Source organism: Styela clava, chromosome 15 (assembly GCF_964204865.1).
Source record: "Styela clava chromosome 15, kaStyClav1.hap1.2, whole genome shotgun sequence".
Lineage (NCBI taxonomy): Eukaryota > Metazoa > Chordata > Ascidiacea > Stolidobranchia > Styelidae > Styela > Styela clava.
Genome location: NC_135264.1, coordinates 4,726,268 through 4,798,356, shown reverse-complemented (window position 1 = coordinate 4,798,356; position 72,089 = coordinate 4,726,268). Strand labels below are relative to the sequence as shown.

The 72,089-nt window shown below is 36.0% G+C and overlaps 4 protein-coding genes across 4 annotated transcripts; all 4 read right to left on the bottom strand.

Moving 5' to 3' along the window:
• Nucleotides 1-16,198: 16,198 nt before the first annotated feature.
• On the bottom strand, nucleotides 16,199-17,618 carry LOC144432356 (uncharacterized). Its single transcript, XM_078120357.1, has 2 exons — nucleotides 17,496-17,618; nucleotides 16,199-17,400 (listed from the first exon to the last, which is right to left on the bottom strand). The coding sequence occupies exons 1-2, from the start codon at nucleotides 17,603-17,605 to the stop codon at nucleotides 17,184-17,186; spliced, it is 327 nt and encodes a 108-aa protein (XP_077976483.1). The 5' UTR covers nucleotides 17,606-17,618; the 3' UTR covers nucleotides 16,199-17,183.
• Nucleotides 17,619-17,650: 32 nt separating this feature from the next.
• On the bottom strand, nucleotides 17,651-20,455 carry LOC144411801 (uncharacterized). The gene is made up of 2 exons (XM_078109402.1): nucleotides 20,233-20,455; nucleotides 17,651-17,878 (listed from the first exon to the last, which is right to left on the bottom strand). Exons 1-2 carry the CDS (start codon nucleotides 20,392-20,394, stop codon nucleotides 17,651-17,653), a joined length of 390 nt encoding a protein of 129 aa, XP_077965528.1. The 5' UTR covers nucleotides 20,395-20,455.
• A 10,542-nt stretch (nucleotides 20,456-30,997) lies between these two features.
• LOC120345480 (uncharacterized) lies at nucleotides 30,998-35,557 on the bottom strand. The gene has a single exon (XM_078109401.1). The coding sequence runs from the start codon at nucleotides 35,555-35,557 to the stop codon at nucleotides 30,998-31,000; it is 4,560 nt and encodes a 1,519-aa protein (XP_077965527.1).
• Nucleotides 35,558-40,419: 4,862 nt separating this feature from the next.
• LOC144411800 (uncharacterized) lies at nucleotides 40,420-41,735 on the bottom strand. The gene is made up of 2 exons (XM_078109397.1): nucleotides 41,540-41,735; nucleotides 40,420-40,704 (listed from the first exon to the last, which is right to left on the bottom strand). Exons 1-2 carry the CDS (start codon nucleotides 41,699-41,701, stop codon nucleotides 40,420-40,422), a joined length of 447 nt encoding a protein of 148 aa, XP_077965523.1. The 5' UTR covers nucleotides 41,702-41,735.
• Nucleotides 41,736-72,089: the final 30,354 nt, after the last annotated feature.

Genomic DNA, 72,089 nt, shown 5'->3' with positions numbered 1-72,089 from the left:
GGATAAGTGAACATCTCATTACATTTTGCTACCTATGTATACGCCAAGATATTTATAGGAATAAACATTTTCGAGTTTTTTATCATTAATTTGGATTGCGATACCATTTTTAGATTTGCGTTGGTATGGTTATTGAACCTCATCCAATTAAATATTTTAGCAATTTCAGAATTCACTTTAAATAGGAAGGCTGCACAAGATTTGTCGCTGTAAAGGAGATTAGTATCTTCAGTAATCAATTTGGAAAAGAATGAAGAGTGATAAGATATGTCGTTAATATATACTAAAATAAGCAGTGGATCCAAACAACTACCTTGAGGAACTCCGTGAGTCACTGGTAAAGGAGAGGAAGAATACGACCCCACTTGAACTGAAATATATTACTTAAATAACTATAAATGAATTTGTTCGCTATACCCCTAATACCGAAGTGTCTCAACTTGTAAACTGGGATGTCATGATTTACAGTATCGAAGGCCTTCCTTAGATCTCAAAATGTTGCACTTTCATACATTATCCTTTCTAGTTTATCATAGATATATGATATTGAATCCAAAATAGCATGCGATGTAGATGGATTTTTTTTAAACCAATTTGAGATATATTTATTACATCATGTCTTGAAAAGGGGAATCACCCGAGAGCAATTTTGAGACATGCAGGAAAAACTGGAAAACCTGATGGTTTACCTAATCATCTACAACAGGGGTCGGCAAACGGCGGCCATTGGGCTAAATGCGGTCCGCGAGCTAATTTATTGCGGCCCTCGAACGACCCAACATTTATTACATAAAACAAAAATTATTCCTGAATTCAATATTGTTTTTACACGGATTTATGTTTTAACAAGTGCTGGTGTACGGCGCTTGTTTTGTAATAGGTAGCGTCAGTTGTATGTCATTATAGTTAATATCGATTTATAAAATGTAAAATTGTCTGGGAAACGGAGGGAAGTTCGCGACAAAGGTCGAACATTCCAAAGTGCTTGGGCGAAAAATATTTTTTTTTCTTGCACATTTCAAAACCAGTTTGCTCGATATGCCCAGTCTGCATCGCAGATATTAGGGAATTTAATGTTAATCTCGTTACGAAACGTGTCAAAAATTTGACCCCGAGACCGCGAAATTGCGCCACAGCTCATTTGTGCGACAGTACAAAACGTGCAATCTGCACGCTCGGAAGCTCATAGTGCTGGGAGCAGCTTTATCTTAAATGAATTACACTTGAAAGTTATAATAAATATGCCGAGTCAGCATCGTAGATATTAGGGGATTTTGCCATGAAAATTGCCATAAAAACATCATCCTCCACATTGATAATTATGAGTGAATAAAAACATGTATTGTTGGTTAGTATATCAAAAGAGGCCACATACAAATCTCACTGTGGCAGGCTTTTAACACAATAATAGAAGGTGCGAATGCGCCGTAATTTGAATTTTATTGTGACGATTCTTCGAAGGAGAAAAAAAACGGCCCGCGCGCTATCAAAAAAGTTGATATTTGGCCCGCAAGTACATGAAGTTTGCCGACCACTGATCTACAAGACTTGATTACCTCGATTGAGGGACTTTCGGCTGACCAGTATTAACAATGTTTTTTTTTTTTGCTGAGAGACCTTAAGGACCTATTTGTTGGTCCGGGTGGTAAACTCGGGCTTGACTTGGCTAGTGTATACTGGCAGGTAGAATTTGATCCGTCTGACAGAGAGAAAACTGTTCTCAGTCTCCCGAGAAAGGACACTACTAATTCGTAGCCATGACATTTGGTCTGTCCAATGCGCTTGCAACTTTCGAGCGGATGATAGACCGAGTGTTGGGCGGAAAAAATCGGGATAGGTTGTTCGAATTATTTGGATGATGTTTCAGCTCTCGGATCGATCAGATATTGACGCGCCGTTGAGCAGTCTGAAGAAAATTCTCATTCAACTTCGCGGTGCTGGTTTGAAACTTAAATTGACTAAATGTCAGTTGTTCCATCGATCAGTAACCTATCTTGGATACAAAATTTCTTCTGAAGGAGTTTGCTGTGATCCTCACAATGTAGCAGCAATAGTGGATTGGAAAACGCCTCAATGAGTATCAAATGTTAGAAGTTTCTTGGAAACTGCCAACTATTATAGACGTTATGTGCCCGTTTATGCCACTATAGCATCGTCTTTACTTTGTTTGACTTGAAAGAACTTAAAATGTGGGTGGACTACCAGCAGCTCTTATTAGGTAACTCGTTATTCTGCTAATCTTACACAAAACACTATAAAATTTGTGGGTGTGAAACTATGAAATACGCTTCCTGATTCAATTTGTTCTAAAAATTATATTCTATTTAAACAAGCATTAGAAAATCTTTACCTCGATGTCTATTTCTGTCAGTAATTTTGCCTTTGTTAGGAATATCCGTTTCAGATTTGTGAAAAGATGAATACTGCAAAACCCCTATATTGTCTTGCATTGTATTGTCTACCATGGTGCAATGCGAACGGCATTGTCAATATCACTATTCGTTGATGTATAATCTTGAATATTATAATCATTCAGTCTTTTGTATGGTTATTTCTTTGCTGCAGCACTGCAACTCGCATCTACCGGTACCGGTATATATAAATCCTATGCATGCCTCAAAACAAAAGCACATATATATTACTTCGAAATGGTTTTCTTCATCGCCCAATTATTAGCGATGTACCCAAAACTGCTAATATATTTTCCCTTTGGCAGTTGCTGGAAATTTCCCTTCTGTTATCTGAAATTTGTAGCTTCATGTTGTTGTTTTTTTTTGCTCATTTGAGCATGACGTTAATAAGCTAAACTGACTTCTATAATTAGTAATCTCCTGACTTGTTCGATTTTATTTGTTTTTGCCGAATTGTATTCTCAATTTTGTTAAAGAATAATTAGGTCATTTCATGTGACGTTTGTTTGACGTGATCAGCTGCTAAACTCAGCAAACATGGTGTCGCTGACACGATGACTCTGTTAGTCTTTTGCGGCCCCGCGTCAATTGCGGAAATATTGTATGTCTCTTTATTTTTTCAATTGATCTTTTTGTTACCATTTTTTTCATTACCTGCGTAAATACAATATTTCATGCACGACTGAAATAAAATATCTGAATCTGACTGATGACTGTCAGGAAGCTTTTGAAATCATTAAGCGCCTTTGGACGTCAGCTCCTATTCTGGCTTTTCCATTGGTGCAAGGGGAGTTTATTTTGGACACCGACGCGAGTGGCACTGGGACTGGTGCTGTATTATCACAACTTCAAGGGGGAGAAAAACACGTTATAGCTTATTTCAGTAGGACTCTATCAAAGACGGAACGTCGGTACAACGGAGAAGGAACGGTTTGCGGTGGTTTAATCAGTCCTTCATTTTCGCCATCATTTGTGAGGCAGACACTTTGGGATTCGCACTAAACATGGTGCCGTAAAGTGGCTGTTGAATTTCAGAGAACCAGAAGGGAAGGTGGCTCTGTAGATTTCTACACTGTTCACATATGACTTCAATATTGAACATCGAGCAGGGCAGGGACTAAACTTTGCAATGCAGATGGGCTGTCTCGTCAAACCAGACTCTGTAAGCGCCCGGACTGTCCAGACTGTTTATCTACTTCACTGGACCCTGATATCATTATCCAGCTAGTAGTATCACCTAGTGAGTGCAGTGTTATGCACTTCCCAACCAAACTTCATAAGTGACAGTTGATGTGCTGGTCACCCAGTTATTTGTTCCTCGGATTATCCACACTGACAAAGGTCGAGATTTTGAATCTCGGTTGTTCACTGAGATGTTCGAATTGTATGGTATTGTCAAACGCATACGACACCATATCACCCTCGTTCTGATGGACAAGTGGAAAAGTTCAATCGAACGATTCAACAAATGCTTAAGCCTATGATACACAATTCAGATCTTGAAATCAAGAATACCGGTTTTAATAAATTATGAATCAATGAATTCTCGGCAAAATTTAATAAAATGTCATATGAGTATATGACAATAAAACAAGAGGGCAATTATCAAATACATGTTTAACCGGTACGATAAAGCCTTACGAACTGCAGATCAATGGTTCTCAAACCTTTCATGGCCCGTGGCACCCTTTCGGAGGCTTTTAGCACTCGTGGCTCCCCACTGTTCATCAAACCAAAAATACGAGCAATGTACACTTTACGCGCATTCGAAATCTAGTCCATATTGATTTAATTTGGTAAAACTGAAGACAACGTAACAGTTATCCAATTCCCTTCTCTAGGGAATATTTGAAAATTTATTTTTCTTCGTTCATAATCCTTTTACGACGACTATCTCGCAGTCTCGTGAAACTGCCGAAAGTATACTAGATTCAATCCTTTTCTGGACGTTAGATGGCCTGTCAACCGACTACAAAAGTTAGTTTTCGCAGAGCACAGAGATAGCCTACTTGTAGTGGTATTTTGGTAGGTAGAAATCACATTATGATCAAATAATTTATACACAAGTGAAAACACCATGTGACTGGAAATAGTCCTTCAGTTATAGTGAAACTAAAAAAAAACAATTTTCTAATAAATGGAAAAGTATGCAAACGAATTCGCATTAAAAACGATTTTGCGCTTAGTATTGTGGTTTCCCTCCAAATTCTCTCCGCTTCCTCCAGTTCCCTATGTTCCATTAGGGGTGAAATATCGTATCCCGAAGACCCACATGAGGAAATTTGAACAAACAAAAGTAATAACCATCTAGAGTCTAGACGTACGAAAAATATAAACTTGCTTGATCATTTGCTTACAGTCAGGAGCATTTTTCTTTACAAAACACCAACAATTTAGAAAATCGACCCATATTACTATTCCAAGACCAATAATAACTCAATGTCACGACAGTGAAGACTGTGAAAATCATCGACGGGCAATCAGAGGCTGCGTAATTTATTTATCATACCAACTACAACTTAGAACTACAAATATTCAAAATATCAGCAAGTTTTGTGATGTTTGTTAATATCATTAAATATTTAAGTAATACTTGGTAAGCGGAAACTTAATGATTAGAAGGGAGTTAAATATTGTAAAATATTGTATAATATTTAACCTGTATGAATGCTGAAATTGAAAACTATTAGGAAACTTCACAGCATCTGGAAGAAATTAAACTTTTCTCTCTGTCAAAGTAGGCTATATAGTAACAAATTCTTGTAAAAATTCAATTAATTTTCATATTAATAAAAATGTTTTCAAAAATATTTGACAATGAACGGGGCATTGGGTTTATTCTAAAACATAAAGATAATTCAACGTAACTGTGTTTTTTTTCAATTATCGAAATGCAGTAAGCATAAATAAAAACACAATGTTCTCTCTTGAGGCGGGAATGAGAAAAATACGTAGGCTATATTTTCTAATGCAATATTAAGTCACACGCGGACTGGGCAAAATCACGAGTTAGCGTAGTTATGCCGTTCTCCATGTAGAGCAGTCGTCAGCAAACTTTATGTATTTGCGGGCCAAATATACACATTTCCGATAGCGCGCGGGCCGCAATATTTCCGCCTTCGAACAATCACTACATTAAACTTAAAATAATAGCGCATTCGCACCTTCTATTGCTGTGTTTAAAGCCTGCAAGAATGAGGCGTATATGTGGCCTTTTATCATATCTTATCAAACAATACATCGTTTTTGTTTACTTATTATCAATGTGAAGGATGATGTTTCTATGGCACATTGCCCGCGGTCGTCCAAATGACGATCTGACAAGCGAATACGAAATTTATTCTAAGTGTAATGCGTTTTAGATAAAGCATTACGAGCTTCCGAACGTGCAGATTACACGTTTTGCACTGTCGCACAGATGACGAATATTTGATTACACGTTTCATAACGAGTTTAACATTAATACCTGCGATGCTGACCTGGCTTATCGAGCAAACTGGTTTTGGAATGCGCAAGAACGAAAAATGTTCTCGCGTCCAAGCACTTTGGAATGCTCCTACCTACCCATAAAGAAGGGCGGAATCGATATGGTCGACATGAAGCTAAAGTCATATGCATGCCTATTCCAGAAATTAGCAACCATCTACTATATTGAAGAACCAAGCAAATTCTGGCATTTCGAGGGTTTTTACACTCTCGGTTCGAGGCTTAAAACAATAAAAAAATCTATATACAGCAACTCTTTTCTCCGTGCGATTCAAATCGACGCCCACTGGCAACACATTTTGAACATTAACCAGATATTTAATTTAGAACCCGAAGATTGGCAAGATTTGACATTGAGATCAATCTATCATAAACTACAAGATAGATTGTATGAAAACAATCAAGATAATACTGATTGGTTAAGAATAAACTATTTGAATTTAAACTATTTAGAACCCAGTTTAAAGCCACTTTTTACAAACCAAGAACGCGAAGTGTCGTATAGAATTAAACGCGACGCATATTTGTTGGGACATCGCAAATGGATTTACGCCTGCTGAGAAACTTCGGAACCCCGCAGCTCCAAACACCAGCATGCAAACTCTGTAAAAGAGCCGTCGATACAACTCCGCACATTTTTCTCTCGTGTCCTACGTATATAAAGATTCATATTTCCATCACCCGAAGTGTACAAGCCATAACCGGAAACTTGCTAAACATTGAACGACAAAATATTTTTTTAAATACATACGAGCGCCATAACAATACAGTGGTCATGGAAATCTTCGCAATTTAATACTGGAGATAATAAACCTAAAAGTCCTTCTAGATGGGAACAATAGTTTCATAAATGCATGGGATATACAGGAAATACAAAATAAGGTTCTTAATAAATTCAAAAGCCATATTGAACAATTTGAACCAAACTTCATCGAAGTATACGACCTTAAATACAACTGGAGGAATGCCATACCATCGCATGGAACAAATGTATTCTCTTAGAATTTTACCAAATGTTTACCAAAAAAATGTTCCACTCTCGTCGAAAACTTCCCTCCGTTTCCAGGACATTTTTAACTTTTCTTTTAAAAATCAAATTCATCTCGAGCGACATACAACTGATGCTACTTATTACAAAACAAGTGCCGTACAGCTGCACTTGTTAACACATAAATCTGTGTAAAGACTAGTGTAGTAGAATAATAAATATAGGATCAATTTTTTGTTGTATGTATTATGTATTAAATGTCAGGTCGTTCGAGGGCCGCAACAAATTAGCTCGCGTGCCACAGTTTGCCGACCCCTGATATAATAGCACAGGATGTCACTAAGTCAAAGTTTTAGCGATTAAAACTTGCACGTCATTTGGTGGTTTCATCCCCGAAAACACTTTTTGCCCTGTGACGGGGTCAAGATAGTTTTTCAATTCAATGTATTTGATTACTTTAAATCCGTCCATTTTCGAAGGTTCTTCCGGAGCTTTATTATATGTTTGACATGCTACAAGTTTCTCAATTCCCCTTTGTTTGGCAAGAACTGTAGATCTAAATTTCAAGAAAATAGTAAAGTTTTAATATCGATATGATGATAATAGGTTCAAAAAAGTTGTATCACTATAAATACATTCACTGATCTTACCTATTCATAAGTTCAGGCATTAGTCCTTTCCTTCTGTAACTTGGATGCACAGTTCCCATTCTCATCTCCCAAAAATTTTTGGTTCCAAGAATGTCAGATAATTGATTTACACCAATTGCCACCATGAGCTTTACACATATAAAACATATGTATTGTTTAATTTAATACATTTACGGGCAATATCGCAAAAGAAGATTCAAAGTAAATTGAAATCAAAAATATATTTTCTACCCGATTTATAGTATCTGTCTTTTCACTGATATGTAGTGTTTCATCATATTTTATTCTTTCATTATCGTCTTGTTCCACATTGATGGCAACTCCACGTAATTTAGCATCTTTGTCACTGAATGCCCCGAGTGAATTTCCTTGCTTTAAGAAAGACTGAAATAAAATAGATTATTATATTTATATAAAAGCAATCAATGTTCTCATAACGAAAATATTCAAAAGATCAATTCCTTGAACTGATTTGGTAAAATAAATACAGAATATTTTATTTTACTGATACTGGTATTAACAACGTAGTCGATAAATTAGCAATATCTTTATGTAGTATATATTCCATATTTACCATGGATTTATTGTGTAATTAACCTATAATAGAATAATAAATAAAAGTATTAATATTGATTAATTGAAATTCTTATTTGGTCTCTAGTATTCTAAAGATTACAATAACAAGTGATTTATTATAAACTCTATGAAATTCTTTGGAGCGAAAAGGAGGCTTGGACAGGTAAAGTAAAGACCCCGCATTTATTGTGGAATGTTTTCTCACAAACAGAAAATAGGTAACTGTTCTTGCTAATGATAATATACTAATTACCAGTGATGACGATCACTTTTATTTATAAGTTTGGGTCAATAGACAAACAATTCGGTATTGGACAGAAAGAGACCCTAGATATCTACATAAAATATATCATAACAAGCGAGTAGCAGTCAAGCGAGTAGCAGTTACGTAGTTTACGCAAAATGGCAATCAAATGCCTTGTTGTGTATGTAATAGAAATTTACCAAAGGTTTTCCTTGCCTATTTTATCAAAAAATAAAACTTGGGAGTTATTTTTGCCTCATGCCTATAGTAGTCCTCTACGTATAATATAAATGAAGCAGCAAATATGCGTTATTTGAGGAAAATAACATTTGCATCTTTGTCAAGTATGCTACCTCTATCCGAGGATAATATGCAGGAATCAGGTCTTCCTTCGTCCAATTTAAATATACTCCCAATGAGAATGTAGATGTGAAATGTTCTTCGATCAAATTCCTGACAGCGCATAGATTCTTTACGCTTAGAACTTTGTAAGTGAGATTTGTTATTGACGCCATAATATAGATTTATCATTAAGTAAAAAGTTACAAACAATTGCTAAAATTTGTCTTCATTAGAAAATTTGGATGAAATGGATAATATAACAGTCTGTCAACAATAATATGCATATATAATAAATATCACATATTTATATATATATATATGTTATTTTCAATATTGATATTATATAATAACTTTCTCAAGCTAATTTTACAGTCCACTCTAACAAAACATATCTGCACTCTAATATCCGCTAAAAGGGCCAAGCACACTTGCAAAATATCAGCTTAGGGATATAACGTAGTACGATGGCCTATGTTGCACAACCCCTGTCTGATGTGAAAGGCATTTTTGTTTAGTTTTTTTCTGATAAATTCTATTTGTAGTCGGCCAGCAAGCACACTTGCAAACTTCTTGGTCAACAAGACATGCTGCTGTCAGATTTCCCCGACCTCGCAATTGAGTGGTATACGCTCGTTCGTTATGTAAACAACTTGCTGGAGGCTATTAGTTGGCTACATACCGGTGAACTAACCGCAGTCTGGGGCTCTACTTTGATTCGAATATCTAACCGCTTATAATTTAAAAATAAAACTGGTATCTACTTTTGTCTATCGGAGTTTTTCTAGAACTAATTTTGGATTACGAAAACTAAAACAAAAGTCGATCAGACGAAATGACCATTGAGTTCTCTGAATTTTGAAATATAATTAAAAACCTATAAATGGCACTCAAAACCATGAATACGAACCGATCCAATGTTTACAACCATGCTTGAAAAGCCTTACACAACATAACGGGCACATGATAATAATATTGCGAAGCAAGTACACGAGATAAAGGAAATGATGCAAATATTGATCTGCTGTGACACAACTGAGAAGTGCAAAGTCACGAGAACTGCAAAGTCACGATCTGTCAACTTTAACTGACGACAGCATCAATCATGCTCATACATCTTGTGCAACTTCTATTTCACCAGTTACATTATAGGGGTAATCGACCCTACTCTGCCTGTTCCCACCGTGTTATAAAACACACGTTAACGGAGTGAATCGCTGATTTGCACTCCTTCAATAAGCACACAATGGATTGTATTGCCAAATTCTTGTCAGATCGAATTGAATCCAAAAAAATATATATATTGAAATATATATACACTGAAACCTTACTACCATTTATATACGGTTAAAATCCAAATCGGTAATAATGCAAAAATTATGAAAAACACCATATTCTCAACTCCCAAATGAGGGTCAAAAATCCGTGACAAATTACTCGATACAAAGAAGGGTCGATAACAATAAAGGGTTTTATCAGCTGAACCCCAGTCAATTGTGCCCAGGGGCGTATCTAGGGTGTGGCAGCCATGGCTCGTGCCATGGACGCCGTTTGGACAGGGGCGCTAAAAAGGAGAAAAGTTTCAATCGTTAAATATTTCAATAAAATAATTTCGAATTGGTAATACCTGAAACTCGTAGTTTTACTCAAATAATAACGTACAATTAACTCATTCCTATGAGAGTCATTATAAATTGTGAACTAACTATCAAGGGGGGCGCATCTTCAAATTTTGCCATGGGCGCAATTTTATGTAGATACGCCACTGATTGTGCCATATTGGATATGGCTCTGAAATAAGGAGCAGTAAATCATCCGTAGTGTTAATGGCAATGTAAATTTTAAGCTTGTATAGTATTCGAACCGACTTGGATAATTTAACGACCAATTTGGATAAGTGAACATCTCATTTCATTTTGCTACCTATGTATACGCCAAGATATATATAGGAATAAACATTTTCGAGTTTTTTATCATTAATTTGGATTGCGATACCATTTTCAGATTTGCGTTGGTGTGGTTATTGAACCTCATCCAATTAGATATTTCCGCAATTTCAGAATTCACTCTAAATAGGATGGCTGCACAAGATTTGTCGCTGTAAAAGAGATTAGTATCTTCAGTAATCAATTTGGAAAAGAATGAAGAGAGATAAGATATGTCGTTAATATATACTAAAATAAGCAGTGGATCCAAACAACTACCTTGAGGAACTCCGTGAGTCACTGGTAAGGGAGAGGAAGAATACGACCCCACTTGAACATACTGAAATATATTACTTAAATACCTATAAATTAATTTGTTCGCTATACCCCTAATACCGAAGTGTCTCAACTTGTAAACTGGGATGTCATGATTTACGGTATCGAAGGCCTTCCTTAGATCTCAAAATGTTGCAGTTTCAAACATTATCCTTTCTAGTTTATCATAGATATATGATATTGAATCCAAAATAGCATGCGATGTAGATAGATTACTTATTAAACCAATTTGAGATATATTTATTACATCATGTTTTATAAAAACATTAGTAAGCCGCTTATAAATCAAACGCTCAAATATTTTTCCTATTCGTTAAAAGTATCGATTTTGGTCTGTAATTTGACACAAGTTTTTTATTGCCAGATTTGAAAAGGGGAATCACCCGAGAGCAAGGTGAGCAATCACACATGCAGGAAAAATTTCGAACAAAAATTGAACAATTGAAAAATTCAACTAAACATGGCACAGGGAGATCAGCAACTGATTTAAGAAAGCGTGCTGGAATGTTGTTTGGACCAACTTGCCTTCCTGTCTTCCCTTTGTAGAAAAGTACTTATACTCCCTTTCAAAAAGTGGGATTTGAACATTTTATTTTTTAGGCGAATACCAGCACGCAACCCTTTGGTTAGCCATTACTTTCATCGTAGCCTTTTGAAAATTACTTGTGCAACTGTACGAAAGCAATCAATCGTAAATTTTGACATGTCCCTGGATATTTAAATATCATTTGAATGAGCTGGTTGACTCTCGTTTCTAATTAACTATTACAACAGTGTCATGATTTTTGATAGGACTTTTTGCTCATTACTGAACTTGAAAAATTCTCTACTATATTTCATGGAATCATTTCTATTTTAGATTGATCAAATTTTACTTTCTGTAAGACTGGTGAACCTGATGGTTTACCTGATCATCTACAACAGGGGTCGGCAAACTGCGGCCAGCGGGCTAAATGCGGCCCGCGAGCTAATTTATTGCGGCCCTCGAACGACCCAACATTTAATACATAAAACAAAAATTATCCCTAAATTTATTATTGTTTTTACACGGATTTATGTTTTAACAAGTGCTGGTGTACGGCGCTTGTTTCGTAATAAGTAGGGTCAGTTGTATGTCATTCGAGTTAATGTCGATTTATAAAATGTAAAATTGTCTGGGAAACGGAGGGAAGTTCGCGACAAAGGTCGAACATTCCAAAGTGCTTGGGCGAAAAATATTTTTTTTTCTTGCACATTTCAAAACCAGTTTGCTCGATATGCCCAGTCTGCATCGCAGATATTAGGGAATTTAATGTTAATCTCGTTACGAAACAGTACAAAACGTGTTATCTGCACGTTCGGAAGCTCATAGTGCTGGGAGCAGCTTTATCTTAAATGAATTACACTTGGAAGTTATAATAAATATGCCGAGTCAGCATCCTAGATATTAGGGGATTTTGACATTAAAGTTGCCATAAAAACACCATCCTTCACATTGATAATAATGAGTGAATAAAAACAATGTATTGTTGGTTAGTATATCAAAAGAGGCCACATACAAATCTCACTGCGGCAGGCTTTTAACGCAATAATAGAAGGTGCGAATGCGCCGTAATTTGAAGTTCATTGTGGCGATTCTTCGAAGGCGGAATTATACGGCCCGCGCGCTACCAAATAAGTTGATATTTGGCCCGCAAGTACATGAAGTTTGCCGACCACTGATCTACAAGATTTGATTACCTCGACTGAGGGACTTTCGGCTCACCAGTATTAACAATTTTTTTTTTGCTGTGAGACTTTAAGGACATTTTTGTTGGTCTGGGTGGTAAACTCGCGCTTGACTTGGCTAGTGTATACTGGCAGGTAGAATTAGATCCGTCTGACAGAGAGAAATGTGTTCTCAGTCTCCCTGAAAATGGACACTACCAATTTGTAGTCATGCCGTTTGGCCTGTCCAATGCGCTTGCAACGTTTGAGCGGATGATGGACCGAGTGATGGGCGGAAAAATCGGGATAGGTTGTTCAAATTATTTGGATGATGTTTCAGCCCTCGGATCAGATATTGACGCGCCGTTGAGCAGTTTGAAGAAAGTTCTCATTCAATTTCGCGGTGCTGGTTTGAAACTTAAATCGAAAAAATGTCAGTTGTTCCATCGATCAGTAACCTACCTTGGATACAAAATTTCTTTCGAAAGAGTTTGCTGTGATCCTCACAATGTCGCAACAATAGTGGATTGGAAAACGCCTCAAGGAGTATCAGATGTTAGAAGTTTCTTGGAAACTACCAACTATTATAGGCGTTATGTGCCTGGTTATGCCACCATAGCATCGTCTTTAGTTCGTTTGACTTGAAAGAACGTAAAACGTGGGTTGACTACCAGCAGCTCTTATTATGTAACTCTACCAGCAGCTCTTATTATGTAACTCGTTACTCTGCTAAATTTACACAAAACACTATAAAATTTGTGGGTGTGAAAGTATGGAATACGCTTCCTGATTCAATTAGTTCTATAAATTATATTCTATTCAAACAAGCATTAAAAAATCTTTACCTTGATGCTTGTTTATGTCAGAAATTTGGCTTTTGTTAGGACTAACTGTGTCAGATTTGTGAAAAGATGAATACTGCAAAACCCCTATATTGACTTGCACTGTATTGTCTACCATGCTGCAATGCGAACGGCATTGTCAATATCACTATTCGTTGATGTATAATCTTGAATATCATGAGCATTCAGTCTTTTGCATGGTTATTTCTTTGCTGTAGAACTGCAACTCGCATATACCGGTACTGGTATATATAAATCCTATACCTAAAACAAAAGCATATTTGATGATTAATTTCCTTCATTATGTATTAATAAATATATATTATCCACTATTCTTTATTACTCTAATTGTTTCTAAAACTTCGAAATTACCCTCGTTCTGATGGACAAGTGGAAAAGTTCAATCGAACGATTTAACAAATGCTTAAGCCTATGATACACAATCCAGATCTTGCAATCAAAAATACAGGTTTGAATAAATTATGAATCAATGAATTCTCGGCAAAATTTAATAAAATGTCATATGAGTATATGACAATAAAACAAGAGAGCAATTATCAAATACATGTTTAACCGGTACGATAAAACCTTACGTACTCCAGATCAGTGGTTCTCAAACCTTTCATGGTCCGTGGCACCCTTTCGGAGGCTTTTAGCACTCGTGGTTCCCCACTGTTCATCAACCCAAAAATACGACCAAGGTACACATTACGCGCATTCGAAATCTAGTTCATTTTGATTTAATTTGGTAAAACTGAAGACAACGTAACTGTCATCCAATTGGTTTCTCCTGGGAATATTTGAAAATTTATTTTTCTGTGTCTATAACATTTTTACGACGACTCGCAGTCTCGTGAAACTGCCGAAAGTATAATAGATCAACCCTTTTCTGAACGTTAGACGGCCTGTCAACCTACTACAAAAGTTAGTTTTCGCAGAGCACAGAGATAGCCTACTTGTAGTGGTATTTTAGTAGGTAGAAATCACATTATGATCAAATAATTTATACACAAGTGAAAACACCATGTGACTGGTAATAGCCCTTCAGTTATAGTGAAACTAAGAAAAACAATTTTCTTTTAATTGGAAAAGTATGCAAACGAATTCGCATTAAAAACGATTTTGCGCTTAGTATTGTGGTTTCCCTCCAAATTCTCTCCGCCCCTCCAATTCCCTGTGTCCCATTAGGGGTGAAATATCGTGTCCCAAAGACCCACATGAGAAAATTTGAACAAATAAAAGTAATAACCATCTTGACGTACGAAAAATAGAAACTTGCTTGGTCATTTGCTTACAGTCAGGAGCTTTTTTCTTACAAAAATACCAACAATTTAGAAAATCGACCCATTCCAAGTCCAATAATAACTCAATGTCACGACAGTGAAGACTATGAAAACCATCGACAAGCAATCAGAAGCTGCGTAATTTATTTATTATACTAACTGCAACATAGAACTACAAATTTTTAAAATATCACCAATTTTTGTAATGTTTTTTAATAGCAATAAGTAATACTTGGTAAGCGGAAACTTATAGATTAGAAGGGAGTTAAATATTGTAAAATATTGTATAATATTTAACCTGTATGAATGCTGAGATTGAAAACTATTAGGAAATTTCACAGCATCTGGAAGATAAAGAAATTAATCTTTTCTCACTGTCAGTAGGCTATATAGTAACAAATTCTTGTAAATATTCAATTCAATTTACATATATTAATAAAAATGTTTTCAAAAATATTTGACAATGGACGAGGCATTGGGTTTATTCTAAAACATAAAGATAATTCAACGTAAATGTTTTCTTTTTCAATTATCGAAATGCAGTAAGCATAATTAAAAACACAATGTTCACTTTTGAGGCGGGAATGAGAAAAATACGTAGGCTATATTTTCTAATGCATTATTAAGTCGCACGCGGACTGGGCAAAATCACGAGTTAGCGTGGTTATGCCGTTCTCCATATAGAGCAGTGGTCAGCAAACTTTATGTACTTGCGGGCCAAATATACACATTTCCGGTAGCGCACGGGCCGCAATATTTCCGCCTTCGAACAATCACTACATTAAACTTCAAATAATAGTGCATTCGCACCTTCTATTGCTGTGTTAAAAGCCTGCAAGAATGAGACGTATATGTATGTGGCCTTTTATCATATCTTATCAAACAATACATCGTTTTTGTTTACTTATTATCAATGTAAAGGATGATGTTTCTATGGCACATTGCCCGCGGTCGTCCAAATGACGATCTGACAAGCGAGTACGAAATTTATTCTAAGTGTAATGCGTTTTAGATAAAGCATATTGAGCTTCCGAACGTGCAGATTACACGTTTTGCACTGTCGCTCAGATGACAAATTTTTGATGACACGTTTCATAACGAGTTTAACATTAATTCCCTTAATTAGTACCTGCGATGCTGACCGGGCATATCGAGCAAACTGGTTTTGGAATGCAAAAGAACGAAAAATGTTCTCGCGTCCAAGCACTTTGGAATGCTCCTACCCATAAGGAAGGGCGGAATCGGTATGGTCGACATGAAGCTAAAGTCATATGCATGCCTATTCCAGAAATTAGCAACTATCTACAATATTAAAGAACCAAGCAAATTCTGGCATTTCGAGGGTTTATACACTCTCGGTTTGAGGCTTGAAACAATAAAAAAATCTATATACTGCAACTCTTTTCCTCATGCGATTCAAATCGACGCCCACTGGCAACACATTTTGAACATTAACCAGATATTGAATTTAGAACCCGACGATTGGCAAGATTTGACATTGAGATCAATCTATCATAAACTACAAGATAGATTGTATGAAAACAATCAAGATAATACTGATTGGTTAAGAAAAACTATTTGAATTTAAACTATATAGAACCCAATTTAAAGTCACTTTTCACAAACCAAGAACGCGAAGTGTCGTATAGAATTAAACGCGACGCATATTTGTTGAGACATCGCAAATGGATTTACGGCCTGCTGAGAAACTTCGGAACCCCGCAGCTCCAAACACCAGCATGCAAACTCTATAAAAGAGCCGTCGATACAACTCCGCACATCTTTCTCTCGTGTCCTACGTATATAAAAATTCATAATTCCATCACCCGAAGTGTACAAGCCATAACCGGAAACTTGCTAAACATTGAACGACAAAATATTTTTTTAAATACATACGAGGGCCATAACAATACAGTGGTGATGGAAATTTTCGCAATTTAATACTGGAGATAATAAACCTAAAAATCCGTCTAGATAGGAACAATAGTTTCATAAATGCATGGGATATACAGGAAATACAAAATAAGGTTCTTAATAAATTCAAAAGCCATATTGATCAATTTGAATCAAACTTCATCGAAGTATACGACCTTAAATTCAACTGGAGAAATGCCATACCATCGCATGGAACAAATGTATTCTCTTAGAATTTTACCAAAATGTTCGACTCTCGTCGCAAACTTCCCTCCGTTTCCAAGACATTTTTAACTTTTTTTTTTAAAATTCAAAATCATCTCGAGCGACATACAACTGATGCTACTTATTACAAAACAAGTGCCGTACAGCTGCACTTGTTAACACATAAATCCGTGTAAAGACTAGTGTAGTAGAATAATAAATTTAGGATCAATTTTTTGTTGTATGTATTAAATGTCAGGTCGTTCGAGAGCCGCAACAAATTAGCTCGCGTGATCTCACTAAGTCAAAGTTTTAGCGATTAAAACTTGCACGTCATTTGGTGGTTTCATCCCCGAAAAAACTTTTTGCCCTGTGACGGGGTCGAGATAGTTTTTCAATTCAATGTGTCTGATTACTTCAAATCCGTCCATTTTCGAAGGTTCTTCCAGAGCTTTATTATATGTTTGACATGCTACAAGTTTCTCAATTCCCCTTTGTTTGGCAAGAACTGTAGATCTAAATTTCAAGAAAATAGTAAAGTTTTAATATCGATATGATGATAATAAGTTCAAAAAAAGTTGTATCACTATAAGTACATTCACTGATCTTACCTTTTTGTAAGTTCAGGCAATAGTCCTTTCCTTCTGTAACTTGGATGCACAGTTCCCATTCTCATCTCCCAAAATTTTTTGGTTTCAAGAATGTCAGATAATTGATTCATTCCAATTGCCACCATGAGCTTTACACATATAAACATATGTATTTTTTAATTTAATACATTAACGGGCAATATCGCAAAAGAAGATTCAAAGTAAATTGAAGTTAAAAATATATTTTCTACCCGATTTATAGTATCTGTCTTTTCACTGATATGTAGTGCTTTATCATATTTTATTCCTTCATTATCGTCGTGTTCCACATTGATGACAACTCCACGTAATTTAGCATCTTTATCACTGAATGCCCCGAGTGAATTTCCTTGGCTTAAGAAAAACTGAAATGAAATAGAGTATTATATTTATATAAAAGCACTCAATGTTCTCAAGACGAAAATATTTAGGAGATCAATTCATTGAACTAATTTGGTAAAATAAATACAGATTATTTTATTTTACTGATACTGGTATTAACAACGTAGTCGATAAATTAGCAAACAATTTATGTAGTATATATTCCATGTTTACCATGAATATATTGTGTAATTAACCTATCATAGAATAATAAATAAACGTATTAATATTAATTAATTGAAATTTTTACTTTGACTATTGCTCTTGCAGTTAGTTGCTCACCTAGTTCAATTAAATTTAATTTAAGAGAACTACTATTTAGTCTCTAGTTTTCTAAAGATTACAATAACAGGTGATTTATTATGAACTTTATGAAATTCTTTGGAGCAAAAATGAGGCTTGGACAGGTGAAGTAAAGACCCCGCATTTATTGTGGAATGTTTTCCCACTAACAGAAAATAGATAACTGTTCTTGCTAATGATATTCTAATCAGGCGCGCAGCCAGGATTTATAAAAGGGGGGGGGGGGGTCAAAATTGGAAATTACGTCTGTAACAGTCACCGCGATCACGCGCTCGTTAATAGAGCCGCCTTTTCAGCTTCTGTTGCGTAAAATATTCAATTCATGACAACTACGAGATTCTAAAATGTCCTTACGTATATATTAATTTTATTGTCCCCAACGCAACTCGCGGTCTCGACTTTCTACGTCAAAATGAAAACATTACTGCCGTGGACATAAAACAATAAGATAAGCTGCCTGGTATATTTAATTTTGATACGTATTTTTGCAATCTTGTGACCTCGTTATTGCCGTTAGTAAAATCTCGATATCTGATACAAAATCACGTTTAGTACAATTTTACTTCATACAATGAAAATAGATAAAAAGTATAACAGTAAATAAAAAATACAAATTCACCGCCTCGAAATCCACGCCGAACAGTCGCCGCGATTACGTCACTTGTTAGAAGAGCCGACTTTTCTAACGAAAAATGATTTTTCTCTTGCGCAAGGTAACCAATTCATGACCGATAAGTGCATATTTAAAATGTCCTGCTTTATTAATTTAATTGTCTTCAATTTAACTTGCAGTTGCGCCGACAAAACAAGAGCCACTCTAAAACACCACGGAATTCCGCATAAAAATGTGTGGTAAACTGCCCTATTATATATTGTTTTGATCCGTATTTTTTCTATTTTGCAAATTCGACAAGTTTGAGATGTGCTTGTAACATTGACTCCGTTCAATCGCAATGCTGCCACTCCGATTATTTTTAAAGATAAAAGCTTTCGAAAAATCCGTAAATCTATTGTAAATCCTCATGGAGTAAAATTTATTTCAGTAGAATAAAAATTGATGGATATACTTCAGATTAATTATCTTATATATCATCACTAACGGAAAAAATCGCGTTTTCAACCTTGTTAATTAAAAACACTAAAATTTTCGACGACAATTGTAAAGTAATGGATCCCACCCACAATTAACCGTGTTTCGATTTTAATGGCGGTATGTTCCTAAACAGCGAGGAAACATAATGTGTGCCGTGAGCACACGAAATTTTGCGATTTTCAAAAGCGTTTTTAGATTAGAAAAGCGTTTTTAGACTGTCGCGGGACTCAACTAATCTTATAGCCTATTGTTTACGGTTTTGTTATCAGTATTTTATATTGTCGATTTTCAGTCAAATTTAGATCGCGGGTTTACTCCTTCATTTGTGTTTAGAACCTCGCCGCCGATGAACGTATAATAACTCTCACCGAATTCACAATTCCTTGCAAAGTACAAAAATAAAATATTCATCATGTTTATCGTGGCACAAATTTGTGATTTAGAGAGAATAAATACCGACGTAAAGACGTTTACGGCCTAAATAACACACTGATGAAAACAATCGGCGATTTTAGCAGAAGGCAAATGCACGCTTTTTCAGTTTTCACAATTCCGTGCGAGTACAAAAATAAAATAATTATAATTGTTCCCGTGGCACAAATTTGTGATTTAGAGAGAATAAATACCAACGAGAAGGCGATTACGTCCTAAATAACACACCGCCTTGATGAAAACATACGGCGGTTTTAGCAGAAAGCAATTGCACGCGTTATCGGCGACTTTTTCTGTTTTCAAAAAAATCCAAAAGGGGGGGGGGGGGGGCGGGGGTTCGTTCGAAATTTACCAAAAGTTTTCCTTGCCTATTTTATCAAAAATAAAACTTGAGAGTTATTTTTGCCTCATGCTCATAGTCCTATACATATAATATGAATGAAGGAGCAAATATTCGTTATTTAAAAAAATAACATTTGCATCTTTGTCAAGTAGGCTACACTCCATTACTTCTATCCGAGAATAATATGCAGGAATCAGGTCTTCTTTCGTCCAATTTAAGTATACTCCCAATGAGTATGTAGATGTGAAATGTTCTTCGATCAAATTCCTGACAGCGCATAGATGTTTTACGCTTAGAAGTTTGTAAGTGAGATTTGTTATCGACGCCATAATATAGATTTATCATAAAGTAAAAAGTTACAAACAATTGCTAAAATTTGTCTTCATTAGAAAATTTGGATGAAATAGATGATATAACAGTCTGCCAAGGATAATATGCATATATAATAAATATCACGTATATATATATATATATGTTACTTTCAATATTGATATTATATAATAACTTTCTCAAGCAAATTTTACAGTCCACTCTAACAAAACAAATATGCATTATAATATTCGCTAAAAGGGCCAAGCACACTTGCAAAATATTAGCATAGGGATATCACTTAGTGCGATATCCTATGTTGCACAACCCCTGTCTGATGTGAAAGGCATTTTTGTTTAGTTTTTCTGATAAAGAGACAAGACATGCTGCTGTCAGATTTCCCCGACCTCGCAATTGAGTGGTATACGCTCGTTCGTTATGTAAACAACTTGCTGGAGGCTATTAGTTGGCTACATACCGGTGAACTAACCGCAGTCTGGGGCTCTACTTTGATTCGAATACCTAATATAATTATTATAATACCGCTTATAAATTAAAAATAAAACTGGTATCTACTTTTGTCTATCGGAGTTTTTCTAGAACTAATTTTGGATTACGAAAACTAAAACAAAAGTCGATCAGACGAAATGACCATTGAGTTATCTGAATTTTGAAACATAATTAAAAAACTATAAATGGCACTCAAAACCATGAATACGAACCGATCCAATGTTCACAACCATGCTTGAAAAGCCTTACACAACATAACGGGCACATGATAATAATATTGCGAAGCAAGTACACGAGATAAAGGAAATGATGCCAATATTGATCTGCGGTGTCACAACTGAGAAGTCCAAAGTCACGAGAACTGCAAAGTCACAATCTGTCAACTGTAACTGACGACAGCATCGATCATGCTCATACATCTTGTGCAACTTCTATTTCACCAGTTACATTATAGGGGTAATCGACCTTACTCTACGTGTTCCCACCGTGTTATAAAACACACGTTAACGGAGTGAAACGCTGATTTGCACTCCTTCAATAAGCAGACAATGGATTTTAATACCAAATTCTTGTCAGATCGAATTGAATCCAAAAAACAACTCAATTGGATATGGCTCTGAAATAAGGAGCAGTAAATCATCCGTAGTGTTATTGGCGATGTAAATTTTAAGCTTGTATAGTATTCGAACCGACTTGGATAATTTAACGGCTAATTTGGATAAGTGAACATCTCATTTCATTTTGCTACCTATGTATACGCCAAGATATTTATAGGAATAAACATTTTCAAGTTCTTTATCATTAATTTGGATTGCGATACCATTTTTAGATTTGCGTTGGTGTGGTTATTGAACCTCATCCAATTAGATATTTTCGCAATTTCAGAATTCACTCTAAATAGGAAGTCTGCACAAGATTTGTCGCTGTAAAAGAGATTAGTATCTTCAGTAATCAATTTGGAAAAGAATGAGGAGCGATAAGATATGTAATTAATATATACTAAAATAAGCAGTGGATCCAAACAACTACCTTGAGGAACTCCGTGAGTCACTGGTAAAGGAGAGGAAGAATACGACCCCACTTGAACCTACTGAAATATATTACTTAAATAACTATAAGTATATTTGTTCGCTATACCCCTAATACCGAAGTGTCTCAACTTGTAAACTGGGATGTCATGATTTACGGTATCGAAGGCCTTCCTTAGATCTCAAAATGTTGCACTTTTAAACATTATCCTTTCTAGTTTATCATAGATATATGATATTGAATCCAAAATAGCATGCGATGTAGATAGATTATTTTTAAACCAATTTGAGATATATTTATTACATCATGCAGGAAAAATTTCGAACAAAATTGAACAATTGAAAAATTCAACTAAACATGGCACAGGGAGATCAGCAACTGATTTAAGAAAGCGTGCTGTAATGTTGTTTGGACCAACTTGCCTTCCTGTCTTCCATTTGTAGAAAAGTACTTATACTCCCTTTCAAAAAGTGGGAATTGAACATTTTATTTTTGTGGCGAATACCAGCACGCGACCCTTTGGTTAGCCATTACTTTTATCGTAGCCTTTTGAAAATTACTTGTGCAACTGTACGAAAGCAAACAATCGTAAATTTTGACATGTCCCTGGATATTTAAATATCATTTGAATGAGCTGGTTCACTCTCGTTTCTAGTTAACTATTACTACAGTGTCATGATTTTTTATAGGACTTTTCGCTCATTACTGAACTTGAAAAATTCTCTACTTTATTTCATGGAATCATTTCTATTTTAGATTGATCAAATTTTACTTTCTGAAAGACTGGTGAACCTGATGGTTTACCTGATCATCTACAACAGGGGTCGGCAAACTGCGGCCAGCGGGCTAAATGCGGCCCGCGAGCTAGTTTATTGCGGCCCTCGAACGAACCAACATTTAATACATAAAACAAAATTTATTCCTAAATTTATTATTGTTTTTACACGGATTTATGTTTTAACAAGTGCTGGTGTACGGCGCTTGTTTTGTAATAAGTAGCGTCAGTTGTACGTCATTCGAGTTAACATCGATTTATAAAATGTAAAATTGTCTGGGAAACGAAGGGAAGTTCGTGACAAAGGTCGACCATTTCAAAGTGCTTGGGCGAAAAAAATTTTTTTTTCTTGCACATTTCAAAACCAGTTTGCTCGATATGCCCAGTCTGCATCGCAGATATTAGGGAATTTAATGTTAATTTCGTTACGAAACGTGTCAAAAATTTGACCCCGAGACCGTGAAATTGCGCCACAGCTCATTTGTGCGACAGTACAAAACGTGTAATCTGCACGTTCGGAAGCTCATATTGCTGGGAGCAGCTTTATCTTAATTGCATTACACTTGGAAGGTATAATAAATATGCCGAGTCAGCATCGTAGATATTAAGGGATTTTGCCATGAAAGTTGCCATAAAAACACCATCCTTCACATTGATAATAAGTAAATAAAAACAATGTTTTGTTGGATAGTATATCAAAAGAGGCCACATACACATTTTTATTGTAGCAGGCTTTTAACGCAATAATAGAATGCAAAATGCGCCATAATTTGAAGTTTATTGTGGCGATTCTTCGAAGGCGGAATTATGTGACCCGCGCGTTCCAAAAAAAGTTGATATTTGGCCCGCAAGTACATGAAGTTTGCTGACCACTGATCTACAAGACTTGATTACCTCGACTGAGGTACTTTCGGCTGACCAGTATTAACAAAGTTTTTTTTTTGCTGAGAGACCTTAAGGATCTATTTGTTGGTCCGGGTGGTAAACTCGGGCTTGGCATGGCTAGTGTATACTGGCGGGTAGAATTTAATCCGTCTGACAGAGAGAAAACTGTTCTCAGTCTCCCGAGAAAGGACACTACCAATTCGTAGTCATGCCATTTGGTCTGTCCAATGCGCTTGCAACTTTCGACCGGATGATGGACCGAGTGTTGGGCGGAAAAATAGGGATAGGTTGTTCAAATTATTTGGATGATGTTTCAGCTCTCGGATCGATCAGATATTGACGCGCCGTTGAGCAGTTTGAAGAAAATTCTCATTCAACTTCGCGTGCTGGTTTGAAACTTAAATTGACTAAATGTCAGTTGTTCCATCGATCAGTAACCTATCTTGGATATAAAATATCTTCTGCAGGAGTTTGCTGTGATCCTCACAATGTAGCAGCGATAGTGAATTGGAAAACGCCTCAATGAGTATCAAATGTTTTTTTTTTTTTTTTTTTTTTTTACGGATCAGAATACGATTTATCTCGGATCAGTATCTTCTTGATACGTCATGTCCGATTCATAACGTTATGAGCTTTATAAGCATGTTGCTCCAAAAGCAATCATACATATTGGGGGCTGCTACGTACATAACAGTTAACACCCCTCAAGCTTCAGTATCTTCATTTCCGCTGGGTCGTTTGATGGTATTACTTTCGTTCATGCTACCATTTATGGTGAGCGTGATGGGGTGGTATAAAAAACGATGGATTTAATGTCAGTTTGGGCATAGTGGCTTTTTACAGTCGTGTTCAAGTCTCGTTATTGTTAATTTTGAGCCACTCTTCAATTCTTTCTATCTTCCTAATGTCACTTTGGGTCCTTTTCACGTTTTTAATTCTCCATATCACCTTATTGATTATTTTTCTGGTCAATTCACTTTCTATATTATGCCTTTCATTTGATTGGAGTTGTTCCTGAGTTTTGTATAGTTTAATCTTGAGATTGTATATTTCTGCTTTCAGAATGTTTACTGTTATTTTCACTATTAGTTGGTTTTCTCCTATATAATTATTGTAATAGATTGTCTTATTCAAAAAAGGATGATGTATACCGAATACTGCATTTAATATATCTTGGATGTTATAGATTATTCGCCATGTAAGGGGACATTCTGTTAATAGATGTTCAGAATTATCTTGTTACAGAATTGACAATTCAGACCACACTCGTTTTCCTTCAATTGAGTGCAACAAATTGAATCTTTTCCTTTTTTGACCATTCAGTACTCCGTCGTGCGCCAATCTATATGAAATTATTTTCTCTTTTTTTGTTATAAAATTGTTGACATCCTTCTCCTTTCCTAGAACTTCTTTCCAATTTATATTTTCGTCTATCGTTTTGTTCTCTACGGCCGAATTTAATTCAACTATATTTTGAAATAACTGTTTGAAAGAGATTGTTTCCCATTCTTCGTTAGTAATACCAATTTTTTCTGTCATGTCTAAGTATTTTTTCCATATTACTGGTTTCTTATCAGAGTGTGGCATCTGGTTGGTGTAAATTCCTTTATTAATTTTGTTGATTCTCGTTCCTAGATTATATAGTTCAATAGTGTGCCAGATTTCTTTTGGGTGGTCCAAGTTTTTCATTATTTTCACTTTTTCAAGGTTGCATGCGTCGATTTTACTTTTTATGCATGGCATTCCAATACCTCCATTTCTAACCTGACAGATTAATTTACCTTGTTTTATTAATTGTATTTTTTCAGGATGCCACAGAAATTCAAAAAATATTTTATTGAGTTTCATTCTTTGCCAAGTACTGATCGGGATTATTCTGGCATGGTAAATTATCTGCGATATGCACAGCGCGTTCAATATTTGCAGTTTACCGAGCCATGTGCAATTACGAGTGGAATTTCTTTGCAATATGTTTCTTACTTTTTTTTCTTGCTCTGTCCAAGTTTTTGTCGTGTAATCTTTGCCAAATATTTGTCCTAATATCGTAGTGTTTTCGCATACATATTTTACGTAGGGAGTATGTTGTATTCTTGTCTTGGCTAGTGTATTTGAGCACAAGATTTTTGTTTTGTTGTCGTTAAGGCGTTGGTCTGTTATTTTTTCATATTTTTTAAATTCCATAAATGTCCGGTATAGTGACTGCAAAAGTGGTATTATCGTCGGCAAATTGGTTTAAGATGACCTTGTGTTTGCCCAAGGTAAATCCTTTAATTGACTTGTTTTTGGTTATGTGTCTTGCAAGAGAATCTGCCGTTACCGCGTATAGATACATTCTTAAAGGGCATCCTTGCCTTATCCCTCTGCTGTTGTATATTTTCTCAGTAGCTGTTCCATTGATTTGTATCTGGCTATATATGTTATTGTACATTTCCTTTATCAGGTTTTGTATCTTTTTATTATATCCAATTTTCTCCATAATTTTAAATAGGAATTTTTGATTAACTCGGTCAAATGCTTTTTCTTGCTCAAAGCTGATAATGTAGCATGGTGTATCCTGAGTTTTAGAGTATTCCCAAATGGTTTGAATGTTTCTCAAAGAGTCATTAATTGATCTACCTGGGATGGTACATTTTTGTGTATCTAAAATATATTTTCCTGCTATTATTTTCATTCTGTTTGCTATTATTTTCGCTATTATTTTATAGTCAACGTTCAGGTTGGATATAGGTCTATAGTTTTCTAATTTCCGTGAGTCGCCCTTTTTCAATATCAGCGTTATACTCGCGTTCTTTGTACTGCCCGGTAAGAGACTGAAGGCTATAGCACTGGTAGTTTTCTGGTTTCGAAATTTTTGACTCAACAGTCTCAACAATTTTTCGTTTGATATCTTCTTCTTCTTTCTTTCTTAAATTGGTATCTTTAATGCCATACTTAATAAGAGCTTTCTTAAATTTGCACTTCAAGTTATCCCACCACTCGGCAATTGTTTCGTACATATCTTTGTTCTCTTTTTCAAATTCATATATATCTAGTATCATTTCTAATACTTCTGTTTTACCGAAGCTTGATACATTATTTTTCCAACTCCCTCTACCACAAGTTATTTTATTTGTTTCTCTGAAAGTTACATGTGCCGCAAAATGATGATCCGCTACTGTGTTTACTTTATAGTCTGAATTTTTTATTTCGTGGGCTATTTCTTTTGATACGTATATTCTATCAATGCGCCTTGATTGTGTTCTAATTGTCACTGTGTACAGTTTTTTATTTGGATGTAAGTACCTATAAGTGTCTAGGTAACCGTAAGTTTCCGTATGCTCTTTCCATGCTTTAGCCGCCTTCTCTAATATGAAAGTTTTATCTATTTTTGAATCTAATTTCGAAGTTATCATGTTGAAATCTCCACAAATTATTTTCACATTTTCGACGTCTTTAAGCTTCATGATGAGGTTCTGGTAGAATTTTTGAGTTTCTGGTTTCTTGATATTGTGGGGCGCATAAATATTGGCTATTGTTATTTTTTCTTTGGTGGCTTCGTTTTCTATTTCAATAAAACTAATTCTTCCTGGTACAATAATTTGATGTGTTATTCTTGTTTTTTCGTATAATTTTTTTTTAATTAGTGTTGCCATCCCTAAGAAATAGTGCCTATCTCCCCGTCTAATTTCTGTTTGCCCTAAAGCATTTATGTATGCTTCGTATCCTAAGTTTAGTAGTAGTCGATCTATTTTGTTATTATCTATGCGATGTGCTTCTTGTATATTAATTATATCCGAGTTGTGGTGTTCAATGAAGCTGGTTAGTTTGTTCCAGTTTTTATGAATTCCATTTGCGTTTACTGAAGTAATTGAAAGCTTTGATATAAGGTTAGTCATGTTTTTCGGTTCGATGTTGGCTGTTCACTATTATTGTTTACTGGTTGTGCTTTTGAAAAATATTCCCCATCATTCTTGTCTGAAGAAGTTTTTCAAAAACATAAAAACCATATAGATATTTTCGTACACTGAACGAAGTTCATTAAAAAAGGGCGTGGAAATATATTGGTAGTATGTAAATTCTTACTTGGTTTTGGATCTTCCCTCTTTTTTTTTTTTTTTATAATTGTTGATTCCAATGTTTGACATTATATCCAATTGTTATACCCAGTTGACTGTTAATAGCTAATAATTCCAAATTATAAATCCGTATTGAATTTTTATGTTGATTTGTCATTTGATTTTCCGTTCTTTGTTTTCGGACTTGTTTGGGATGTTGATGATGTTGAGTTTGTATCGTGTCTGTCTCTTTTGTTTTTACTATTTGCCTGTGTATCCGTATAGTAAAGTGAGTTATATATTTCATTTCCATTTCCCTCTTCAATGTAAGCTGGGGCAGAGAGGTTTCCGCGTATAAGTTCCGATTCGTTAGATGTTATAGACGAGTCACAACCATAGGTTGTGTTCCTATGGTTATTCTTTGATACGTTCCTAATTTTTCCAATGTTAAGCTGGTTGATTTTATCGACTACTCTTGTGTATGTGGTTTCATCAGGGATTCCTCTGAGTGAAATTCGGACAGGTGCCCCTGCTGGAAGTGATAGTTTTATGCTGCCGAGTTCGGATTCGATTTTACCTTCTGTGGCTGCAAGTATTTCATCCCGACAACTATTGTTGTTGTCAGAGGTTGGCTTGAATGAGATTAGCCAAATCCTTTTCCTTGTTTCGTACAGGCCTTTAATTTCGTCTTTGTATCGCGAAATAAGTGGCTCTTCGGTTATTATTTTGTAGAGACTATGAAAATCGAGATCCACATTAGTTTCCATAAACAATGACCTCGGTCTGTTGTTTGTGGACATTTCGGTGTTGGTGGTTCCTTCGTTGGCCTTACTTGCGTATGACATGATTCTGTTTATTTATATATAATCCAAGTTTGCGATGCTGAAAACGCCTCAATGAGTATCAAATGTTAGAAGTTTCTTGGAAACTGCCAACTATTATAGGAGTTATGCGCCTGTTTATGCCACTATAGTTTATGCCACTATAAACTTTAGTTTGTTTGACTTGAAGGAACGTAAAATGTGGGTGGACTATCAGCAGCTCTTATTATGTAACTCGTTATTTTGCTAATCTTACACAAAACACTATAAAATTTGTGGATGTGAAACTATGAAATACGCTTCCTGATTCAATTCGTTCTAAAAATTATATTCTATTTAAACAAGCTTTAAAAAATCTTTATCTTGATGCTTATTTCTGTCAGTAATTTTGCCTTTGTTAGGACTATCTGTTTCAGAATTGTGAAAAGATGAATACTGCAAAACCCCTATATTGTCTTGCATTGTATTGTCTACCATGGTGCAATGCTAACGGCATTGTCAATATCACTATTCGTTGATGTATAATCTTGAATATTATAATCATTCAGTCTTTTGTATGGTTATTTCTTTGCTGCAGCACTGCAACTCGCATCTACCGGTACCGGTATATATAAATCCTATGCATGCCTCAAAACAAAAGCACATATATATTACCTTGAAATGGTTTTCTTTCTCGCCCAATTATTATCGATGTACCAAAAACTGCTAATATATTTTCCTATTGGCAGTTGCTGGGAATTTCCCTTCTGTTATCTGAAATTTGTAGCATCATGTTTTTTTTTTTCTTTGAGCTCATTTGAGCATGACGTTAATAAGCTAAACTGACTTCTATAATCAGTGATCTCCTGACTCTCTCGATTTGAATATATATTGTATGTCTTTTTATTTTTGGACACGAAGTGGACATAACGATCGTTTCAATATTATGTTGTTGTTGTTCTTGTTCTTTGACACGTTTTTAAAAAGTCGATTTTCTCTTCGAATACTGGACCAATTGTTTTGAAATTTTCAGTGGTTGAAGATAAAATTTTTCTCCAGAAGGCTATTTCTTTTATTTATTTTAAAATTTCCTGTGGACTTCGATAGATTCGTTTTTTGTGTTCAAAGAAGTGATCAGAATAAAAAATAGTGACACCTTGTGGCGATTGCGCGAAGGCATATCAACTGAGAAGCGATCGTAATTCTTGCTCCGCTAGGAGTTGTTTATGGGGAATCGAGATGTTTGGGGTTACCGGTACCCGCAATGAAAGGTTTTTGAGGTGCTGTTTCGCTCGGTGTTCAATCAATCAATGTTCACTTTCCATATATTTCAGTATTTGTAGACTGTGGTTCCCGTGTTAAGCGAAAGTGATACCGGTACCGGTGCGATAGCTGGGAAAGCTATGACAGTCCCTGTGGCCTGTACGGCACGTACCGGTACCGTTTACAGGTTTACGTACCGTCTTACCGATACCGGTACCGTAGTCCGTTACGGTACGTACCGGTACAGCTGTACAGGTACGATATCGGTAGACTAGTACAGTATTACTGTACTAGTTGCATTAATTATATTTGTTTAGAGTGTGTGCCTGCATTGAAATTAAGTTTTTGTAATGAGCCAGCATGTCTGCACAGCTGCTATGCCTTTCTGATTTTTCGCTGTTTCGTTACATTTTTTTGGAAACAACATTTGCATAAATACGTTTGGTACCGTATGCAGAGGAAGGAACTTCACAAAAATTTCAACATGTGCAGCAGGTTAGTGTACATAAATCAGTAAATACAGAAATATGCAGAGGAAGAGACTTTACAAAAAGGATAAGTGTGGCTGCAGGCATTCGATCCCTTCCTTAGTCTGTTGATGGAATGCTAGCAGACGAATCTAATAACAATTCAATGCAGCTTGACTCGTGTTTCAATATTTTATTAGCATGAAAATCCAGCTTCCACAGGACAAAGTCCAGAAATAATGCAGTAATGTCATCAAACATGAAATATTGTGTTCCGGTTAAATGCTAATTGATAATTACAATGTTGAAACTGCGGTAACTGACATTGAATTCGGTGCTTCTCTGGCAGATTATTATAACAAACTGTGTAAACAAGAACATAACAATTAATTACCTTTTCGTCAAAACAATATGCAACTGAACTCAATACCAGTACCGGTACATATCCTAAGCTCATATTTATACATGCAGATTCAAACAACAAAATCTGACACTAGAATAATATTAATACAGCCATACACGTCTGAACTATACAGGGACAGCACTAACTCGTGTTACAGGCCAGGGACAGGAAATGACATGATTTCCAGAACATTCTAACTATGACGTCATAAAATCTCGCCTGTCAATCATTAAAGACACTGCTGCAAACCGCTGCAGTAACATGGCTCTCCTGCAAAACAATAACTACCTACTATGTTTTGCAATTATACAAATCGACTCTAAACCTAACTCAATGAACACATAAAATTAAACAGAGTAACATTAAGAAAGAAACAGCACTATTTACACATAGATTCCTTACAAAATCTAAAGAAAATTACACTTGCGGAACCAACTCTCAATAATTACATATGGGATTAATAACTAGTTCGCCGATTTATCGTTTCCTCTATCAAACAATTTTCAGTTTCCTCATCAGCTTTATATAATGAGCTTTTCCAACTCTGAACTTGTTGCCAAAGAAATTCTGGTCCTCTTAGCCAGCGAGAATCATACAGAAGTTCTCTTGCACTTATGCCTCTTGAGGCGTCATCACTAGGATTCGCAGATGAATCGATGTAAAACCATGTATCAGATTTACTCAAATCGTGTATCTGTTGCACACGGTTAGCTACGAACACATGAAATCTTTTTGCCTCATTATTTATGTAGCCGAGAACTACCTTGCTATCCACCCAATGAAAAACACTGATGTCCTTATACTCGAGCTCCCGAACAATTAGATCACTCATTTTTGCTGAGATCACAGCTGCAGTCAGCTCCATTCTTGGTATTGTGATTTGCTTCAACGGGGCTACACGAGCCTTTCCCATAACAAAACTGCAATGAATCTCACCCCGCTCATTAGTCAGTCTCAAATAAGTACACTGGCCATAACCAATTTCACTGGCATCCGAGAAACTATGAAGTTCAACAGAGCTGATACGGCCAAAGTCTTCAGGTTTATAACAGCGAGGAATCTTCAGTCGCTCCAATTCTAGAATTTCATTGCGCCATTTTTCCCACTTACATCGCAAATAATTAGGCACTGGGTCATCCCAGTCATATTTTTCTTTGCAGAGTTCTTGTAAAATCATTTTTCCTCTTAAAACAACTGGTGCTAAAAATCCCACAGGATCAAAAATAGAGCTCACCGAAGAGAGGATGTTTCTTCTAGTAAACGGAAGATCCTTTATTTCTATTTTGAACTGAAAATCGTCGGATTCAATACACCAGACAATACCCAAAGTCCTTTCAATTGGTAGAGGATCAACTGTGACGTCCAGAGTTTTAATATCCTTAGCTCTTTCATCTTCTGGTATGGATTCAAGCACTTCACGGTTATTAGATATGAATTTATGCAATTTGAGGCCAGCACTGGCACAGAGTGCTCGACTCTGTTGAATTAAATCAACTGCTTCTTCAACTGTAGCCACAGACTTCAGCCCATCATCCATATAGAAATCCTGTCGAATATAGTTAGCTGCCGCTTCTCCGTATTCGGCTTCTCCTTCATCAGCACATCGTTTTAAACCAAAGTTTGCACAACCTGGACTGCTGGCTGCTCCAAATGGATGACTTTTCATTCGAAATTCTACGATACTTCTGTTAAAGTTGCTATCTTCCCACCATAAGAACCGTAGGAGATTTCTGTCTTCTTCTTTTACATAAAACTGGTGGAACATGGACTTAATATCGCTTACTACTGCAATAGAATCTTGCCTGAATCTCCACAAAATTCCAACCAAATTTGACATTAAATTCGGACCCTGCAAAAGGTAGTCATTTAATGAAACACCAGCGTAGACCGCAGAGCAATCAAATATAACTCTGATTTGATCAGTTTTCCTTTTATGGTAAATTCCAGAGTGAGGTATGTAGTTAACTTTACCATTGAGCAGCAACAATTCTTCATCTGGGACCCTTTCGGCACAATCTCGAAGTGTGTTTTCCATGAATTCAACATAGTCATTTTTAAATCTTTCGTCTTTCAGTAGTCTCTTTTTAAGTTGGAGCAGTCTACGCAATGCTAGTGATCTATTATTTGGTAATGAAACTTCCCTAGACTTTAAAGGCAGAGGCATTTCGAAATGACCATCATTGGTTCTGACTATATTTTCTGATAAAATTTTCAAAAATCGAGAGTCATCAATGGAAAGCTCGCTGTATTTATTTTCACGCTCTGTGAATTCTAGCTCCAGCATTCGCTGTAGATGGTGAGGCTCAATAATTTCTTTTGTCTTTGTCAATAAAGCAAATCTGCATGTTACTTCAGGATAAATATCTACATCATGGTTGCTTACATCAGTATCAATCAGATGAGAAACAGCTGGTTTGAGTGAAGACCTCCGCACTGCTCCAACAATTCCCCAGCCCAGAATTGACCTTTGAGCATATGGCTGGTCATCATGGCCAGCAATTATTTCTCTAGGTCTCAGTACACTAGGAATGTTGTTCCCAAGCAATAATCCAACTGGAACGATTGGATGATATGGTGGAATTAGATCAGCAATTTTTTCTAAATGAGGCCATGCCCTTGCCTTATCTGGTGTGGGTATTTGTGATCGTCTAATTGGAATTTCTTCTCGAGTGTACACCGGTGGCAATCCTATACACACTTTACGATCATAGCTGAGCACTTCCAAACATGATACTTTTCTAGTTGCAATGGCCACATTGCTTTTGAACATTGTTGATAGAGTTATGCTGGTTTCGTGTCCCTTGACACCAAGTTCTTCCTGGACCTGATGACTGATGAAGCCTGTATTAGATTGCTCATCTAGAATGCAATAAGACAAAACTTCCTTACTATGATCACCTTTATCTCTGATCCGCACTGGAAGTATCATAGATAAGTCACATTCGATGTCATGCAATTGGTCAATCTTGTTACTGGTCGTAGTGCATAAAGATGTGGTCTCCTCTGACGTCTTTTGTTTTTCTGCTTGATGAAAACAAGTCATATGAGTTTTCTGGCATATTTTGCACTTCGCCTTATCTTTACAATTTCGTGCAAAATGACCGCTTCCCGAGCCACACGCAAAACAAAGATTGTTGCTTAGAATGAATTGTTTCTTGTCCATCCTTGATAAACTAATGAACTTCTCACAATCTTGGAGAAAATGATCCTTATTACAAAATTTACATTGTGATTTACACTCTTCTTTTGTTGAAGTGGATAGCACCACAACCTTGGATCTTCTGTTTGACATATCGGCTTTGTGATACGATGTTCTAGATTCTTTTTTGAGATCACTCAATTCTGGAATGTTGGCATTCACTGCTTGATCGTACACAAATCTTACAAGAACATCAAAAGATGGATAAGCATTTTCATTTTTCTTTTCTTGTTTATACTTTCTAACTTCAATTCTCCACAAGTTTATAACGTCATATGGCAACTTTGCCACAATATTCGTATTTTCTTGGGAGTAATCCAGAATACCCAAACACTGAAACCGCCTTTTTGCAGCCAGAAGTTGATTTAGGAAGTCAGAAAACCTTCTTATGCTAATGGGGTCATGTGGTGCTATATTGGGCCATTCTTTCAATTTAGTAGCAAACGCTTTACTTATCAAATTTGAATTCCCATACATTCGCTTCAGCTCCTCCTTTGCCATTACATATGCATCTTCGGTCTGAAGTAACAAATAACCTTGCACAAGTTCTTTCGGCTCACCGCTCAAATATTGGCTGAGCAAATTCAACTTTTGTTCTACACATGCCGCTTTGTTATCAACTAAACCATTGAATGCAGTCTCCCATGATGGATATTTAATAATTTCCCCAGTGAATACTTCAATTTTGATTTCTGGAAGTCTATATTGAGCTCGTCCTCTATCTGCTGATCTATCACATGTTGTCTTAATTCCACTGGAAAAGGGGTGATTGTTGACAATGTTTTGACCATTGAGCTGGCTTAGCAAGTTATCACCTTGTCTCACAGTAGAATACAGGTTTTGTGGAGATAGTAAATTGCTCATTGGTGCATACCCATATGAAAATGGAACACTTTGCATGGCATTTTGTGTGTAACATTGACCGTCGATTGGAAGGTGCTGCACGACAGAATTTACAAATTGTGGATGTGATGAGCAAATTACGGTTGATGGTGTTTGCAAATGTCTTGTTGAACCAGAAACAGAATAAACATAACTAGCTGATGTTGGTAAAGATGGCTCTCCGTGACATATTGGCAACTTGGAAGCCCCATCTAATTTCCGTTCGGTTAATTTCAAAGACTTGGTACTCTCTAATTGTGATAGAGATGGCTCTCCATGGCATATTGGCAACTTAGATGTCTCACCTAAATTTTGATTGGTTACTTTCAACTGCTTGGTACCTTCCAGTTGTAATAGCAATGGCTCTCCATGGCAACTTGACGACTCTGGAACCTTACCAGAGTCCTGACTGGCTATAGCCGAGAGCTCATTACTTTCCAGTTGAAGTTTCACTTCTTCTTCATCAAGAACAGATAGGCAGGCTTCATTTACTTCAATTTCTCTTCGAAGCTTAAGATTGCTCATTGATGACTGGAACTCCTTCATTAGTATATCCTCCTCTTGCTGATACTTTTGCTTTACTTTCAGGTCAGCAAGATTTGTTTTATATTTCAGTCTAAGTGAAACAAGGCTGGAGTTGCTTTGTTGAGAAATTGAACTTTTTTCTGTTTTGTGACTGCAATTAGAGCAAGCAGAACCAGCAATTGAGAGTGCATCATCCTCACCTTTCATCTCATCAGTTAAATGCTGAACTTGTTTGGAAAGGCACCTTAAATCCACATTGGGTATATCGCTCATTGTTTCTTCTATTTCTTTTGACATACCACTCGAAGATGCAAGCAACTCGGAATTGACATCAGAATTGACATAATTTGGATTGTCAGCTGTTGGTGTGAACTTTGATATTCCTTCTTCTCGGTTGTCTTGACTTGCCATTATTCTGTTGACTGTTATTGTTGTTAATTCTGTAATTATTCCTGATTACTCGAATCTGACAGTTCAGCAGACCTATTGTCAGTTACTGTGGCTGCAGGCATTCGATCCCTTCCTTAGTCTGTTGATGGAATGCTAGCAGACGAATCTAATAACAATTCAATGCAGCTTGACTCGTGTTTCAATATTTTATTAGCATGAAAATCCAGCTTCCACAGGACAAAGTCCAGAAATAATGCAGTAATGTCATCAAACATGAAATATTGTGTTCCGGTTAAATGCTAATTGATAATTACAATGTTGAAACTGCGGTAACTGACATTGAATTCGGTGCTTCTCTGGCAGATTATTATAACAAACTGTGTAAACAAGAACATAACAATTAATTACCTTTTCGTCAAAACAATATGCAACTGAACTCAATACCAGTACCGGTACATATCCTAAGCTCATATTTATACATGCAGATTCAAACAACAAAATCTGACACTAGAATAATACTAATACAGCCATACACGTCTGAACTATACAGGGACAGCACTAACTCGTGTTACAGGCCAGCGACAGGAAATGACATGATTTCCAGAACATTCTAACTATGACGTCATAAAATCTCGCCTGTCAATCATTAAAGACACTGCTGCAAACCGCTGCAGTAACAATAAGATTTACATAATTATCCCGATGGAGAGAAAAGCCTATAGAACGGCTTAACCATATTGCGAACCACAGCCTCTTGTCTGGTTACCGGTAAGGTACCATTCCAAGTCTGGTATGGCTGTATGGGATTAGTTAGTTATATTGTTCAGTTTTATCAATATAAATTGATCGATAGCCTACTCACCTATTTTAAAAATCAAATTGTTGCAATTTGCAGATGTGAGAATGAAATATATGACCAATGTACAGTCAATGACGTAGGTATGTGCCAAATCATATCAAGTTCATTTACATGTTTACTCTTACTGCATTTGCAGTCAAATTAACTTATTCCATTTTTTGTACGCTTGCACAGCTGCAATGTTTATGCTCATCTTTTAGCCTTTTTTCATTACAGTTCTGCGGTAAACAACATCAATATGCTAATAAAGAAGCATTACAATCTTTCCAATAGTGTTCAACATGTTATGAAATATGGTGGTCGCGGTTTCATCAATGCAAAAAATATTTGCCGGTTTAACAGCGTGATGCAATTATTGCAAATAGTTTTCGTGTCCATATATTTGAGCATTGCTCTCTTGTTTCAATTGATATTTTTGTTACCATTTTTTTCATTACTTGTGTAAATACAATGTTTCATGCACGACTGAAATAAAATATCTGAATCTGACTGGTGACTGTCAGGAAGCATTTGAAATCATTAAGCGCCTATCGACGTCAGCTCCTATTCTGCCTTTTCCATTGGTGCAATGGGAATTTATTTTGGACACCGACGCGAGTGGCACTGAAACTGGTGCTGTATTATCACAACTGCAAGGGGGAGAAATACACGTTATAGCTTATTTCAGTAGGACTCTATCCAAGACGGAACGGCGGTACAACAGAGAAGGAACTGTTTGCGGTGATTCAATCAGTCCTTCATTTTCGCCATTATTTGTGAGGCAGACACTTTATGGTTCGCACTAAACATGGTGCCTTTAAGTGGCTGTTAAATTTCAGAGAACCAGAAGGGAAGGTGGCTCGCTAGATTTCTACACTGTTCACATATGACTTCAATATTGAACATCGAGCAGGGCAGGGACTAAACTTGGCAATGCAGATAAACTGTCTCGTCAAACCAGACTCTGTAAACGCCCGGACTGCCCAGACTGTTTATCTACTTCACTGGACCCTGATATCAATAGTAGTAGTATCACCTAGTAGTAGTAGTATCACCTAGTGAGTGCAGTGTTATTCACTTCCCAACCAGACTTCATAGGTGACAGCTGATGTGCTGGTCACCCAGTTATTCGTTCCTCGGATTATCCACACTGACAAAGGTCGAGATTTTGAATCTCGGTTGTTCAATGAGATGTTCGAATTGTATGATATTGTCAAAACGCATACGACACCATATCACCCTCGTTCTGATGGACAAGTGGAAAAGTTCACTCGAACTATTCAACAAATGCTTAAGCCTATGATACACACACAATTCAGATCTTGCAATCAAGAATACAGGTTTGAATAAATTATGAATCAATTAATTCTCGGAAAAATTTATTAAAATGTCATATGAGTATATGACAATAAAACAAGAGGGCAATTATCAAATACATGTTAAACCGGTACGATAAAGCCTTACGAACTCCAGATCAGTGGTTCTCAAACCTTTCATGGTCCGTGGCACCCTTTCGGAGGCTTTTAGCACTCGCGGCTCCCCACTGTTCATCAATCCAAAAATACGAGCAATGTACACTTTACGCGCATTCGAAATCTAGTCCATCTTGATTTAATTTGGTAAAACTGAAGACAGCGTAACTGTCATCCAATTCGCTTCTCCTGGGAATATTTGAAAATTTATTTTTCTGTGTCTAACATTTTTACGACGACTATCTCGCAGTCTCGTGAAACTGTCGAAAGTATAATAGATCAACCCTTTTCTGAACGTCAGACGGCCTGTCAACCAACTACAAAAGTTAGCTTTCCTAGAGCACAGAGATATACTACTTATAGTGGTATTTTGGTAGATAGAAATCACATTATGATCAAATAATTTATACACAAGTGAAAACACCATGTGACTGGAAATAGTCCTTCAGTTATATTGAAACTAAGAAAAACAATTTTCTTATAAATGGAAAAGTATGCAAACGAATTCGAATTAAAAACGATTTTGCGCTTAGTATTGTGGTTTTCCTCCAAATTCTCTTTGCCCCCTCCAATTTCCTGTGTCCCATTAGGGGTGAAATATCGTGTCCCAAAGACCCGCATGAGAAAATTTGAACAAATAAAAGTAATAACCATCTTGACGTACGAAAAATATAAACTTGCTTGATCATTTGCTTACAGTCAGGAGCATTTTTGCTTACAAAAATACCAACAATTTAGAAAATCGACCCATATAACTATTCCAAGTCCAATAATAACTCAATGTCACCACAGTGAAGACTGTGAAAATCATTGGCGGGCGATCAGAAGCTGCGTAATTTATTTATTATACCAACTACAACTTAGAACTAAAAATATTTAAAATATCAGCAAGTTTTGTGATGTTTGGTATTATCATTAAATATATAAGTAATACTTGGTAAGCAAAAATTTAATGATTAGAAGGGAGTTAAATATTGTATAATATTTAGTCTGTATGAATGCTGAAATTGAAAACTATTAGGAAACTTCACACCATCTGGAAGATAAAGAAATTAATCTTTTTTCACTGTCAGTAGGCTATATACTAATAAAAATCTTGTAAAAATTAAATTAAATTTACATATTAATAAAAATGTTTTCAAAAATATTTGACCATGGACGAGGCATTGGGTTTATTCTGAAACATGAAGATAATTCAACGTAACTGTTTTTTTTCTTTCAATTATTGAAATGCAGTAAGCATAAATTATACACAATGTTCATTTTTGAGGCGGGAATGAGAAAAATACCTATATTTTCGAATGCAATATTAAGTCACACGCGGACTGAGCAAAATCACAAGTGAGCGTAATTATGCCGTTCTCCATATAGAGCAGTGGTCGGCAAACTTCATGTACTTGCGGGCCAAATATACACATTTCCGGTGTCGCGCGGCCCTCAATATTTCCGCCTTCAAACAATCACTTCATTAAACTTCAAATAATAGTGCATTCGCACCTTCTATTGCTATGTTAAAAGTCTGCAAGAATGAGGCGTATATGTGGCCTTTTATAATATCTTATCAAATAATACATCGTTTTTGTTTACTTATTATCAATTTGAAGGATGATGTTTCTATGGCACATTGCCCGCGGTCGTCCAAATGACGATCTGACAAGCGAGTACGAAATTTATTCTAAGTGTAATGCATTTTAGATGAAGCAATATGAGCTTCCGAGCGTGCAGATTACACGTTTTGCAGTGTCGCACAGATGACGAATTTTTGATGAAACTTTTCATAACGAGTTTAACATTAATTCCCTTAACTAATATCTGCGATGCTGATCGGGCATATCGAACAAACTGGTTTTGAAATGCGCAAGAACGAAAAATGTTCTCGCGTCCAAGCACTTTGTCCGTTTCCAAGACATTTTTAACTTTTCTTTTAAAAATCAAAATCATCTCGAGCGACATACAACTGATGCTACTTATTACAAAACAAGTGCCGTACAGCTGCATTTGTTAACACATAAATCCGTGTAAAGACTAGTGTAGTAGAATAATAAATTTAGAATCAATTTTTTGTTGTATGTAATAAACGTCAGGTCGTTCGAGGGCCGCAACAAATTAGCTCGCGTGCCACAGTTTGCCGACCGCTGATAGAAGAGCACAGGATGTCACTAAGTCAAAGTTTTTGCGAATAAAACTTGCACGTCATTTGGTGGTTTCATCCCCGAAAAAACTTTTTGCCCTGTTACGGGGTCAAGATAGTTTTCCAATTCAATGTGTCTGATTACTTCAAATCCGTCCATTTTCGAAGGTTCTTTCAGAGCTTTATTATATGTTTGACATCCTACAAGTTTCTCAATTCCCCTTTGTTTGGCAAGAACTGTAGATCTAAATTTCAAGAAAATAGTAAAGTTTTAATATCGATATGATGATAATAACATTAATGAGTTCAAAAAAAGTTGTATCACTATAAATACATTTACTGATCTTACCTTTTTATAAGTTCAGGCATTAGTCCTTTCCTTCTGTAACTTGGATGCACAGTTCCCATTCTCATCTCCCAAAATTTTTTGGTTCCAAGAATCTCAGATAATTGATTTACTCCAATTGCCACCATGAGCTTTACACATATAAACATATATATTGTTTAATACATTTACGGGCAATATCGCAAAAGAAGATTCAAAGTAAATTGAAGTCAAAAATATATTTTCTACCCGATTTATAGTATCTGTCTTTTCACTGATATGTAGTGTTTTATCATATTTTATTTTTTCATTATCGTCGTGTTCCACATTGATGACAACTCCACGTAATTTAGCATCTATATCACTGAATGCCCCGAGTGAATTTCCTTGCTTTAAGAAAGACTGAAATAAAATAGAGTATTATATTTCTATAAAAGCAATCAATGTTCTCATAACGAAAATATTTAATAAATTAATTCCTTGAAGTGATTTGGTAAAATAAATACAGATTATTTTATTTTACTAATACCGGTATTAACAACGTAGTCGATAAATTAGCAATATATTAATGTAGTATATATTCCATGTTTACCATGGATTTATTGTGTAATTAACCTATAATAGAATAATAAATAAAAGTATTAATATTAATTAATTGAAATTCTTACTATGGCTAATGCTCTTGCAGTTAGCTGTTCACCTAGTTTAAGTAAATTTTTTTAACAGAACTACTATTTAGGCTCTAGTCTTCTAAAGATTACAATAACAAGTGATTCATTATAAACTCTATGAAATTCTTTGGAGCGAAAAGGAGGCTTGGACAGGTAAAGTAAAGACCCCGCATTTACTGTGGAATGTTTTCTCACAAACAGAAAATAGGTAACTGTTCTTGCTAATGATAATATACTAATTACCAGTGATGACGATCACTTTTATTTGTAAGTTTGGGTCAATAGACAAACAATTCGGTATTGCACAGAAAGAGACCCTAGATATCTACATAAAATATATCATAACAAGCGAGTAGCGGTTACGTAGTTTACGCAAAATGGCAATCAAATGCCTTGTGGTGTATGTAATAGAAATTTACCAAAGTTTTCCTTGCCTATTTTATCAAAAAATAAAACTTGGGAGTTATTTTTGCCTCATGTCTATAGTAGTCCTATACGTATAATATAAATGAAGGTGCAAATATGCGTTATTTGAGGAAAATAACATTTGCATCTTTGTCAAGTACCTCTATCCGAGGATAATATGCAGGAATCGAGTCTTCCTTCGTCCAATTTAAATATACTCCCAATGAGAATGTAGATGTGAAATGTTCTTCGATCAAATTCCTGACAGCGCATAGATGTTTTACGCTTAGAAGTTTGTAAGTGAGATTTGTTATTGATGCCATAATATAGATTTATCATAAAGTAAAAGTTACAAACAATTGCTAAAATTTGCCTTCATTAGAAAATTTGGATGAAATAAATAATATAACAGTCTGTCAACAATAATATGCATATATAATAAATATCACATATTTATATATATATGTTATTTTCAATATTGATATTATATAATTTTTCTCAAGATAATTTTACAGTCCACTCTAACAAAACATATCTGCACTCTAATATTCGCTAAAAGGGCCAAGCACACTCGCAAATTGCTTGGTTAACAAGACATGCTGCTGTCAGATTTTCCAGACCTCGCAATTGAGTGGAATACGCTCGTTCGTTATGTAAACAACTTGCTTGAGGATATTATTTGGCTACATACCGGTGAACTAACCGCAGTCTGGGGCTCTACTTTGATTCGAATACCTAACCGCTTATAATTTAAAAATAAAACTGGTATCTACTTTTGTCTATCGGAGTTTTTCTGGAATTATTTTTGGATTACGAAAACTAAAACAAAAGTCGATCAGACGGAAAGACCATTGAGTTATCTGAATTTTGAAACATAATTAAAAGCCTATATATGACACACAAAATCATGAATACGAACCGATCCAATGTTTACAACCATGCTTGAAAAGCCTCACACACCATAACGGGCACATGATAATAATATTGCGAAGCAAGTTAACGAAATAAAGGAAATGAATTGGTGCCAATATTGATCTGCGGTTACACAACTGATAGAAAGACGAGAACTGAAAAGTCAACTGTAACTGACGCCAGCATTGATCATGCTCATACATATTATGCAACTTCTATTTCACCAGTTACATTATAGGGGTAATCGACCCTACTCTGCGTGTTCCCACCGTGTTATAAAACACACGTTAACGGAGTGAAACGCTGATTTGCACTTCTTCAATAAGCAATAATAATGCAAAAATCATGAAAAACACCATATTCTCAACTCCCAAATGAGGGTCAAAAATCCGTGACAAATTGCTCGATACAAAGAAGGATCGATAACAATAAAGCTTTGCTAAGACTTGTCATTCGTTACGATAAATCATAATCAAATGAAACAAGAGAGCTACGCCCAAATTGTGGAAACGTCTGTTGGCAGTACAGTACGGTGTACCATACCGTCACAACACAATCTACAAATATATTCACACCAAGCGGAGCAGTACAGTGGGACACAAAATGGGGACCTATGCCCGCAGAACGTTTAATGACGTCATTGCAAACAAAAAAAATTTCACAGAGCTAACAGAAATATTTAAAATGAATAAAAGTAATAGCCTTCTGGGGAAAAATTTTATCTTCAATCACTAAAAATTTCAAAGCAATTGGTCCAGTATTCGAAGAGAAAAGCGGTTTATTCTGTGTCAAATAACAACAAGAACAAAATAATGTTGTAACGATCGTTATGTCCACTAGGTGTCCAATAAGGCACTACAATGGCTGGCAGCAGACATTGCACGGATTGCTCGGCGATGTAACAGGGTTTTATCAGCTGAACCCCAGTTGTGCAATATTGGATATGGCTCTGAAATAAGAAGCAGTAAATCATCGGTAGTGTTTTTGGCGATGTAAACTTCAAGCTTGTATAGTATTCAAACCGACTTGGATAATTTAACGGTCAATTTGGATAAGTGAACATCTCATTTCATTTTGCTACCTATGTATACGCCAAGATATTTATAGGAATAAACATTTTCAAGTTTTTTATCACTAATTTGGATTGCGATACCATTTTTAGATTTGCGTTAAATAACTATAAATGAATTTGTTCGCTATACCCCTAATATCGAAGTGTCTCAACTTGTAAACTGGGATGTCATGATTTACGGTATCGAAGGCCTTCCTTAGAACTCAAAATGTTGCACTTTCAAACATTATCCTTTCTAGTTTATCATAGATATATGATATTGAATCCAAAATAGCATGCGATGTAGATAGATTATTTTTAAACCAATATGAGATATATTTATTACATCATGGTTTGAAAAAGGGAATCAACCGAGCAATTTTGAGACATGCAGGAAAAATTTTGAAAAAAATTGAACAATTGAAAAATCCAACTAAACATGGCACAGGGAGATCAGCAACTGATTTAGGAAAGCGTGCTGGAATGTTGTTTTGACCAACTTGCCTTCCTTTCTTCCATTTGTAAAAAAGTACTTATACTCCCTTTCAAAAAGTGGGTATTGAACATTTTATTTTTGTGGCGAATACCAGCACCAACCCTTTGGTTAGCCATTACTTTTAATGTAGTCTTTCGAAAATTACTTGTGCAACTGTACGAAAGCAATCAATCGTAAATTTTGACATGTCCCTGGATATTTAAATATCATTTGAATGAGCTGGTTCACTTTCGTTTCTAATTAACTATTACAACAGTGTCATGATTTTTTATAGGACTTTTCGCTCATAACTGAACTTGAAAAATTCTCTACTATATTTCATGGAATCATTTCTATTTTAGATTGATCAAATTTTACTTTCTGAAAGACTGGTGAACCTGATGGTTTAACTGATCATCTACAACAGGGGTCGGCAAACGGCGGCCAGCGGGCTAAATGCGGCCCGCGAGCTAATTTATTGCGGCCCTCGAACGACCCAACATTTAATACATAAAACAAAAACTATTTCTAAATTTATTATTGTTTTTACACGGATTTATGTTTTAACAAGTGCTGGTGTACGGCGCTTGTTTTGTAATAAGTAGCTTCAGTTGTATGTCATTCGAGTTAATATCGATTTATAAAATGTAAAATTGTCTGGGAAACGGAGGGAAGTTCGCGACAAAGGTCGAACATTCCAAAGTGCTTGGGCGAAAAATATTTTTTTTTCTTGCACATTTCAAAACCAGTTTGCTCGATATGCCCAGTCTGCATCGCAGATATTAGGGAATTAAATGTTAATCTCGTTACGAAACAGTACAAAACGTGTTATCTGCACGTTCGGAAGCTCATAGTGCTGGGAGCAGCTTTATCTTAAATGAATTACACTTGGAAATTGTAATAAATATGCCGAGTCAGCATCGTAGATATTAGGGGATTTTGCCATTAAAGTTGCCATAAAAACACCATCCTTCACATTGATAATAATGAGTGAATAAAAACAATGTATTGTTGGTTAGTATATCAAAAGAGGCCACATACAAATCTCACTGTGGCAGGCTTTTAACGCAATAATAGAAGGTGCGAATGCGCCGTAATTTGAAGTTCATTGTGGCGATTCTTCGAAGGCGGAATTATACGGCCCGCGCGCTACCAAAAAAGTCGATATTTGGCCCGCAAGTACATGAAGTTTGCCGACCACTGATCTACAAGACTTGATTACCTCGATTGAGGGACTTTCGGCTGACCAGTATTAACAATGTTTTTTTTTTGCTGAGAGACCTTAAGGACCTATTTGTTGGTCCGGGTGGTAAACTCGGGCTTGACTGGCAGGTAGAATTTGATCCGTCTGACAGAGAAAAAACTGTTCTCAGTCTCCCGAGAAAGGACACTACTAATTCGTAGCCATGACATTTGGTCTGTCCAATGCGCTTGCAACTTTCGAGCAGATGATAGATCGAGTGTTGGGCGGAAAAAATCGGGATAGGTTGTTCAAATTATTTGGATGATGTTTCAGCTCTCGGATCGATCAGATATTGACGCGCCGTTGAGCAGTTTGAAGAAAATTCTCATTCAACTTCGCGGTGCTGGTTTGAAACTTAAATTGACTAAATGTCAATTGTTCCATCGATCAGTAACCTATCTTGGATACAAAATTTCTTCTGAAGGAGTTTGCTGTGATCCTTACAATGTAGCAGCAATAGTGGATTGGAAAACGCCTCAATGAGTATCAAATGTTAGAAGTTTCTTGGAAACTGCCAACTATTATAGACGTTATGTGCCCGTTTATGCCACTATAGCATCGTCTTTACTTTGTTTGATTTGAAAGAACGTAAAATGTGGGTGGACTACCAGCAGCTCTTATCATGTATCTCGTTATTTTGCTAATCTTACACAAAACACTATAAAAATTGTGGGTGTGAAACTATGAAATACGCTTCCTGATTCAATTTGTTCTAAAAATTATATTCTATTTAAACAAGCATTAGAAAATCTTTACCTCGATGTCTATTTCTGTCAGTAATTTGGCTTTTGTTAGGACTATCTGTTTCAGATTTGTGAAAATATGAATACTGCAAAACCCCTATATTGTCTTGCATTGTATTGTCTACCATGGTGCAATGCGAACGGCATTGTCAATATCACTATTCGTTGATGTATAATCTTGAATATTATAATCATTCAGTCTTTTGTATGGTTATTTCTTTGCTGCAGCACTGCAACTCGCATCTACCGGTACCGGTATATATAAATCCTATGCATGCCTCAGAACAAAAGCACATATATATTACTTCGAAATTGTTTTCTTCCTCGCCCAATTATTAGCGATGTACCCAAAACTGCTAATATATTTTCCCTTTGGCAGTTGCTGAAAATTTCCCTCCTGTTATCTGAAATTTGTAGCTGCATGTTGTTGTTGTTTTTTTCGCTCATTTGAGCATGACGTTAATAAGCTAAACTGACTTCTATAATTAGTAATCTCCTGACTTTCTCGATTTTATTTGTTTTTGCCGAATTGTATTCTCAATTTTGTTAAAGAATAATTAGGTCATTTCATTTTACGTTTGTTTGACGTGATCAGCTGCTAAACTCAGCAAACATGGTGTCGCTGACACGATGACTCTGTTAGTCTTTTGCGGCCCCGCGTCAATTGCGGAAATATTGTATGTCTCCTTATTTTTTCAATTGATCTTTTTGTTACCATTTTTTTCATTATCTGTGTAAATACAATATTTCATGCACGACTGAAATAAAATATCTGAATCTGACTGATGACTGTCAGGAAGCTTTTGAAATCATTGAGCGCCTTTGGACGTCAGCTCCTATTCTGGCTTTTCCATTGGTGCAAGGGGAGTTTATTTTTGACACCGACGCGAGTGGAACTGGGACTGGTGCTGTATTATCACAACTTCAAGGGGGAGAAAAACACGTTATAGCTTATTTCAGTAGGACTCTATCCAAGACGGAACGTCGGTACAACGGAGAAGGAACTGTTTGCGGTAGTTCAATCAGTCCTTCATTTTCGCCATCATTTGTGAGGCAGACACTTTGGGATTCGCACTAAACATGGTGCCGTAAAGTGGCTGTTGAATTTCAGAGAACCAGAAGGGAAGGTGGCTCTCTAGATTTCTACACTGTTCACATATGACTTCAATATTGAACATCGAGCAGGGCAGGGACTATACTTGGCAATGCAGATGGGCTGTCTCGTCAAACCAGACTCTGTAAGCGCACGGACTGCCCAGACTGTTTATCTACTTCACTGGACCCTGATATCAATATCCAGCTAGAAGTATCACCTAGTGAGTGCAGTGTTATGCACTTCCAAACCAAACTTCATAGGTGACAGTTGATGTGCTGGTCACCCAGTTATTTGTTCCTCGGATTATCCACACTGACAAAGGTCGAGATTTTGAATCTCGGTTGTTCACTGAGATGTTCGAATTGTATGGTATTGTCAAACGCATACGACACCATATCACCCTCGTTCTGATGGACAAGTGGAAAAGTTCAATCGAACGATTCAACAAATGATTAAGCCTATGATACACAATTCAGATCTTGCAATCAAGAATACCGGTTTTAATAAACTATGAATCAATGAATTCTCGGCAAAATTTAATAAAATGTCATATGAGTATATGACAATAAAACAAGAGGGCAATTATCAAATACATGTTTAACCGGTACGATAAAGCCTTACGAACTCCAGATCAATGGTTCTCAAACCTTTCGTGGTCCGTGGCACCCTTTCGGAGGCTTTTAGCACTCGTGGCTCCCCACTGTTCATCAATCCAGAAATACGAGCAATGTACATTTTACGCGCATTCGAAATCTAGTCCATATTGATTTAATTTGGTAAAACTGAAGACAACGTAACAGTTATCCAATTCCCTTCTCTAGGGAATATTTGAAAATTTATTTTTCTTCGTCCATAATCCTTTTACGACGACTATCTCGCAGTCTCGTGAAACTGTCGAAAGTATACTAGATTCAATCCTTTTCTGGACGTTAGATGGCCTGTCAACCGACTACAAAAGTTAGTTTTCGCAGAGCACAGAGATAGCCTACTTGTAGTGGTATTTTGGTAGGTAGAAATAACATTATGATCAAATAATTTATACACAAGTGAAAACACCATGTGACTGGAAATAGTCCTTCAGTTATGGTGAAACTAAAAACAAAACAATTTTCTGATAAATGGAAAAGTATGCAAACGAATTCGCATTAAAAACGATTTTGCGCTTAGTATTGTGGTTTCCCTCCAAATTCTCTCCGCCTCCTCCAGTTCCCTGTGTCCCATTAGGGGTGAAATATCGTGTCCCGAAGACCCACATGAGGAAATTTGAACAAACAAAAGTAATAACCATCTAGAGTCTAGACGTACGAAAAATATAAACTTGCTTGATCATTTGCTTACAGTCAGGAGCATTTTTTTTTACAAAACACCAACAATTTAGAAACCCATATTACTATTCCAAGTCCAATAATAACTCAATGTCACGACAGTGAAGACTGTGAAAATCATCGACGGGCAATCAGAGGCTGCGTAATTTATTTATTATACCAACTACAACTTGGAACTAAAATTATTTAAAATATCAGCAAGTTTTGTGATGTTTGTTAATATCATTAAATATTTAAGTAATACTTGGTAAGCGGAAACTTAATGATTAGAAGGGAGTTAAATATTGTAAAATATTGTATAATATTTAACCTGTATGAATGCTGAGATTGAAAACTATTAGGAAACTTCACAACATCTGGAAGAAATTACTTTCTTTTCTCTCTGTCAAAGTAGGCTATATAGTAAAAAATTCTTGTAAAAATTCAATTAATTTTCAAATTAATAAAAATGTTTTCAAAAATATTTGACAATGGACGGGGCATTGGGTTTATTCTAAAACATAAAGATAATTCAACGTAACTGTTTTGTTTTTTTTCAATTATTGAAATGCAGTAAGCATAAATAAAAACACAATGTTCTCTCTTGAGGCGGGAATGAGAAAAATACGTAGGCTATATTTTCTAATGCATTATTAAGTCACACGCGGACTGGGCAAAATCACGAGTTAGCGTAGTTATGCCGTTCGCCATGTAGAGCAGTCGTCAGCAAACTTTATGTATTTGCGGGCCAAATATACACATTTCCGGTAGCGCGCGGGCCTCAATATTTCCGCGTTCGAACAATCACTACATTAAACTTAAAATAATAGCGCATTCGCACCTTCTATTGCTGTTTTAAAAGCCTGCAAGAATGAGGCGTATATGTGGCCTTTTATCATATCTTATCAAACAATACATCGTTTTTGTTTACTTATTATCAATGTGAAAGATGATGTTTCTATGGCACATTGCCCGCGGTCGTCCAAATGACGATCTGACAAGCGAGTATGAAATTTATTCTAAGTGTAATGCGTTTTAAATAAAGCATTACGATCTTCCGAACGTGCAGATTACACGTTTTGCACTGTCGCACAGATGACGAATTTTTGATTACACGTTTCATAACGAGTTTAACATTAATACCTGCGATGCTGACCGGGCATATCGAGCAAACTGGTTTTGGAACGCGCAAGAACGAAAAATGTTCTCGCGTCCAAGCACTTTGGAATGCTCCTACCCATAAAGAAGGGCGGAATCGGTATGGTCGACATGAAGCTAAAGTCATATGCATGCCCATTCCAGAAATTAGCAACCATCTACTATATTGAAGAACCAAGCAAATTCTGGCATTTCGAGGGTTTTTACACTCTCGGTTCGAGGCTTAAAACAATAAAAAAATCTATATACAGCAACTCTTTTCCTCGTGCGATTCAAATCGACGCCCACTGGCAACACATTTTGAACATTAACCAGATATTGAATTTAGAACCCGACGATTGGAAAGATTTGACATTGAGATCAATCTATCATAAACTACAAGATAGATTGTATGAAAACAAACAAGAAAATACTGATTGGTTAAGAACAAACTATTTGAATTTAAACTATTTAGAACCCAGTTTAAAGCCACTTTTTACAAACCAAGAACGCGAAGTGTCGTATAGAATTAAACGCGACGCATATTTGTTGAGACATCGCAAATGGAGATACGGCCTGCTGAGAAACTTCGGAACCCCGCAGCTCCAAACACCAGCATGCAAACTCTGTAAAATAGCCATCGATACAACTCCGCACATCTTTCTCTCGTGTCCTACGTATATAAAAATTCATAATTCAATCACCCGAAGTGTACAAGCCATACCCGGAAACTCGCTAAACATTGAACGACAAAATATTTTTTTAAATACATACGAGGGCCATAACAATACAGTGGTGATGGAAATCCTCGCAATTTAATACTGGAGATAATAAACCTAAAAATCCGTCTAGATAGAAACATTAGTTTTATAAATGCATGGGATATACCGGAATTACAAAATAAGGTTCTTAATAAATTCAAATGCCATATTGATCAATTTGAACCAAACTTCATCGAAGTATACGACCTTAAATACAACTGGAGGAATGTCATACCATCGCATGGAACAAATGTATTCTCTTAGAATTTTACCAAATGTTTACCAAAAAAATGTTCGACTCTCGTCGCAAACTTCCCTCCGTTTCCAGGACATTTTCAACTTTTCTTTTAAAAATCAAACTCATCTCGAGCGACATACAACTGATGCTACTTATTACAAAACAAGTGCCGTACAGCTGCACTTGTTAACACATAAATCCGTGTAGAGACTAGTGTAGTAGAATAATAAATTTAGGATCAATTTTTTGTTGTATGTATTATGTATTAAATGTCAGGTCGTTCGAGGGCCGCAACAAATTAGCTCGCGTGCCACAGTTTGCCGACTCCTGATGTAAGAGCACAGGATGTCACTAAGTCAAAGTTTTAGCGATTAAAACTTGCACGTCATTTGGTGGTTTCATCCCCGAAAAAACTTTTTGCCCTGTGACGGGGTCAAGATAGTTTTTCAATTCAATGTGTCTGATTACTTTAAATCCGTCCATTTTCGAAGGTTCTTCCGGAGCTTTATTATATGTTTGACATGTTACAAGTTTCTCAATTCCCCTTTGTTTGGCAAGAACTGTAGATCTAAATTTCAAGAAAATAGTAAAGTTTTAATATCGATATGATGATAATAGGTTCAAAAAAAGTTGTATCACTATAAATACATTCACTGATCTTACCTTTTCATAAGTTCAGGCATTAGTCCTTTCCTTCTGTAACTTGGATGCACAGTTCCCATTCTCATCTCCCAAAAATTTTTGGTTTCAAGAATGTCAGATAATTGATTTACTCCAATTGCCACCATGAGCTTCACACGTATAAAACATATGTATTGTTTAATTTAATACATTTACGGGCAATATCGCAAAAGAAGATTCAAAGTAAATTGAAGTCAAAAATATATTTTCTACCCGATTTATAGTATCTGTCTTTTCACTGATATGTAGTGTTTCATCATATTTTATTCTTTCATTATCGTCGTGTTCCACATTGATGGCAATTCCACGTAATTTAGCATCTTTATCACTGAATGCCCCGAGTGAATTTCCTTGCTTAAAGAAAGACCTGAAATAAAATAGATTATTATATTTATATAAAAGCAATCAATGTTCTCATAATGAAAATATTTAAGAGATCAATTCCTTGAACTGATTTGGTAAAATAAATACTGATTATTTTATTTTACTAATACTGGTATTAACAAAGTAGTCGATGAATTAGCAATATCTTTATGTAGTATATATTCCATGTTTACCATGGATTTATTGAGTAATTAACCTATAATAGAATAATAAATAAAAGTATTAATATTGATTAATTGAAATTCTTATTTAGTCTCTAGTATTCTAAAGATTACAATAACAAGTGATTTATGATAAACTCTATGAAATTCTTTGGAGCGAAAAGGAGGCTTGGACAGGTAAAGTAAAGACCCCGCATTTATTGTGGAATGTTTTCTCACAAACAGAAAATAGGTAACTGTTCTTGCTAATGATAATATACTAATTACCAGTGATGACGATCACTTTTATTTATAAGTTTGGGTCAATAGACAAACAATTCGGTATTGGACAGAAAGAGACCCTAGATATCTACATAAAATATATCATAACAAGCGAGTAGCAGTTACGTAGTTTACGCAAAATGGCAATCAAATGCCTTGTTGTGTATGTAATAGAAATTTACCAAAGGTTTTCCTTGCCTATTTTATCAAAAAATAAAACTTGGGAGTTTATTTTTGCCTCATGCTTATAGTAGTCCTATACGTATAATATAAATGAAGGAGCAAATATGCGTTATTTGAGGAAAATAACATTTGCATCTTTGTCAAGTAGGCTACCTCTATCCGAGGATAATATGCAGGAATCGAGTCTTCCTTCGTCCAATTTAAATATACTCCCAATGAAAATGTAGATGTAAAATGTTCTTCGATCAAATTCCTGACAGCGCATAGATGCGTTACGCTTAGAAGTTTGTAAGTGTGATTTGTTATTGACGCCATAGTATAGATTTATCATAAAGTAAAAAGTTACAAACAATTGCTAAAATTTGTCTTCATTAGAAAATTTGGATGAAATGGATAATATAACAGTCTGTCAACACAAATATGCATATATAATAAATATCACATATTTATATATATATATATATATGTTATTTTCAATATTGATAATATATAATAACTTTCTCAAGCTAATTTTACAATCCACTCTAACAAAACAAATATGCATTATAATATTCGCTAAAAGGGCCAAGCACACTTGCAAAATATTAGCATAGGGATATCACTTAGTACGATATCCTATGTTGCACAACCCCTGTCTGATGTGAAAGGCATTTTTGTTTAGTTTTTCTGATAAAGAGACAAGACATGCTGCTGTCAGATTTCCCCGACCTCGCAATTGATTGGTATACGCTCGTTCGTTATGTAAACAACTTGCTGGAGGCTATTAGTTGGCTACATACCGGTGAACTAACCGCAGTCTGGGGCTCTACTTTGATTCGAATACCTAATATAATTATTATAATACCGCTTATAATTTAAAAATAAAACTGGTATCTACTTTTGTCTATCGGAGTTTTTCTAGAACTAATTTTGGATTACGAAAACTAAAACAAAAGTCGATAAGACGAAATGACCATTGAGTTATCTGAATTTTGAAACATAATTAAAAACCTATAAATGGCACTCAAAACCATGAATACGAACCGATCCAATGTTTATAACCATGCTCGAAAAGCCTTACACAACATAACGGGCACATGATATTAATATTGCGAAGCAAGTACACGAGATAAAGGAAATGATGCCAATATTGATCTGCGGTGACACAACTGAGAAGTTCAAAGTCACGAGAACTGCAAAGTCACGATCTGTCAACTGTAACTGACGACAGCATCGATCATGCTCATACATCTTGTGCAACTTCTATTTCACCAGTTACATTATAGGGGTAATCGACCCTACTCTGCGTGTTCCCACCGTGTTATAAAACACACGTTAACGGAGTGAAACGCCGATTTGCACTCCTTCAATAAGCAGACAATGGATTGTAATGCCAAATTCTTGTCAGATCGAATTGAATCAAAAAAAATATATTGAAATATATATACACTGAAACCTTACTACCATTTGTATACAGTTAAAATCCAAATCGGTAATAATACAAAAATCATGAAAAACACCATATTCTCAACTCCCGAATGAGGGTCAAAAATCTGTGACAAATTGCTCGATACAAAGAAGGGTCGATAACAATAAAGCTTTACTAAGACTTGTCATTCGTTACGATAAATTATAAGCAAGTGAGATAAGGCACTGAAATGTCCGGCAGCAGACATTGCTCGGCGATGTAACAGGGTTTTATCAGCTGAACCCCAGGCAATTGTGCCCAGTGGCGTATCTAGGGTGTGGCAGCCATGGCTCGTGCCATGGGCGCCGTTTGGACAGGGGCGCAAAAAAGGAGAAAAGTTTTAATCGTTAAATGTTTCAATAAAATAATTTCGAATTGGTAATACCTGAAACTCCTAGTTTTACTCAAATAATAACGTACAATTAACTCATTCCCATATGAGTCATTATAAATTGTGAACTAACTATCAAGGGGGGCGCATCTTCAAATTTTGCCATGGGCGCAATTTTATGTAGATACGCCACTGATTGTGCCATATTGGATATGGCTCTGAAATAAGGAGCAGTAAATCATCCGTAGTGTTATTGGCGATGTAAATTTTAAGCTTGTATAGTTTTCGAACCGACTTGGATAATTTAACGACCAATTTGGATAAGTGAACATCTCATTTCATTTTGCTACCTATGTATACGCCAAGATATTTATAGGAATAAACATTTTCGAGTTTTTTATCATTAATTTGGATTGCGATACGATTTTCAGATTTGCGTTGGTGTGGTTATTTGAACCTCATCCAATTAGATATTTTCGCAATTTCAGAATTCACTCTAAATAGGATGGCTGCACAAGATTTGTCGCTGTAAAAGAGATTAGTATCTTTAGTAATCAATTTGGAAAAGAATGAAGAGAGATAAGATATGTCGTTAATATATACTAAAATAAGCAGTGGATTCAAACAACTACCTTGAGGAACTCCGTGAGTCACTGGTAAGGAGAGGAAGAATACGACCCCACTTGAACATACTGAAATATATTACTCAAATACCTATAAATAAATGAATTTGTTCGCTATACCCCTAATACCAGAGTGTCTCAACTTGTAAACTGGGATGTCATGATTTACGGTTTCGAAGGCCTACCTTAGATCTCAAAATGTTGCAGTTCCAAACATTATCCTTTCTAGTTTATCATAGATATATGATATTGAATCCAAAATAGCATGCGATGTAGATAGACTACTTATTAAACCAATTTGAGATATATTTATCACATCATGTTTTATAAAAACATTAGTAAGCCGCTTATAAATCAAACGCTCAAATATTTTTCCTATTCGTTAAAAGTATCGAATTTGGTCTGTAATTTGACACCCGTTTTTTATTGCCAGATTTGAAAAGGGGAATCACCCGAGAGCAAGGTGTGCAATCACACATGCAGGAAAAATTTCGAACAAAATTGAACAATTGAAAAATTCAACTGAACATGGCACAGGGAGATCAGCAACTGATTTAAGAAAGCGTGCTGGAATGTTGTTTGGACCAACTTGCCTTCCTGTCTTCCCTTTGTAGAAAAGTACTTATACTCCCTTTCAAAATGTGGGAATTGAACATTTTATTTTTGTGGCGAATACCAGCACGCAACCCTTTGGTTAGCCATTACTTTTATCGTAGCCTTTTGAAAATTACTTGTGCAACCGTACGAAAGCAATCAATCGTAAATTTTGACATGTCCCTGGATATTTAAATATCATTTGAATGAGCTGGTTGACTCTCGTTTCTAATTAAATATTACAACAGTGTCATGATTTTTGATAGGACTTTTTCCTCATTACTGAACTTAAAAAATTCTCTACTATATTTCATGGAATCATTTCTATTTTAGATTGATCAAATTTTACTTTCTGTAAGACTGGTGAACCTGATGGTTTATCTGATCATCTACAACAGGGGTCGGCAAACGGCGGCCAGCGGGCTAAATGCGGCCCGCGAGCTAATTTATTGCGGCCCTCGAACGACCCAACATTTAATACATAAAACAAAAATTATTCCTAAATTTATTATTGTTTTTACACGGATTTATGTTTTAACAAGTGCTGGTGTACGGCGCTTGTTTTGTAATAAGTAGGGTCAGTTGTATGTCATTCGAGTTAATGTCGATTTATAAAATGTAAAATTGTCTGGGAAACGGAGGGAAGTTCGCGACAAAGGTCGAACATTCCAAAGTGCTTGGGCGGAAAATATTTTTTTTTCTTGCACATTTCAAAACCAGTTTGCTCGATATGCCCAGTCTGCATCGCAGATATTAGGGAATTTAATGTTAATCTCGTTACGAAACAGTACAAAACGTGTTATCTGCACGTTCGGAAGCTCATAGTGCTGGGAGCAGCTTTATCTTAAATGAATTACACTTGGAAGTTATAATAAATATGCCGAGTCAGCATCGTAGATATTAGGGGATTTTGCCATTAAAGTTGCCATAAAAACACCATCCTTCACATTGATAATAATGAGTGAATAAAAACAATGTATTGTTGGTTAGTAGATCAAAAGAGGCCACATACAAATCTCAGTGTGGCAGGCTTTTAACGCAATAATAGAAGGTGCGAATGCGCCGTAATTTGAAGTTCATTGTGGCGATTCTTCGAAGGCGGATTTATACGGCCCGCGCGCTACCAAATAAGTTGATATTTGGCCCGCAAGTACATGAAGTTTGCCGACCACTGATCTACAAGATTTGATTACCTCGACTGAGGGACTTTCGGCTCACCAGTATTAACAATTTTTTTTTGCTGTGAGACTTTAAGGACATTTTTGTTGGTCCGGGTGGTAAACTCGCGCTTGACTTGGCTAGTGTATACTGGCAGGTAGAATTAGATCCGTCTGACAGAGAGAAATGTGTTCTCAGTCTCCCTGAAAAAGGACACTACCAATTTGTGGTCATGCCGTTTGGCCTGTCCAATGCGCTTGCAACGTTTGAGCGGATGATCGACCGAAGGATGGGCGGAAAAATCGGGATAGGTTGTTCAAATTATTTGGATGATGTTTCAGCCCTCGGATCAGATATTGACGCGCCGTTGAGCAGGTTGAAGAAAGTTCTCATTCAACTTCGCGGTGCTGGTTTGAAACTTAAATCGACAAAATGTCAGTTGTTCCGTCGATCAGTAACCTACCTTGGATACAAAATTTCTTTCGAAAGAGTTTGCTGTGATCCTCACAATGTCGCAGTAATAGTGGATTGGAAAACGCCTCAAGGAGTATCAGATGTTGGAAGTTTCTTGGAAACTACCAACTATTATAGGCGTTATGTGCCTGGTTATGCCACCATAGCATCGTCTTTAGTTCGTTTGACTTGAAAGAACGTAAAACGTGGGTTGACTACCAGCAGCTCTTATTATGTAACTCTACCAGCAGCTCTTATTATGTAACTCGTTACTCTGCTAAATTTACACAAAACACTATAAAATTTGTGGGTGTGAAAGTATGGAATACGCTTCCTGATTCAATTAGTTCTATAAATTATATTATATTCAAACAGGCATTAAAAAATCTTTACCTTGATGCTTAATTATGTCAGTAATTTGGCTTTTGTTAGGACTATCTGTTTCAGATTTGTGAAAAGATGAATACTGCAAAACCCCTATATTGACTTGCATTGTATTGTCTACCATGCTGCAATGCGAACGGCATTGTCAATATCACTATTCGTTGATATATAATCTTGAATATCATGAGCATTCAGTCTTTTGCATGGTTATTTCTTTGCTGTAGCACTGCAACTCGCATATACCGGTACTGGTATATATAAATCCTATACCTAAAACAAAAGCATATTTGATGATTAATTTCCTTCATTATGTATTAATAATTATATATTATCCACTATTTTTTATTACTCTAATTGTTTCCAAAACTTCGAAATTACCCCACCATATTACCCTCGTTCTGATGGACAAGTGGAAAAGTTCAATCGAACGATTTAACAAATGCTTAAGCCTATGATACACAATCCAGATCTTACAATCAAGAATACAGGTTTGAATAAATTATGAATCAATGAATTCTCGGCAAAATTTAATAAAATGTCATATGAGTATATGACAATAAAATAAGAGAGCAATTATCAAATACATGTTTAACCGGTACGATGAAACCTTGCGAACTCCAGATCAGTGGTTCTCAAACCTTTCATGGTCCGTGGCACCCTTTCGGAGACTTTTAGCACTCGTGGCTCCCCACTGTTCATCAATCCAAAAATACGAGCAAGGTACACATTACGCGCATTCGAAATCTAGTCCATTTTGATTTAATTTGGTAAAACTGAAGACAACGTAATTGTCATCCAATTGGCTTCTCCTGGGAATATTTGAAAATTTATTTTTCTGTGTCTATAACATTTTTACGACGACTCGCAGTCTCGTGAAACTGCCGAAAGTATAATAGATCAACCCTTTTCTGAACGTTAGACGGCCTGTCAACCTACTACAAAAGTTAGTTTTCGCAGAGCACAGAGATAGCCTACTTGTAGTGGTATTTTAGTAGGTAGAAATCACATTATGATCAAATAATTTATACACAAGTGAAAACACCATGTGACTGGAAATAGTCCTTCAGTTATAGTGAAACTAAGAACAACAATTTTCTTATAATTGGAAAAGTATGCAAACGAATTCGCATTACAAACAATTTTGCGCTTAGTATTGTGGTTTCCCTCCAAATTCTCTCCGCCCCCTCCAATTCCCTGTGTCCCATTAGGGGTAAAATATCGTGTTCCAAAGACCCACATGAGAAAATTTGAACAAATAAAAGTAATAACCATCTTGGCGTACAAAAAATAGAAACTTGCTTGGTCATTTGCTTACAGTCAGGAGCTTTTTTCTTACAAAAATACCAACAATTTAGAAAATCGACCCATATTTCTATTCCAAGTCCAATAATAACTCAATGTCACGACAGTGAAGACTATGAAAACCATCGACGAGCATTCAGAAGCTGCGTAATTTATTTAATATACTAACTGCAACATAGAACTACAAATTTTTAAAATATCACCAATTTTTGTGATGTTTTTTAATATCATTAGATATATAAGTAATACTTGGTAAGCGGAAACTTATAGATTAGAAGGGAGTTAAATATTGTAAAATATTGTATAATATTTAACCTGTATGAATGCTGAAATTGAAAACTATTAGCAAACTTCACAGCATCTGGAAGATAAAGAAATTAATCTTTTCTCACTGTCAGTAGGCTATATAGTAACAAATTCTTGTAAATATTCAATTCAATTTACATATATTAATAAAAATGTTTTCAAAAATATTTGACCATGGACGGGGCCTTGGGTTTATTCTAAAACATAAAGATAATTCAACGTAACTGTTTTTTTTTAATTATCGAAATGCAGTAAGCATAATTAAAAACACAATGTTCACTTTTGAGGCGGGAATGAGTAAAATACGTAGGCTATATTTTCTAATGCATTATTTAAGTCACACGCGGACTGGGCAAAATCACGAGTTAGCGTAGTTATGCCGTTCTCCATGTAGAGCAGTGGTCAGCAAACTTTATGTATTTGCGGGCCAAATATACACATTTCCGGTAGCGCGCGGGCCGCAATATTTCCGCCTTCGAACAATCACTACATTAAACTTCAAATAATAGCGCATTTGCACCTTCTATTGCTGTGTTAAAAGCCTGCAAGAATGAGGCGTATATGTGGCCTTTTATCATATCTTATCAAACATTACATCGTTTTTGTTTACTTATTATCAATGTGAAGGATGATGTTTCTATGGCACATTGCCCGCGGTCGTCCAAATGACGATCTGACAAGCGAGTACGAAATTTATTCTAAGTGTAATGCGTTTTAGATAAAGCATTATGAGCTTCCGAACGTGCAGATTACACGTTTTGCAGTGTCGCACAGATGACGAATTTTTGATGACACGTTTCATAACGAGTTTAACATTAATTCTCTTAATTAGTACCTGCGATGCTGACCGGGCATATCGAGCAAACTGGTTTTGGAATGCGCAAGAACGAAAAATGTTCTCGCGTCCAAGCACTTTGGAATGCTCCTACCCATAAGGAAGGGCGGAATCGGTATGGTCGACATGAAGCTAAAGTCATATGCATGCCTATTCCAGAAATTAGCAACCATCTACAATATTAAAGAACCAAGCAAATTCTGGCATTTCGAGGGTTTTTACACTCTCGGTTAGAGGCTTGAAACAATAAAAAAATCTATATACAGCAACTCTTGTCCTCATGGGATTCAAATCGACGCCCACTGGCAACACATTTTGAACATTAACCAGATATTGAATTTAGAACCCGACGATTGGCAAGATTTGACATTGAGATCAATCTATCATAAACTACAAGATAGATTGTATGAAAACAATACAGATAATACTGATTGGTTAAGAATAGAATTAAACGCGACGCATATTTGTTGAGACATCGCAAATGGATTTACGGCCTGCTGAGAAACTTCGGAACCCCGCAGCTCCAAACACCAGCATGCAAACTCTGTAAAAGAGCCGTCGATACAACTCCGCACATCTTTCTCTCGTGTCCTACGTATAGAAAAATTCATAATTCCATCACCCGAAGTGTACAAGCCATAACCGGAAACTTGCTAAACATTGAACGACAAAATATTTTTTTAAATGCATACGAGGGCCATAACATACAGTGGTGATGGAAATCTTCGCAATTTAATACTGGAGATAATAAACCTAAAAATCCGTCTAGATAAGAACAATAGTTTCATAAATGCATGGGATATACAGGAAATACAAAATAAGGTTCTTAATAAATTCAAAAGCCATATTGATCAATTTGAATCAAACTTCATCGAAGTATACGACCTTAAATACAACTGGAGGAATGCCATACCATCGCATGGAACAAATGTATTCTCTTAGAATTTTACAAAATGTTTACCAAAAAAATGTTCGACTCTCGTCGCAAACTTCCCTCCGTTTCCAAGACATTTTTAACTTTTTTTTTTAAATTCAAAATCATCTCGAGCGACATACAACTGATGCTACTTATTACAAAACAAGTGCCGTACAGCTGCACTTGTTAACACATAAATCCGTGTAAAGACTAGTGTAGTAGAATAATAAATTTAGGATCAATTTTTTGTTGTATGTATTAAATGTCAGGTCGTTCGAGGGCCGCAACAAATTAGCTCGCGTGATCTCACTAAGTCAAAGTTTTAGCGATTAAAACTTGCACGTCATTTGGTGGTTTCATCCCCGAAAAAACTTTTTGCCCTGTGACGGGGTCGAGATAGTTTTTCAATTCAATGTGTCTGATTACTTCAAATCCGTCCATTTTGGAAGGTTCTTCCAGAGCTTTATTATTTGTTTGACATGCTACAAGTTTCTCAATTCCCCTTTGTTTGGCAAGAACTGTAGATCTAAATTTCAAGAAAAAGGAGTAAAGTTTTAATATCGATATGATGATAATAAGTTCAAAAAAAGTTGTATCACTATAAGTACATTCACTGATCTTACCTTTTTGTAAGTTCAGGCAATAGTCCTTTCCTTCTGTAACTTGGATGCACAGTTCCCATTCTCATCTCCCAAATTTTTTTGGTTTCAAGAATGTCAGATAATTGATTCATTCCAATTGCCACCATGAGCTTTACACATATATGTATTGTTTAATTTAATACATTAACGGGCAATATCGCAAAAGAAGATTCAAAGTAAATTGAAGTTAAAAATATATTTTCTACCCGATTTATAGTATCTGTCTTTTCACTGATATGTAGTGCTTTATCATATTTTATTCCTTCATTATCGTCGTGTTCCACATTGATGACAACTCCACGTAATTTAGCATCTTTATCACTGAATGCCCCGAGTGAATTTCCTTGCTTTAAGAAAGACTGAAATAAAATAGAGTATTATATTTCTATAAAAGCAATCAATGTTCTCATAACGAAAATATTTAATAGATCAATTCCTTGAACTAATTTGGTAAAATAAATACAGATTATTTTATTTTACTGATACCGGTATTAACAACGTAGTCGATAAATTAGCAATATATTTATGTAGTATATATTCCATGTTTACCATGGATATATTGTGTAATTAACCTATCATAGAATAATAAATAAACGTATTAATATTAATTAATTGAAATTCTTACTTTGACTGTTGCTCTTGCGGTTAGCTGCTCACCTAGTTCAAGTAAATTTAATTTAACAGAACTACTATTTAGTCTCTAGTTTTTTAAAGATTACAACAACAGGTGATTTATTATGAACTTTATGAAATTCTTTGGAGCAAAAATGAGGCTTGGACAGGTAAAGTAAAGACCCCGCATTTATTGTGGAATGTTTTCCCACTAACAGAAGATAGGTAACTGTTCTTGCTAATGATATTCTAATCAGGCGCGCAGCCAGGATTTTTAAAAGGGGGGGGGGGGGGGGGGGTTCAAAATCAGAAATTACGTCTGTAACAGTCACCGCGCTCACGCGCTCGTTAATAGAGCCGCCTTTTCAGCTTCTGTCGCGTAAAATATTCAATTCATGACAACTACGAGATTCTAAAATGTCCTTACGTATATATTAATTTTATTGTCCCCAACGCAACTCGCGGTCTCGACTTTCTACGTCAAAATGAAAACATTACTGCCGTGGACATAAAACAATGAGATAAGCTGCCTGGTATATTTAATTTTGATATGTATTTTTGCAATCTTGTGACCTCGTTATCGCCGTTAGTAAAATCTCGATATCTGATATAAAATCACGTTTAGTACAATTTTACTTCATACAATGAAAATAGATATAAAGTATAACAGTAAATAAAAAATACAAATTCACCGCCTCGAAATCCACGCCGAACAGTCGCCGCGATTACGTCACTTGTTAGAAGAGCCGACTTTTCTAACGAAAAATGATTTTTCTCTTGCGCAAGGTAACCAATTCATGACCGATAAGTGCATATTTAAAATGTCCTGCTTTATTAATTTAATTGTCTTCAATTTAACCTGCGGTTGCGCCGACAAAACAAGAGCCACTCTAAAACACCACGGAATTCCGCATAAAAATGTGTGGTAAACTGCCCTATTATATATTGTTTTGATCCGTATTTTTTCTATTTTGCAAATTCGACAAGTTTGAGATGTGCTTGTAACATTGACTCCGCTCAATCGCAATGCTGCCACTCCGATTATTTTTAAAGATGAAAGCTTTCGAAAAATCCGTTAATCTATTGTAAATCCTCATGGAGTAAAATTTATTTCAGTAGAATAAAAATTGATGGATATACTTCAGATTAATTATCTTATATATCATCACTAACGGAAAAAATCGCGTTTTCAACCTTGTTTAATGATAACACTAAATTTTCGACGACAATTGTAAAGTAATGGATCCCACCCACAATTAACCGTGTTTCGATTTTAATGGCGGTATGTTCCTAAACAGCGAGGAAACATAATTGTGCCGTGGGCACACGAAATTTTGCGATTTTCAAAAGCGTTTTTAGATTAGAAAAGCGTTTTTAGACTGTCGCGGGACTCAACTAATCTTATAGCCTATTGTTTACGGTTTTGTTATCAGTATTTTATATTGTCGATTTTCAGTCAAATTTAGATCGCGGGTTTACTCCTTCATTTGTGTTTAGAACCTCGCCGCCGATGAACGCATAATAACTCTCACCGAATTCACAATTCCTTGCAAAGTACAAAAATAAAATAATCATCATGTTTATCGTGGCACAAATTTGTGATTTAGAGAGAATAAATACCGACGTAAAGGCGTTTACGGCCTAAATAACACACTGATGAAAACAATCGGCGATTTTAGCAGAAGGCAATTGCACGCTTTTTCAGTTTTCACAATTCCGTGCGAGTACAAAAATAAAATAATTCTAATTGTTCCCGTGGCACAAATTTGTGATTTAGAGAGAATAAATACCAACGAGAAGGCGATTACGCCCTAAATAACACACCGCCTTGATGAAAACATACGGCGGTTTTAGCAGAAAGCAATTGCACGCGTTATCGGCGACTTTTTCTGTTTTCAAAAAAATCCAAGGTTCGACCCCGAACCTCCCCCCCCCCCCCCCCTGGCTGCGCCTATTGGACAGAAAGAGACCCTAGATATCTACATAAAATATATCATAACAAGTGAGTAGCAGTCAAGCGAGTAGCAGTTACGTAGTTTACGCAAAATGGCAATCAAATGCCTTGTTGTGTATGTAATAGAAATTTACCAAAAGTTTTCCTTGCCTATTTTCTCAAAAATTAAAACTTGAGAGTTATTTTTGCCTCATGCTCATAGTCCTATACGTATAATATGAATGAAGGAGCAAATATTCGTTATTTAAAAAAATAACATTTGCATCTTTGTCAAGTAGGCTACACTCCATTACCTCTATCCAAGAATAATATGCAGGAATCAGGTCTTCTTTCGTCCAATTTAAGTATACTCCCAATGAGTATGTAGATGTGAAATGTTCTTCGATCAAATTCCTGACAGCGCATAGATGTTTAACGCTTAGAAGTTTGTAAGTGAGATTTGTTATCGACGCCATAATATAGATTTATCATGAAGTAAAAAGTTACAAACAATTGCTAAAATTTGTCTTCATTAGAAAATTTGGATGAAATAGATGATATAACAGTCTGCCAAGGATAATATGCATATATAATAAATATCACGTATATATATATATATGTTACTTTCAATATTGATATTATATTGAACTTTCTCAAGCAAATTTTACAGTCCACTCTAACAAAACAAATATGCATTATAATATTCACTAAAAGGGCCAAGCACACTTGCAAAATATTAGCATAGGGATATCACTTAGTACGATATCCTATGTTGCACAACCCCTGTCTGATGTGAAAGGCATTTTTGTTTAGTTTTTCTGATAAAGAGACAAGACATGCTGCTGTCAGATTTCCCCGACCTCGCAATTGAGTGGTATACGCTCGTTCGTTATGTAAACAACTTGCTGGAGGCTATTAGTTGGCTACATACCGGTGAACGAACCGCAGTCTGGGGCTCTACTTTGATTGGAATACCTAACCGCTTATAATTTAAAAATAAAACTGGTATCTACTTTTGTCTATCGGAGTTTTTCTAGAACTAATTTTGGATTACGAAAACTAAAACAAAAGTCGATCAGACGAAATGACCATTGAGTTATCTGAATTTTGAAACATAATTGAAAAACTATAAATGGCACTCAAAACCATGAATACGAACCGATCCAATGTTTACAACTATGCTTGAAAAGCCTCACACAACATAACGGGCACATGATAATAATATTGCGAAGCAAGTACACGAGATAAAGGAAATGATGCCAATATTGATCTGCGGTGACACAACTGAGAAGTCCAAAGTCACGAGAACTGCAAAGTCACAATCTGTCAACTGTAACTGACGACAGCATCGATCATGCTCATACATCTTGTGCAACTTCTATTTCACCAGTTACATTATAGGGGTAATCGACCCTACTCTGCGTGTTCCCACCATGTTATAAAACACACGTTAACGGAGTGAAACGCTGATTTGCACTCCTTCAATAAGCAGACAATGGATTTTAATGCCAAATTCTTTTCAGATCGAATTGAATCCAAAAAAATATATATACACTGAAACCTTACTACCATTTGTATACAGTTAAAATCCAAATCGGTAATAAAGCAAAAATCATGGAAAACACCATATTCTCAACTCCCGAATGAGGGTCGAAAATCTGTGACAAATTGCTCGATACAAAGAAGGGTCGATAACAATAAAGCTTTGCTAAGACTTGTCATTCGTTACGATAAACTATAAGCAAGTGAAATAAGGCACTAAAATGTCCGGCAGCAGACATTGCTCGGCGATGTAACAGGGTTTTATCAGCTGAACCCCAGGCAATTGTGCCCAGTGGCGTATCTAGTGTGTGGCAGCCATGGGCGCCGTTTGGACAGGGGCGCAAAAAAAGAGAAAAGTTTCAATCGTTAAATGTTTCAATAAAATAATTTCGAATTGGTAAAACCTGAAACTCGTAGGTTTACTCAAATAATAACGTACAATTAACTCATTCCCATGAGAGTCATTATAAATTGTGATCTAACTCTCAAGGGGGGGCGCATCTTCAAATTTTGCCATGGGCGCAATTTTATGTAGATACGCCACTGATTGTGCCATATTGGATATGGCTCTGAAATAAGGAGCAGTAAATCATCCGTAGTGTTATTGGCGATGTAAATTTTAAGCTTGTATAGTATTCGAACCGACTTGGATAATTTAACGGCTAATTTGGATAAGTGAACATCTCATTTCATTTTGCTACCTATGTATACGCCAAGATATTTATAGGAATAAACATTTTCAAGTTCTTTATCATTAATTTGGATTGCGATTAGAGATGCCACTTTTGGATTTACGAATCGGATCGATTCGAATCGCATCTTTTCCGGATCGATTCGAATCAGATTTACGCGATTCGGAAAAAGAGAGCGATTAGCGAAAAAAAAAAAACATTGAACGTTTGTTAAATCGTCGTTTTCGGCGGCTTTAAATCTGCCAGAGTGTGTTTATGCGGCACTCCAAATAACGCCAAATTACGGGACCGAAAAAAAAAACATTGAACGTGTGTTAATCGTTGTTTTCGGCAGTGTTAAAACTACCGAATGCGTTTATGCAGCACTCCAAATAACACCAAATTACGGGACCGAAAGAAAAACATTGAACATTTGTTAATCGCTGTTTTCGGTGGCGTTTAAACTGCCGAATGCGTTTATGCGGCACTCCAAATAGCAACAAATTACGGGACGTAAATAAATGAAAATGAATTTTTCGTGATTGACTTTTTTACTTGTCTGTCGTCATTTGTTTCAAGTTCGACACAACACACTCTTTTACGCATCACTCGAGATGATGTGTGACGTAATTACCAGCAAACTGCGAGTTCAGTTTTCCACTAAATAGCCGAAGTTTCCATTATGCGCGAATTTAAATGGATCGTATACCTGAAAATTCGTGACAATTTTGATGAAAATTTTCAACAGCACACCTGCGCTGCGACTAAGTTATTGTACGCCCTGGCATGATTGGATAAAGAATCGGCTACCGACGTCTAGATAATGTTTAATTTTGATTGAAATTTAATTTAAACTTTGTTCTGAGAGCAATATTTCGCGTACATTTGAAGAGAACTATTACTGAATGAGTTCATCGGCCGGCAATGTTAATTGACAATCATGTTTCTCATCCTAAAATATATATTTATTTTGGTTGCGTTTGTCAGGCTTCCACTCGAGTGGCGGTAAACGAAATCAGGGGGACATAATGTAATAGTACATACACGTCTTTTTTCAGCTGTTACAAAAAAAAGTAGTATTTACTTTTAATTTTGTTTGCGCGATACAAGCGGATAAAACATTTCGGATTATTTCGAGCAAATGTCATAACGGACAGGTGGGAGTAAATAATACTTGAGGAATGGCAACTTGTGCACTGTTTTACATCAACACGTGGCAGATTTCATACCAGACCGAGCATACTGTGCGAATGTCGTCTTACTTTAGCCCCAGCGACCATGTTTGATCGAGATAAAGCGTCAACCAATTATCGCTCGTCAGCGCGGCGTCCATTATGCACATTTGGACTTTCTGAATTACGAAATTAAACGTAGTCCTCGTTAATAATGAAGCCCGAGTTAGCCAATAACGCTGTTAGCCACAAATAATACTGTCTCTAATATTTATGGAAATTTTTGTTCGCAATCGTAGTCGGATGAACGATTGTTTTTATCGAAATTAATTTAATTTACCCGGTAATCGTGGTTAATTTTATCGTCTTCAATCATATTCTTGTAAGCATTTCCCATTTATAGTAATTCAGATGCAATTAGAATGTTTTGTCGTATTACTCTATGCTGCTAGCATAAATATAAAATATTGTACTAAGATTTTGAAGATAAAGAATCGGTAATAAGGCCGTCCCTAATTCAATATAACAAGAAGGGAAATAATACCACGGTCACATATACTGGTGTGGGACAAGGGAAAGCAGTGCTGTTACTGTGTTTACGACATAACAGTACAACTGTTCCCTGCTTATTTTCTCATATGAATTCCATCAAATTGCCTCAGCCCTGATACCAGTATAACACAATAACTCAGTATTGTAAGACTCACAGATAAGTTGCAACAGCAAGTTTTTCATCAATGCATTTATTAGTGATATCTATGACCTACATCTTTTTTATCATGATGAAAATAAGTGTGGCTTATTCACTGAAAAACCCTTATCATCCTTGCTATATAGCCTATTCCATTTTCAAATTTTTTTCTTCTAGATTTGAGCTTTTTTGTGACTTTGGGCAAACATACGCATGTAATAAAAAAAAAAGCTTAATGGAATCAGATTCGGAAAGATTCGATTCGAAAAGTTTTGATTCAAGATTCGATTCGAAAAAAAAATGTATCCAGAAGTGGCAACCCTAATTGCGATACCATTTTTAGATTTGCGTTGGTGTGGTTATTGAACCTCATTCAATTAGATATTTTCACAATTTCAGAATTCACTCTAAATAGGAAGTCTGCACAATATTTGTCGCTGTAAAAGAGATTATTATCTTCAGTAATCAATTTGGAAAAGAATGAGGAGTGATAAGATATGTCGTTAATATATACTAAAATAAGCAGTGGATCCAAACAACTACCTTGAGGAACTCCGTGAGTCACTGGTAAAGGAGAGGAAGAATACGACCCCACTTGAACATACTGAAATATATTACTTAAATAACTATAAATATATTTGTTCGCTATACCCCTAATACCGAAGTGTCTCAACTTGTAAACTGGGATGTCATGATTCATGGTATCGAAGGCCTTCCTTAGATCTCAAAATGTTGCACTTTTAAACATTATCCTTTCTAGTTTATCATAGATAAATGATATTGAATCCAAAATAGCATGCGATGTAGATAGATTATTTTTAAACCAATTTGAGATATATTTATTACATCATGTCTTGAAAAAGGTAATCACCCGAGAGCAATTTTGAAACATGCAGGAAAAATTTCGAACAAAATTGAACAATTGAAAAATTCAACTAAACATGGCACAGGGAGATCAGCAACTGATTTAAGAAAGCGTGCTGTAATGTTGTTTGGACCAACTTGTCTTCCTGTCTTCCATTTGTAGAAAAGTACTTATACTCCCTTTCAAAAAGTGGGATGGGAATTGAACATTTTATTTTTGTGGCGAATACCAGCACGCGACCTTTTGGTTAGCCATTACTTTTATCGTAGCCTTTTGAAAATTACTTGTGCAACTGTACGAAAGCAAACAATCGTAAATTTTGACATGTCCCTGGATATTTAAATATCATTTGAATGAGCTGGTTCACTCCCGTTTCTAGTTAACTATTACAACAGTGTCATGATTTTTTATAGAACTTTTCGCTCATTACTGAACTTGAAAAATTCTCTACTATATTTCATGGAATCATTTCTATTTTAGATTGATCAAATTTTACTTTCTGAAAGACTGGTGAACCTGATGGTTTATCTGATCATCTACAACAGGGGTCGGCAAACTGCGGCCAGCGGGCTAAATGCGGCCCGCGAGCTAGTTTATTGCAGCCCTCGAACGACCCAACATTTAATACATAAAACAAAATTTATTTCTAAATTTATTTTTGTTTTTACACGGATTTATGTTTTAACAAGTGCTGGTGTACGGCGCTTGTTTTGTAATAAGTAGCATCAGTTGTACGTCATTCGAGTTAATATCGATTTATAAAATGTAAAATTGTCTGGGAAACGGAAGGAAGTTCGCGACAAAGGTCGAACATTCCAAAGTGCTTATGCAAAAAAAATTTTTTCTCTTGCACATTTCAAAACCAGTTTGCTCGATATGCCCAGTCTGCATCGCAGATATTAGGGAATTTAATGTTAATCTCGTTACGAAACGTGTCAAAAATTTGACCCCGAGACCGTGAAATTGCGCCACAGCTCATTTGTGCGACAGTACAAAACGTGTAATCTGCACGTTCGGAAGCTCATAGTGCTGGGAGCAGCTTTATCTTAATTGCATTACACTTGGAAGTTATAATAAATATGCCGAGTCAGCATCGTAGATATTAAGGGATTTTGCCATGAAAGTTGCCATAAAAACACCATCCTTCACATTGATAATAAGTAAATAAAAACAATGTATTGTTGGATAGTATACCAAAAGAGGCCACATACACATTTTTATTGTGGCAGGCTTTTAACGCAATAATAGAAGGTGCAAATGCGCCATAATTTGAAGTTTATTGTGGCGATTCTTCGAAGGCGGAATTATGTGGCCCGCGCGTTCCAAAAAAAGTTGATATTTGGCCCGCAAGTACATGAAGTTTGCTGACCACTGATCTACAAGACTTGATTACCTCGACTGAGGTACTTTCGGCTGACCAGTATTAACAAAGTTTTTTTTTGCTGAGAGACCTTAAGGACCTATTTGTTGGTCCGGGTGGTAAACTCGGGCTTGGCATGGCTAGTGTATACTGGCAGGTAGAATTTGATCCGTCTGACAGAGAGAAAACTGTTCTTAGTCTCCCGAGAAAGGACACTACCAATTCGTAGTCATGCCATTTGGTCTGTCCAATGCGCTTGCAACTTTCGAGCGGATGATGGACCGAGTGTTGGGCGGAAAAATAGGGATAGGTTGTTCAAATTATTTGGATGATTTTTCAGCTCTCGGATCGATCAGATATTGACGCGCCGTTGAGCAGTTTGAAGAAAATTCTCATTCAACTTCGCGTGCTGGTTTGAAACTTAAATTGACTAAATGTCAGTTGTTCCATCGATCAGTAACCTATCTTGGATATAAAATTTCTTCTGCAGGAGTTTGCTGTGATCCTCACAATGTAGCAGCGATAGTGAATTGGAAAACGCCTCAATGAGTATCAAATGTTAGAAGTTTCTTGGAAACTGCCAACTATTATAGGCGTTATGTGCCTGTTTATGCCACTATAGTTTATGCCACTATAAACTTTAGTTTGTTTGACTTGAAGGAACGTAAAATGTGGGTGGACTATCAGCAGCTCTTATTATGTAACTCGTTATTTTGCTAATCTTACACAAAACACTATAAAATTTGATAATGTGAAACTATGAAATACGCTTCCTGATTCAATTCGTTCTAAAAATTATATTCTATTTAAACAAGCTTTAAAAAATCTTTATCTTGATGCTTATTTCTGTCAGTAATTTTGCCTTTGTTAGGACTATCTGTTTCAGAATTGTGAAAAGATGAATACTGCAAAACCCCTATATTGTCTTGCATTGTATTGTCTACCATGGTGCAATGCTAACGGCATTGTCAATATCACTATTCGTTGATGTATAATCTTGAATATTATAATCATTCAGTCTTTTGTAAGGTTATTTCTTTGCTGTAGCACTGCAACTTGCATCTACCGGTACCGGTATATATAAATCCTATGCATGCCTCAAAACAAAAGCACATATATATTACCTTGAAATGGTTTTCTTTCTCGCCCAATTATTATCGATGTACCAAAAACTGCTAATATATTTTCTTATTGGCAGTTGCTGGGAATTTCCCTTCTGTTATGTGAAATTTGTAGCATCATGTTGTTTTTCTTTGAGCTCATTTGAGCATGACGTTAATAAGCTAAACTGACTTCTATAATCAGTGATCTCCTGACTCTCTCGATTTGATTTTGTTTTTGCCGAATTGTATTCTCAATTTTGTGAAAGAATAATTGGGTCATTTCATTTGACGTTTGTTCGACGTGATCTGCTGCTAAACTCAGCAAACACGGTGTAGCTGACACGATGACCCTGGTAGTTTTTTGCGGCACCGCGTCAATATTGTATGTCTTTTTATTTTTGGACACGAAGTGGACATAACGATCGTTTCAATATTATGTTGTTGTTGTTCTTGTTCTTGTTCTTTGACACGTTTTTAAAAAGTCGCTTTTCTCTTCGAATACTGGACCAATTGCTTTGAAATGTTCAGTGGTTGAAGATAGAATTTTTCTCCAGAAGGCTATTACTTTTATTTATTTTAAAATTCCCTGTGGACTTCGATAGATTCGTTTTTTGTGTTCAAAGAAGTGATCAGAATAAAAAATAGTGACACCTTGTGGCGATTGCGCGAAGGCATATCAACTGAGAAGCGATCGTAATTCTTGCTCCGCTAAGAGTTGTTTATGGGGAATCGAGATGTTTGGGGTTACCGGTACCCGCAATGAAAGGTTTTTGAGGTACTGTTTCGCTCGGTGTTCAATCAATCAATCAATGTTCACTTTCCATATATTTCAGTATTTGTAGACTGTGGTTCCCGTGTTAAGCGAAAGTGATACCGGTACCGGTACGATAGCTGGGAAAGCTATGACAGTCCCTGTGGCCTGTACGGCACGTACCGGTACCGTTTACAGGTTTACGTACCGTCTTACCGATACCGGTACCGTAGTCCGTTACGGTACGTACCGGTACAGCTGTACAGGTACGATATCGGTAGACTAGTACAGTATTACTGTACTAGTTGTATTACTGTACTAGTTGCATTAATTATATTTGTTTAGAGTGTGTGCCTGCATTGAAATTAAGTTTTTGTAATGAGCCAGCATG

Coding starts and splice junctions, on each gene's coding strand:
- LOC144432356 (XM_078120357.1), bottom strand. CDS start 17,605: ATGAATCAATTATCTGACATTCTTGAAACCAAAAAATTTTGGGAGATG. Junction 17,401..17,495: donor TTGCCTGAACTTACAAAAAG/GTAAGATCAGTG, acceptor CTTGAAATTTAG/ATCTACAGTTCTTGCCAAAC.
- LOC144411801 (XM_078109402.1), bottom strand. CDS start 20,394: ATGGCGTCGATAACAAATCTCACTTACAAACTTCTAAGCGTAAAACAT. Junction 17,879..20,232: donor CATATTATTCTCGGATAGAA/GTAATGGAGTGT, acceptor ATTTCATTTCAG/TTTTTCTTAAGCCAAGGAAA.
- LOC120345480 (XM_078109401.1), bottom strand. CDS start 35,557: ATGGCAAGTCAAGACAACCGAGAAGAAGGAATATCAAAGTTCACACCA.
- LOC144411800 (XM_078109397.1), bottom strand. CDS start 41,701: ATGGCATCAATAACAAATCTCACTTACAAACTTCTAAGCGTAAAACAT. Junction 40,705..41,539: donor CATATTATCCTCGGATAGAG/GTACTTGACAAA, acceptor ATTTTATTTCAG/TCTTTCTTAAAGCAAGGAAA.